Source organism: Lygodium microphyllum, unplaced genomic scaffold, assembly GCF_053477565.2.
Source record: "Lygodium microphyllum isolate KBCC unplaced genomic scaffold, Lygodium_microphyllum_v1.1.10 scaffold_31, whole genome shotgun sequence".
Classification (NCBI taxonomy): domain Eukaryota; kingdom Viridiplantae; phylum Streptophyta; class Polypodiopsida; order Schizaeales; family Lygodiaceae; genus Lygodium; species Lygodium microphyllum.
In genome coordinates this window covers 13,766,413-13,838,501 of record NW_028229514.1, presented here as the reverse complement: position 1 = coordinate 13,838,501, position 72,089 = coordinate 13,766,413, and the positions used below count along the sequence as shown (strand labels likewise).

Below are 72,089 nucleotides of genomic sequence, written 5' to 3'. Positions count from 1 at the left end.
TCTAGGTAGTTGAGAAAGATCCGATAATCCTGATACATGCACTAATCATTTTGCAAGTCCGCCCAGTCCTTGCATTCTCTCGGTAGAGTTTGTATAGCCCTTCTCTCCATCTTCCTGTACATGAACTTAATAGGCAAAGTCACCATTACATTATCGGAATGGATTGGCAAGATAGCATTGCAAACATACTATAAGAGAAGAATATTGTGAACTACCTATACGAAAGCCTCCATGCTTTTAACTTTGATGACTTCTATGATTCTATATCTTCATCTGGCTTGAAATCATGAAAGATGATGCAAAACATTTGCTCTCTATGTTTTCTCTTTATCTCGTACGTGTATTGGAAGAGTAAATCATATTCCACTCAAGTGTTATAATGGTCCTCCCAAGAGCAATCTCCTTCCGCCATCTTGTAACATGGCCCAAAAGGTCTCTTGTCTCACCCAACTCCAAAAAGGTGCATTTCCATATCCTCAAATCAAAGTTATGTCATTTAGTACTAATCCATTGAACTTACAATGTAGATAATATAGACAAACAAGAATAACCTATGTTTAGGCATATAATCAATGTTCAATTTTTCCTGCCAAAACTCTCAATGGCCTTCAATATCCTTATGTGATATACCTCATTTAGCTTTGAGGTTACTAATGTATATAGTCTCTCCTCGTTCAACGCACCCTTGGTCTTGGAGCTCCACTCTAAGTATGAGACAATTCTGTATTGACAAAAACATTGTTACTTCGAACCAATGTACTTTAAGTATATATCGATGGCAAGTACAGAGAGGTAGCAACTTATCAATACCACTTCTCTCCAAGGTTGGGGTCTACAACTCAGCAAAGGTTGAGTTTTCTTGATGAACTTTTCTTTAACACTATAGTATGCCTCGCCCCACTTGGTTCTAAACTCAAAGTTAGAGAGCTATGTTTGTTTTTATTTGATTGGCCACACCACCATATCATACTCATCTTGCACTTGGTAATTAAGAACAATGTTATTGCATTGAGAAAAAATGCATCATGGTGAAACGAATAGTTAAAGTAGCTGGAAGAACTATCTACCTTCCACATGACATGGGCAAGTCCAATCAATAGTGCCTTGTACCATATGGGAATGGGTGCTAGCTTTTTGTACATTTGCACCCATGCCTTTGTATCATTAGTTAACTTGTCAAAAATAGTTGCATGGTCAATCTATCCTAGCATCCTTGCTTTACAAACAAGGTCTAGATATGAGGTATAGACAACTCCCTTTTATGCAAGTTTATATACATTCTACATTAGGGTCTCATGCATATCTCTTCATCCATGTGACATTTAGTACACAAAGGTATTCCAAACATATGAGAAAATGGTCCAATAAATACTTGTTTGTATGAGATATAGCTAAAAAAATCTCCCTCTCTACCATGCTTGTCACTTTCACAATGTGACAATCAATGCACACATGTTGCCTCATGTTATTTGGAAAGGCTGTAGAAAAACAATCAAATATGTTAACAATAATGTAGGCAATAAATACATTGAAAAATGTTAAGGTCCTACGGTTTAGAGCTACTCACATATGCGCATCTCATTCATCCATACTCTGAGCTAATGGTTACCGTCCCAAACATAAAACATGCAATTTAACAAGAAGGCTTAATCGATGCTACTAATTTCTATCTCAAATTTCTCATTCTTCTTAGCCAATGGGGATCCCACTCATTTCTAATTGTATCATCAACCACCTTGCACTGGTGCCTTGGAGTCTCCAATGATACTATGAATATACCCATTCCTATAACATACCTATTGCTGAAAAAGGTCTCTAAGAGTTGCTTGTACCTTGATACAACTTGTCTTATCATAGGTATGGAAACCAAACAACATAATGGGATGGGTGGCAAAGAGATGGATGTCTGCATTTGTATGAAATGATGAAATAATATCCACATCAATGTAAATAAATAAAAACCATAATCAATATCGTGTCACCATCTCTTATGAGCACTCATTGTCAATGTTTCAAGTTGGTCTTCAATGCAAGCTTGCACAATACGTTTATCACAAGTGACTGTGAGATTAGTTCGATAGTTGCTAGCATCTATTATGCACTCATTTTCAGCTCTTTGTGTTCGCTTCTTCTTGCTTTGCATGCGGCCATACCCTTGTTGTGCTTTAAAGGACTTGATGCTTTGATGGTTGTCACTCTCCTCATCAGTATCACTCTCTAATACTGTGAGCTTCCTCGCCTACATCATCAAAGTGTGTTTACCTTCTCCTAATGTCACTCCATTCCCACATGCAAGTGCAATGGGGTGGTTGGCGGATGTCAATGATCGCATTTATGTTGCTCTCCCCCTCACTCTTAGAGAGTGACTTCCCCCTTGTGATTGCATGCTACTAGTGAGAATGAATTTTATTGCTCTAGGTCTGTTTAAATTCAAAGAGGCAGATAGATGTCAGACAGAGTGAAGCAGCTTGCTTCCTCTCTCACACTCTATTATTCATACCACACTCAATAGTGAAAGTACAACCTAAGGTCATAAGACCATTCACACCAAAGGCACCGACTTATTTAATGTATCTAACTACTATGGCTAGACTGGCTGTGTCCAGCTCATGTTGGTCAACAGACACAAAATGAGCTTGATATTCTAACACTCCCCCTCAAGCTCAAGACAGCATACGCACTCCAAGCAGCTGTCTAAAACCACAGAACTTATCTTTACCCAAGGACTTGGTAAAGATATCTGCTACCTGTTCATTAGTCTTCACATGCATAAGATCAACTCTTCCTGCAAGAACCATCTCTCTGATGAAATGGTAGTGTACCTCAATGTGCTTTGTCCTGGCATGATAGACTGGATTCATAGCCAGGAGTACACTACTCAGATTGTCACATAGTAACTTCACTGGAGCATCTACCTGTATGTCCAAATCAGCCATAAGCTTGAGCAGCCAAGCAATCTCACATGCTGCCAATGCAACACCCCAGTACTCTGCCTCAATACTCGATAAAGCAACCGTAGGTTGCTTCTTGCTGCTCCAGCTAATCATGCCGCTACCAAATCCAAATGCATATCCACTCGTAGATCTACAATCATATGAGCAACCTGCCCAATCAGCATCCGTGTATCCAGTCAATATCAAGGGCTTATCTCTGACATAGAACAGCCCATACTCTACAGTGGACCTAACATATCTCATAATGCGTCTAACTGCATCCAAGTGCGGCTTTCTCGGCTTCTGCATAAACTAGCTTATTAGCCCTACTGCATAGCTCAAGTCAGGCCTAGTGATGGTCAAGTAAATCAGACTGCCGACCATCTGCCTGTACATAGTCACATCTTCTACTTCAACCCCAGTGTTCATGTCTAGCTTTACATTCTGGTCCAGAGGTGTATCCAGTGGTTTGCATTCAGCCATGCTATACTTCTTAAGCATTTCCATGGCATAGTGCTTCTGCATCAGCCATAAGCCATTTTCAGCTAGTACAACTTCAATACCCAAGAAATACTTTAGATCTCCCAGATCTTTCATGTCAAATTCAAATTTCAGCATCTTCATAGCATGCTGAATTTCCATGTCATCATCTCTAGTGATTATCAGGTCATCAACATATATGACCAGCACTACCAAACCACTGTCAGTCTTCTTTGTAAACAGGCTTTGATCAGCCCTGCCAACAACAAATCCAAGACTCTGCAAGTAACTGCTGATCCTAGCATGCCAGGCTCTCGGAGCCTGCTTCAGCCCATACAGTGTCTTTTTCAGCCTGCACACATAATGCTGAAAATTAGGGTGCTCATACCCTTCCGGCTGAACCATGTATACATCCTCTGCTAAATCACCGTTGAGGAATGCATTCTTAACATCCATCTGCTGCAATTTCCAGCCTTTTGCAACAGCCAAGGCAATAACAGTTCGTACGGTTGCCATTTTTGCAATCGGGCTGAATGTTTCATCATAATCCAAGCCATACTGCTGAGCATATCCTTTAGCAACCAGCCTTGCTTTGTACCTTTCCACACTGCCATCAGACTTACATTTGATTTTATAAACCCATTTGCAGCCAACAGGCTTTTTCCCTTCAGGCAGTGGTACCAAATCCCAAGTCTGATTTTCAGCCAAGGCTTTCATCTCTTCGTCCATAGCCATGCACCAATTTTCATCCTTTGCTGCTTCAGCATAAGTACCTGGTTCTTTGATCTCCATCACTTTTGTCATGTATGCATAATGCTTTGCAGAATAACAAGAGTACGTCAACCTGTCAACAGGGTATCTGACCCTCTGCGATCGTCTAAGCTGTGGTGCACTACTCAATTCACCTCTCTCATGAGGCGGAATATACCTGTTCTACCTTGTGCCAGGCGTATAGACAGTCGAAATACCAAGTTCGCTGTCTAAAGTATCACTAGACTCATAGCTCGAAGTCATTCTGCCAGGTGTCATCATACCAGATGCATCCTCAATAACTTTCTCTTTTCCTTTGCTATCCAAGACATCATGTCTCCCCCTCACTGACATACCCGTGTCAATGGACGGTGAGCTCCTCAATCTCCCTGTCCATGGGGATACTGTCTAACTGATAGGTCCTGTCATAGCAGTGCTTTGCTACAAATCAATTGTAGAGACATGAGTGGAAGGCATATCAGATGGCACTGCAACTGGTGATACATACCAAGAACCCATCTCATCAAAGATAACATCCTTGCTTACCAAAGTCTCCCTGGTAGAGGGATCATAGCATTTGTATGCCTTCTTCTCCTGCGAATATCCAATGAAAACACACTTATGTGCTTTGGGATCCAACTTGTTCCTTTTTTCATCTGGAATATGCACATAAGTGAGACAGCCAAAGACTTTCATGTGACTTACATCTGGCTTATAGCCATACAACTTCTCAAACGGTGTCATATCATGAATGCCTGCAGTGGGAGTCCTGTTTAGAATATATGCGGCTGTCACAACAGCCTCTGCCCAATAGTAAAGCGGCATATGCTTCTCATTCAGCATGGCCCTAGCAGCTTCCATCAGAACCCTATTCTTCCTTTCAGCTACTCCGTTTTGCTGCGGAGTGTAGCTACAGGTTAGCTGCCTACGAATGCCATTTTTAGCCAAAAAATCAGCAAATTCATTGGAGACATACTCCCCACCGCTATCAGATCTCAAGCAAGAGATGTAACACTCAAATTCCTTCTCAACCTGTGCTTTAAATTGCTGAAAAACAGCAAAGACCTCATCTTTTGTTTTCAATATGTAAAGCCAAGTATATCGACTGTAGTCATCAATGAAAGATACATAGTATCTGGAACCCCCCATAGATGCATTATGAGCTGGTCCCCAAACGTCAGAGTGCACTAACTGCAGTGGTCGTGTACTCTGTCTTACATGCCTGACAAACGGCAATCGTGACTCTTACCAAACTGGCAAGCCTCGCATACATGACCAATATCTGAATATTGGAATCTAGATAACCCTGTTACCAGCTGCTTCTTCTGCATGGTCTGCAACCTCTGCAAATTGACATGCCCCACTCTCTTGTGCCAAATCTCTAAGTCCCTGATAGTGCCAGAACCCTGGGCAAACATAGCGGAGTTTAGCTCTGGCAGTGTAGCATCAAGAGTGAACATTCTTCCATTTCTATGGCCTTTCGCGATCAACTTGCATCCATTGACAAACTCTTCAATAAAGCAGCTATGCTTATTGAAGCGAACCTGCAAGTTCTGCTCTGTCATCTGGCCCACAGACAATAGGTTCTTCGTAATCGAAGGGACATGCAAAACATCATGAAGATTCTTCTTCCTGCCATCATGTACAACCAGAGGCACTTTGCCTTTATGCTCAATGCTATGCTGCGTGTCATCACCTGTGCATACATAGCCATGCTTTTCAGCCACCATATCCGTGAACCAATCACCATGAGGGGTCATGTGATTCGACGCCCCCGAGTCAATGTACCACACTACATCATCAGATGATTTTTCAGCAGCCTTATCTTTGACATATTGCATGGCAAACAGTTTATCACCAGAGCCATCTGCCTGACTGGACGTAGCATAATGTCCATGCTGCTTGCCCTTCTGATTTCCCTGCTTCTTCCAGCAATCCTTTGCAATATGCCCATACTTTCTGCAGTAGTGACAATCCTTATCTTTATTTGGATTGTCTGACTGACGCTGCTACTGCCATGAGCCTCTGCCACGAGAGTTAGATCTCCCCCTGCCTCGAAGGTTGCCACTACCTCTTGCATTTGATGACTGCTGATTGCTATTACTATAGGATGCATTCTGCTAGCCTCCTCTGCCAGATCCATAGGCTCTACCATGGCTACCACGACCATGCTGATTCGAATAAAAAACTGCATCCTTATTCTTTGAGCTGCTTGACCTTGTAGCTAAGCCAAGCTTCACCTCTTCATGAATCAATAATGCAACCAACTCATTAAAATCAGGCATCTCAGCCTGCACAGATACTGAAGTGTCAAAAGACTTGTACTCCGGCCCCAAGCCATTTAAGGTCACTGCAACCATATCCTCATCTTCTACCTGTGAGCCAACAGATGCCAGCTAATCTGCTATGGTCTTAACCTCTGTGACATAATCTTGTATGGATCTATTCTTCCTCTCCATGTTATTGAATTTCTGCTTCAGTTGTATCTTCCTTGCACTTGTTGTTGTTCCATAGTATTTGACCAATATATTCCATGCATCTGCTGGGGATTTACAGTTCATGATCTGCATCACCATAGCATCCAAGATACACAATGACAGCCAATGTAAAACTCTGCAAGCTCTTTCCGTCCAAGCTCGATGCGCTCGTCTTTGATCAGCTGTAGGATTCCTATCTGGAACTTCAGGTTCAACCTAAACACCTGTCACTAAGTCCCAGTATCCTTTGCCTATCAGAAAGTTCTCCATGCGGAACTTCCATATTGCATAATTGTTGCTATCCAGCTTTTCTCCCACAATCTGGGTTACATTATCAGTTCTATCAGCATTTGCCATGTTGTAAACCTTGCCTGACTACCTGCAAACCAAGATCTTCTTAACAATTCAACTTCAGCCTGGAACTGTTTATGACAGTTTTCTGCAATTATTGCAGTAAAAAAACCAGGGTATTTCAGCCCACTAACAGTCCAAAACAGCTCACACCAAGTGGCTTAACCTGTGAGTGAACCAGTCAATGCAAGTACTATGTATTCACTTCGGTTTGAACTCCTGCAACCTCACTGCCAGGGTACATATATGCAGTCTAAAAACTGTAAACTGTAAATAATCAGCAGCACTTTCAAGTCCAAAACTAAGTGGTAATCATGTCACACATGTCCCAAAAAACTCCCAGATAGCTGCTAGTACACTTGGTAGTCATGACATGAGCATAGAGTCACAGAACAGTGCATAACCAGCACATACAAGTGTCAACAAATTCAATTGCAGGTTACAATCAACCAAAGTTCAGCATATCAATTTCCAATCAGCCCCAAATTGTCTCCCAATCATGTCATACATTTACTTCGTAATGACAAGGTCAATACATGAGCATCTGGGTATACATAGACAACCTGTTTTCACTGACCAAAGCATAAAACCTCATGAACCATTTGTACTTGACCAAGACAATATGTCTGCATTTACTTCAACTCCAGACTTCAGTTTTCAATTATGCTCATTGAATGTTTCAAGCCTCCATAAATCCAGCATGTATATGACAGCTCTCATAGGTGATAGAGCTCTAAAAATGACCTATATTGCATCAGTAGTATCCAATGCTTGTCACTGACAGTACATGACAGTTTTCAGCAGTGAAACAGTTCTTAGATCTGAATATTTTACTGAGAAAATTCAGCTCAAGTACTTCACATCAAGTACATATGACTTCTTGACTTGTGTTGTCTGCAATGCAATCTTCCCAGCCTATTAGGGAGCTTCAAGTGCTCTTCAGGATCAAAACAGTGATGTAAATCGTTGTATTCAGCAGTGTACACTCAGTTTCAGACCTGTATACCTGCATAACAGTCCATGCCTCATCACCCAAGCTTCCATTGTCATGTCAGACCTTCAAGGTCACTCCCAGGGTCAACATACACTTCATAGAGCATGTACAAGATGCTTAATGCCTCATTTAGTAGCTATAGGACATGAATATGAACCAGATGCAACAGCGCAGACTGGTAGGAGGGGCAGCACAGCTCACGATTTTATTAACCAGGGCAATGAAGCACTCTAAGGTGCTCAATACATCCCTCTCAAGGCTACAAACAAGCCTTTGACACTGCCATTGATCATTAAACATACCACTATACACTGCATACCTTCCATTGTCCAATGGCTTCAGCCTGTTTGAAGAAGAATGACCTTTTCTCTGACTTCAGCTCCTGCAAGTCCAATGCCACACTCCCAGGCACCCAGTCTTTGCCGATTCATGGCTCTGATACCATGTTTAAATTCAAAGAGGCAAATAGATGTCAGACAGAGTGAAGCAGCTTGCTTCCTCTCTCACACTCTATTATTCATACCACACTCAATAGTGAAAGTACAACCTAAGGTCATAAGACCATTCACACCAAAGGCACCGACTTATTTAATGTATCTAACTACTATGGCTAGACTGGCTGTGTCCAGCTCATGTCGGTCAACACACACAAAATGAGCTTGATATTCTAACAAGGTCAAGGAGGCAAGTCAGAGTCCTTGGGAGACTCCTCCGATTGTCGCTTTCTTTCCTACAAACAATGATCCAAAGTATGGTAAGACAGGGAGATAAAGCAACTATAATAAAAATCAAGAGAGGGGCTGCTTACCATCAATTCCATTAGCCATTGCACAATTGCATTTTTCCTAAAGTCAATCTCAATATTACCTATGCCAGGGGTCTTCAAACCTCTCCGATGCATGCCAATGTCTAGAACTCCCACTTATTCAAGGAGCAAGCTCAGCGAGGGGAACATCTAACGAACTAAAACCTTCTCCTATGCTTTCATCACTCTCAAAAAAAGTGACATGATCTTGTCTTTTGAAATCTGATCTGGCCATGATGAAGGGGTTTATATTTACTTCTTGTAGATATATTGCTTCCTTGATTTCTTGTACTCAAATACCAATTATGATATACGCAAATACAATAGCCGGGTAGGAATGAGAGAGAGAGAGAGAGAGAGAGAGAGAGAGAGAGAGAGAGAGAGAGAGAGAGAGAGAGAGAGAGAGAGAGGAAGGTGGGGACAAATTGGGGGGAGAGGGAGAGGGGGAAGCCTAGGCTAGAAAGATGAAAGGATGAGAGAGGCAAAGAGAAAGAGAGAACCATGCTGAGATAGGGGACAGAAACCACGAACTTGAATTGCAAGGGGGGGTCCTTTTATAAACAAAGGAGAGAGAAAAGGGAAAGAGTAAGGGAGAGAAGAGATAAGGGGGACAGGCACGGGGGATTCACTAGTAGTAATAAGGAGACGTCACCTGCGTGAAAGAAATATATGAAAATACCCCTTATCTATCCCCTATTTATGGGACCTTACCTTATAAAATGTACCTTCCTTCCCTTAAATAACCCCCCTCCCTTACACTCACATGGTACCATACAGTAAACCCTAGTGGACCCCCGGGGGGGATAGGGAGGGATCCTTTTATAGGCAAAGAGTAAAGAAAATAGAAGGGAGAAAGAGAGAGTGATGAGAGAGAGGGGGTGAGAGAATGAGAGAGCATGGGATATGTGCAAAATTTTCTCTCCAAGAAGGGGTCACAGGTAGCCCCTTATCAGACAAAAATTAAAGTCGTAAGTCCTAGGCCCGATAAGGGGCTCCCAGTGACCCATTCTTAGTGAGAGTAAATTGCACATCTCTCTCTCTCTCTCTCTCTCTCTCTCTCTCTCTCTCTCTCTCTCTCTCTCTCTCTCTCTCTCTCTCTCTCTCTCTCTCTCTCTCTCTCTCTCTCTCTCTCTCTCTCTCTCTCTCTCTCTCTCTCTCTCTCTCTCTCTCTCTCTCTCTCTCTCTCTCTCTCTCTCTCTCTCTCTCTCTCTCTCTCTCTCTCTCTCTCGTCACTGTCGACAAAGAGAGCATGCAATACATGCAGTTTATTGTTGCCAAGAATGGATCGCTAACAACCCCTTATCGGGCAAAAAATAAAGGCACAAGTCCACTTGTGGCTTTATTTTTTGCCTAAGAAAGGGCGTCGCCAGCCCTTTCTTGCGAGGAGAAAAAAGTCACAAGTCCACTTGTGTCTTTATTTTTTGCCCAAAAAGGGGTCATAAGCAGCCCTCTTCGTGCAAAAAATAAACCACAAGTCCGAGAATAGAGATAATGGAGGGAAAAGAGTGTACTTTTTTTTCTTGTCGAGAAGGGATCGTCGACAACCCCTTCTCAGGTGAAAAAAAAAAACAAGGCACAGAGTCCACTTGTGGCTTTTTTTTTCACACAAGAAGGAGTTGCCTTCTTGCAACTCCCTTTCGAGTGAAGAGAAATTCCAAAAGTCCCATGCTTCTACTCTCAAAGGACATGTGAAATTTTTTTTCCGTCGAGAAGGGTTAACCAACAACTCCTTGTTTAGCGAAAAATAATTCCATGTAACCTCCTTTGTTTGGGAGAGGGGACTTATGGAATCTTTCTTCACCAAAGAAGGGACTACTAGCAACCCCGTCCTGACAAGAAAAGTTAGTAATATTTTTTTTCTCTATACACACACATGCATGCATGCTATTAATTAGTTAGTTAATATATATATTAGTAAATTTATAATATTAAAATATGATTTAGTTAATAAATAATATATTAATTAAGTAATTAATTAATAATATATTAATTTAATCAAAAACATTTAATAGATAGCTTATAAAGTTTTAGTGTTAATAATGTATTAATTTAATTAGTTAGTATTAATTGAGTAAGTATTTATTAGTATTAACTAGTATTTATTAGTATTAACTAGTATTTATTATTACTATCCAATTATTAATATTTATCTAACTATTAGTAATTATTATTTAAGTTTAATGTATAGTCATTATTTTTTAATTTTTATTTTAAATAATTTTTATTTAATCACATTATTAATTGTTAATACTATCTTATTACTAATTATTATTAGCATTTATTAGTACAAACTCATATCTATTATTACTAAATAGTTACTATTTAATTAATTTATTAATTAGTTAATAACTAAATTACTTATTATCTTAGTAACTAGATTAATTGTTACTAATAGTTAGTAAATGTTATTTGTTAGTAAATGTTAATCATTAGTAATCATGGAGGGGGTCAAATAATTTTCCCCTCGTGCCCCCTTACGAGGGGAAAATTTTTTGATGCCCCCTCCCTACCCTCGCCTCTCTCTCTCTCTCTCTCTCTCTCTCTCTCTCTCTCTCTCTCTCTCTCTCTCTCTCTCTCTCTCTCTCTCTCTCTCTCTCTCTCTCTCTCTCTCTCTCCCCCCTAGAGAGTGTCATGTTCACTATTGCTCCCATCGCCAACCCCACTGTCACCACCGCACCATCGTTGAGCTTCCATATGCCATCATGTGTCTCTCTCTCTCTCTCTCTCTCTCTCTCTCTCTCTCTCTCTCTCTCTCTCTCTCTCTCTCTCTCTCTCTCTCTCTCTCTCTCTCTCTCTCTCTCTCTCTCTCTCTCTCTCTCTCTCTCTCTCTCCCCTAGAGAGTGTCATGTTCACTATTGCTCCCACCGCCAACCCCGCTGTCACCACCACACCATCGTTGAGCTTCCATATGCCATCATCTCTCTCTCTCTCTCTCTCTCTCTCTCTCTCTCTCTCTCTCTCTCTCTCTCTCTCTCTCTCTCTCTCTCTCTCTCTCTCTCTCTCTCTCTCTCTCTCTCTCTCTCTCTCTCTCTCTCTCTCTCTCTCTCTCTCTCTCTCTCTCTCTCTCTCTCTCTCTCTCTCTCTCTCTCTCTCTCTCTCTCTCTCTCTCTCTCTCTCTCTCTCCTAGAGAGTGTCATGTTCACTATTGCTCCCACCGCCAACCCCGCTGTCACCACCACACCATCGTTGAGCTTCCCTATGCCATCATCCCTCTCTCTCTCTCTCTCTCTCTCTCTCTCTCTCTCTCTCTCTCTCTCTCTCTCTCTCTCTCTCTCTCTCTCTCTCTCTCTCTCTCTCTCTCTCTCTCTCTCTCTCTCTCTCTCTCTCTCTCTCTCTCTCTCTCTCTCTCTCTCTCTCTCTCTCTCTCTCTCTCTCTCTCTCTCTCTCTCTCTCTCTCACATGACATACACCCCCATATTAAGTCTTTCTCCCTCACCAATATCTGAGATGTGTATCCATACATGTGTAGATAGCTTTGAAAATGGGTCCAACGTCAACTCCTACGCTAAATACTAAGGTCCACATATATGTATCCTCCCTCTTTGCTAGACCTTTTATGCATTGCACAAACAATCGGTTCTTGATGTTGAAGAAGGAAGACATTTGCGATGGCATTTGCTATCATGTTCTTGCTATCACCCATGCGAATGGCCGAATACAAAGCATGTCGATCCATTGCAACAATGACTATGTGACTGGCTAGATATATGTTCTAGACACCTTGGTCTCACAAGACTATCTTGTCAAACAAGGAAATGGGCCTAGGTTGCAGCCTTCCTCCATTGTAGACCTCACTGAGAGGCCTTGCAGTGTTGAGAAAACAACAATCATTGTGGAAGCCTCACTACCCCCTTGGACATTGCAAAAAACAAGATCATTCCAATCACGCTTAATGTGGAAGAGGAGGGGACATTGCCATCCTCTTATGCGGCAAGTGTGGTTGAGTACATAATGTCTTTGGGGGACCCATACTGAGTGTTACATCGTTTGCTTCAAAATAAAAGTGTTATAGAGAGAGTGGAGGAGATCCCATTTTTGTATGATGGTAATGTGACGTACGAGCTTCCATCAATAGCTAATAATATGTGTCCAATATGGAGTGTATGGAGCAAAAGTATGATGGCCATTGCTAGACAAAGCTCACATCAACATCGATGGCATTCCCTAATATTGTTCACCAAAGCAAATGTGTCGAAGAACTAGAGTGTCCAAATAGAAATTATGCTAGCTGATCAATTTCTGGCTCACCAAACCAAGTGGAATGGACATGAATAAGACTCTTCATTTCCAAAGTCATTAAAATTATTTCATGATAGCATGGTGAAGCTCTCTTGGTTGACCAGCCCAGTTCTTATGGATGTGACAGAAATGGTTATGCTTATCAGTACCCTTCTAGCTTTGATTAGCAGCAAGCAAGTGATCATGACCGACATCATGCCAATACCTATGCTCATGGACTTGCCAATCATCATACTTATGGACAGCCTAGGATGCAAGGACATCATCGTAATCATGTTGGACAGTCATCATGCAATCTTGGGCAGCATGTTTATGGGCAACAATATGACCAAAGTTTTGGTAGTAGGCATCAGCAAATAGATGTGTTTGGACAGCAGCATGAACATTTTTGTGACATGTATTCTCATAGAGATTATGGACAACATGACCAATGCTGTGGGATCAATGATCAAAGGCAGCATGCTTATGTACGTGAGCAGCAAACATCAGTGGAAGCAAATGCATATGCTCAAGTAAACTATCTTTTTGATGTGCAACAGGACTATTATTACCATATGCAGTATGGACAGCATGAGCATTATGGTCATGAGCATGGACAGCCATCTGTTGTACATGAGCAGCAAGATGACTATGAGTAGCATATCAAAACTATTATAGAGCTGACCAATGGAGATGAGCAGGTGTGTAAATTGCTATCTAAGGCTAAATGCGTTAGACACCTTACTAGTGATACGATACGGGAACTGCATGCTGCGGGCTTATGCTATTGATGTGCTAAGCCACTATCTTGTAATCACCAAGCCACATGCAGGGCAAAGACTGCCAAAATACTCTTGGTATTTGAATATTATGATGCAAAGGATGGAGAAGATCTTGTTGAAGACCATTTTGGTAGGGGTCCACAATAAGAACCTCAGTTTAAGAAAGTAGATCATGGGCAGCATGTGGATTTGGATGATCATGACTCCATGCGGGAGACAACTCTTGCCTTAAACACTCGAACTGTCAAATTTTCCACCCGAATGCACCCTCTCGGACTCGGACTTGAACTTGGACACGGACACGCGCACCCCTATCTGAGTCAGACCCTGCCACTCGAACAATCCAAATTGACCACTCGAACGATCGAGTCTGGGACTCAGATGGACAAAAACCTGCAACTCAAACGTCCAAATTTGCAAACCACCTAAAGCAAAACACATTTTTAGGGACTATCCAAACCCCCTAAAACATATAAAAGGATGTACAGCACATTTCAACTTGTTGCCCTAAAAAGAAGCGAGCAAACCACAACAAGGCCAACTTGAGATGTCTAGAGTGTGGAGCTATGCAAAGGAGGTTGAATAGAGACCATTGGTAGAGGGTAAGGGAAGGGCCCCCATGCATGCACTACCATCAGTTATGGATACCATAACCATGTCAACACAAGCAGCCACAAAAATAGTAGTCAATGAAAGTAACATGATGGCATGGTGGGTGCAGTACCTACTAGGCAAAGTGCATGAGCTGGCACCAACAATATCAAAAGGGGGCCCCAATGGTAGAGAACCAAGAGACCAGCAGCAACCAATGCAAAATCTTGCCAAGGTCCTAAGGTGCCACGTCTTGAAGTATCAACCACTTTGGTACTTTCGACAGTGCACACGACACACAGACGAGTATGATGAGCTAGTAAAAGAGCTCCAGAGTCAGTGTGATAGAATGAATGAGGAGAGAAAATTTGTGCTTGCCAAGCTAGAAGCACAAAAGGATGCTTTTGCAGTCTTTCAACTAGAAAAGGCAAGGCAAATGACAATATTCACAAGGGAAATGACAGCATTGAAAGAGACCTTGAAGGCAAGACAAGGTGACAAGAATTTGCGAGACCTGTACGAGGAAGAAAGGGAAAGCCACATGGCATTAGAGCAACTATGTTCCTTTAACTCCAAAGAAAATAAATGCATGGAGTTAGGAACAAAGAGTTGAAATAGCAGAGGGATGAGTTGAGACAAGAGCTACATGCCACAAAGACGCAAAGAGATGAAGAGGCTATGAAGAAGATGGCGGAGCTACACACTCAACTCTAGGTAGCACTCCATGAGCATGGCACCCTAAAGGAGCAGGTGGAACACCAAGGCCAAGACAAAGAGAAGACGCATGCAATATGGAAAGAGCAAGACCATCCTCTCACGAGAGCAAAACCAAAGTCTCAAATAGATGAAAGAGAAAGCTGAATAATGGGTGGAAAGGAACGATGCTAGAATCAAGGATTTAGCAAAGTGCCTGGCACTATCAAAAAGCGAGCGCATAATGGCTAGGAAAAGCGGAAGCAATAGAGACGAGGATGCTAACACAATATCAAGCCTTCTTAAACATTGTGCTAAATGTCACTCAGGTGGAAGGAGAAGAAACAATCAATGGGCTCTAAAGGAAATTAGAACTCACAAGGAGAGCGTCGAGATATGGTCTCCATGAGAAGACACCCAGGGCTAGCCACCAACCTAAGTATGGAAGAGAAAAGGTAACATCTAATCAAGGCAGGTTTGTCTAGGCAAGAGCTTGACCTATTGGGATTTTGGAAACAAGAGTAGCAAGTATAGCGTGCTATTAAGGAGATTCTAAAGACAATTCTTGAAGAAGGGCTTGATTTTGACCAAGAGAATGATGAGAAAGAGCAACCTAATGTGCCAAGTCTACCCCCACAACCAGAGTCACAAGCAGAAGCACATCACAAAGATCCCAGTGCCCCAAAGAGAATTGTGGAAATGAGGCATAGAATGAGGGAATTAGTAGAGTTGTTGCAAAGAAAGCTTAGTACTAGTCCCTGAAGTCCCTATCCCTCAACGTGAAGAGTGCTTTCCAATCAACTGGGCATGGGAGCAATATGAAAGTCATTGCAACCCATTCAAATTCATCTTCTTCTACCCCTGATCACTTGATTGAGTACTATCACCATGGATGGTGGAGGAGGTGATGAAGCTTTCAATGCGGCTGGGCAAAAGGTGGCTAGAGGAAAGGGCAAGGCAACCAACGATGTGGCAAAGGGAACCAACCAGATACTAGGAAGATAAAGTGATGGATGAGCCTAGAACAGTTAGGGGCTATGAATCACTACTCAGTGGAGAAGGAATATATGGGATGACAGTATGGATGCATGGATGGCTTTTTGCAATACATTGCCATATGAAAGGGATAATCCGACCTACATGCCCTACCCAAGGAGTAGATTTTGATCTAGAAGTGCATGGAAGGTATGATTTCCCATGAATTTACAATGTTAATGCCATGACCCCCCTAAGGAGTGCATGACATGTACTGAAAAATATCTTCGCCCATCTATTGTGCATTTCCTCAAGGATCTTTATTCATGTCCAGATTCATCATTTATTACCACTTGTAACTATCTACATCTCCTTAGAATCCTTCTTAAGCAAAAGCCCAGTGCAAAGAAAGAGCAACTACCACCCTCTTTTTTTATATAAATGTAGATATGAGATAGTTGTGCTACGACTAGACTCATGATGACCTCTTGGGTTAGTCCACATATCTTCAACATGAGCAATCTCCGATCGTATGTCACAAGCTTATCCTACGTGACCAATTTCCCTAGTACCATTTCATAGACCACCCTCAACCTCTTCAATCCATACCGCCCAAGTGCCATGGAACTGGCACTCGACTAGGGTATTTTTAACCCTTAGAATGACATAAGGAAAAAAGAAGGCTTAAGAAGGAGCATAAGAAGACAACCCGATGGAAAAAAAGAAGACCAAGAACTATGGGAAATTTTTTAAAATCAAGAACAAGGCACACAAGAGATAAAGCACATTCTAGTCTTCTATAAAAGAGCACCAGGCTCCCTCCTATGAAAGTTGTAAGTGAAAAGACACATGTAAAGGAGCCATGAAAATAGGAAAGAATAGGAAAAGAGTGGAAAAGAGGACCAAGGCCAAATGGCTAGTCATGGAAATGGGTTGGGTGTGCCTAAAGAGAGAAGGGCATGTATAAAAGCCAAAAAGTGAATGGATAAGTTCATTCTTGGTGTATGTGCAAACCAGCTCTTTTCTTGTTCTTGTTCTTGTTCTTGCTTCCTACTTGTGCATGAGAGAGGAAGAGAGGGAGTATGAGAGAGGGAGAGTGTGAGTGTGTGAGAGTGAGGGACCGTGGAGAAGCTCTTCTTCTCCTCTTCTTATCTTCTCCTTCTTCTCTTCTCTTTTCTCGTACACACGACTGTGGAGGTTGGAGCTTGGAGTATGGAGATAGAGCTTGCTTGAGCTGGTGCCTTGAATTTTGGAGCCATCAAAGGATTCGAGGAAGAGGACTACAACAATCAAATTCAATGGTAAGCTCACTGCATCCTTGTGTGAGAGCACGCATGGCTATGTGAGAGGTAGCCATTGCCACTCGCTTGAAATGCTTGACTTGATAAGCGGTCTATAGGGTCTTGCGACGCTGGTGATAACAATGACATCTAATCCTACAGTATACCCCACTCCCACACTACATTTTCCTTGCACTCATGCACTAGAACTCCCACTCTCCACACACATCCATTCCCACACTCCACACATCCATTTCCATACACACATTGTGCCATCCTTGCATGTCATTAGAGATTTTCTACTTCACTTCCACAACTTCAGCTCATCACACATTACATTTTGAATTTGGATCTCCTATTAAGATGGTGTGTTAATCACTCCTTTTTTAGTTTCAAAAGAAATCCATTTAGAAAAGCATCCACACATACATTCTAATTGCATCTTACAATCTAGTATTTGCATTAATAAGGCCCGACTTGACAGATTGATATCTTGGTGATTGTGATACTCTATAGCATTACTTACACATGTGCACCATGATTTTAAGAAGGAAGAAAGCATGATTTTGCACATCTCACTTGTGTATTTTGAAATTAAACTAGATCAAAGTGCCTTGAGAAGTTGTATATTTTGAAATCAATTATTGGAAGAAACACCATAAGTCTTGAGAATTCAACAAGAAGCTTGTAAAAATCGAGATCAAGTAACCCAAGAAATACTCTATCACATCACATGAACTGAACCATAAATAAGCATAGAACTCCAAGACCTAGGCTAAAACTCAAGATTGATCTTGTCGTATGCTTTTCCAAAATGGCAAGGTGATTCCCACTCCCTCCAAGGAGCAAAGCCCTAACCCCAAACCAATCACTACAATATCAACATTTGAATCCATCGTAGTCATGGACCCATTCTTGAGACCACACCTCTCAAGAATTCCATTGATGAAGTGATTAACATATTCAACCTAGAAACATCATGCCCCAAGCTATGCATAGAGGCATATCAAAGGAAACCCAAGGAAAATTGTACCTAGTGCAATAGCAAAGAGAAGGATGTTGAGTCAAGAATTTGAGAAGACAAAGCTGAATGACAAGAACTTGAAGAGGCAAGATTGAGAGAGAAGAATTGACAAGCCTTGAGGTCTACAATACAAGACAATTCCACACATAAGAACTTAACCTTGTAAGAAAATTCAAGAGTTTTAATATGGCTATTGAGAGTCTGGTACTCACTTGATGTGCTTAATAGTGAAGAAGTCTAGAAGTCCTAAAATATTATGTCATCTAAGATTGTGCATCTCCATCCAACTCTCCATGTTAAGATAATAGAGCTAGTACTACAAAGGCTACAACCATGGCCAATGAACTAAATAGAGACAAACAAATTCACAAAGGTTGACCTTAGATCCATTGAGTGTGTCATCACTCATATGTATCATGATTACTCAATGCACAAGCCATCCTAGGTCTACCTAGCCTAACATCCGAAGGGTCAAAGACACAAACACTAACCCAGAAGATGAAGAATTGATACCTTCTTTGTATCTTAGGGTCGATCTACTTGCCACCAAGAAAGAGTGTCACCCTAGACTTGTCCCAACAAATACATGTATCAAACCTTATGGAGGATCACCATATTCCCTCCTAGGAAAATTCGAAATTCTCCCACAACTATAGAGACTAAAAGCATCCCCATCACTTTCTATGTGCTTCCAAATTGAGAGGATGTGGAGAAGGAAGTTCTACTTGAAAGATATTTCAAACATGCAACTTAATGCAAAGTAAAGTGGACTGCATAGCATGTCAAATATACTTGAGCTTGCCAAGCATCAAGTTTAATCACTAGTTTCTGCAAAGGTGGCCCTTTTTCTTCTTTAGGAAAAGGTAAGAAGCCTATCTCGAAATCAACTAGGAGCCCTAATGAGGATGGCCAAAGTGTTTTGAAATAAGTACTCAAGGCACAAGAGGAAAAAAGGGAACCACTAAGTGTGTATCCTCTTAGATCCAAAGCAAATAGTCGGGTTGCTAGGAACCATACAATAACTTTTGAAGCTATTAGAAAAAGGACTACATCTCAAAGGAAGAGACAACCTAGGGCATACAATCAGAAGCCTCAATGGCGAGTTGGCACAAAGCTACAATGGGTTTCCATAATGTTGTTGCATGCTCAAGTGTTTTATAAAAGGAACCATTGGATTTGGTTGCCCAAGCCACGCACAACCACCTCCACTAATGACAGCCCAAGTCCCAACAAAAATCAAAGAGTTTTAAAGAGAGAGGTCCAAATGCAAATCTAGGTCAAGGATGAAGATAAATAAGGAGACAACACTAGATATTGTGCAGTTTGATAAGTCGGTGCATGTAATAGTAAAGTTGTTGCTTTTTTATCATGAAAATACACTTGAGCCTATAGTCACTAAAGTGCAATGGGCTTCTACTATTGCCACTCCATTGCAAACATCTATAGTCCGACAAATAATTGAGTCAAATAGAGGACATCAAGAAGTCACTCCCTTCTAGTGATCTACTCAGTCAAAGGAGAAAGTCCAAGGAAGGATGTGATAGAGCCCTTCAAATTTGATCTGACTTACTTTAGGACCACTACACAACAATCTATCATTCTTGCTCAAAATTTGGACATGCCATCACAGCTACAATATTATCCGTTGATTGACAATATTCTAACTAAACAGAAACATCATACAGTTAGTCCCTTCATTGTTAAGTGTTCTGATTACTTATCTTTATGGACTAGCTACCAAACCAACCAACTTAGATGCCTTTGTTGAATTGGAGTACATCCCAAACTTCCATAAAACTAGTGGATTCCCTAATTAGTAAAACATTGACTTTTGTACATGACTAACCCTAGTTAACCTTGTACTGTGTGGACTCAATATATTTCAATGACAAAAGCCAAAGCCCCTTTGACTTTTGGAACGATGTTATATCATATTGAGGGCAAGCTACCAAATATGAGCTCTGAACTTCTATTCTAAACACGGCAGCACAAAGTAGTAAAGTTATCGTCAATTTTTTCTATCTTTTCCACTCCATCTTACTCTCAAAGTTTCACCAGTAAACATAGAATAATAGGTGATAAAGAAGAGTAGTACCAAACTCAAGACTGGTATACAATATCAATGAAGGAAAGCTTCTCTAAAGGTTTACACTGTGAAAACAACTCAACGGCTAAATCATCTTGGAGCCTCAAAACCTTGACAAAGACATCAAAGAATCATCCATAACAAGGTCCCAATTTCTTCAATCATGCCATATCTCGACGACAATATCTAATGGTCATCCACTTTTGTACGAGACATTGCAAATTTCTTCATCAATAACCCAAATCTTCATTATCAACAAGTATAGATTCTTCAAAAATAGCTTCAATAATAATGAGGCGTTGTCCTTTTAATGTCTAGGTTTAATATTCAATCTTCAACATGCCCATCTTAGTTCACTCTTTGAGCCAAAATTAGTATTTGTAGTCAACCTCTAGATCCATTTATCTTTGTAAGGCTACATCCCTAGTTGTAAGGCAACATATTTACTCACATCAAGATTTTTTTCTAAACAAGGAAAAAATGAGAATTTCCATAGAAAAAAGAGAGAAAAATGGAAAAAAACAAAAGAGAAAAAAACAAAAACAAAGAAAAGCAAAAGAACTATACAGTCATATGCATTATACCACACTTTAGGGGTCGTCAAGTTGGATGCATCTAATTAGCTTGGTCAGCTAGCTCCATGTCTAATCTCCCATCCCTTTTTCCCCACATCCCTCACATTTACTCTAGGCACATCAATGTCAAGACATACCTAAGGAGTCTCAACTCACCTTGATTAGGCCTATCTTCCTTAGTCACTATACTTTTTCCTTTACACTTTATCATCTCATTTCCTCAATACTAATCACTCAATTATCTCTCCAAAGCAAGATGGAAAATGTTCTTTACCATAAATATTGTAATTCCATCAATTGCCAAAAGAACCATATGCTTGAAGAGCTTATTGGATTGGCCCTCCATCTCACCAATGGTTTCTCTCTCACATCTTCTTGAACAACTTTCCTCGGCAACAACAATTCTTCCCATCTTCATTAGTTCATGATTCCTTACTTCAACAAGTACCTTCATCAACAAATGAACCCATGGAGTAGTCTTGCAACTATGTAATAGACCATTTAAGCACATACAATCATATATTATTTGTACCATAACCTATATATATTATTTGCACCATAACCTATCACATATTATTTGCACCATAACCTATACATGGTCTTGGGTTCTCAAGTGTGAGACAACACTTTGGGCTTCTCTAAAGTTTGATCCATCTCCTAGATAAACAATATCATATGTCATGTGCACTGTCCCCTAAGAAGCGAATGCATTTTTACTTTGTGTATACAAAAGTTCATGGAAACTCATGACCCATCACTTTTCCTTTAGTAGTTGAATATTCATCTTCTACCACCTCTAATTCATTTTTCATAACCTTCAAGCTCTCTTCAATAAGAACGATCATCATCCAACAATACTATAAGAAACAATGCCAACTTTTGAGGGTTTTGTCACCAACAACATTGTCATCTTTACCATCTATCACAATACCAACCCATCCTCACTCATACCTTCAATAGTAAGGGCATTATCTTTATTTCTATATTACTTCTCCATTAGAACTATCATTTCTTCAAAGCTACCTCATTGCTCATCCTAGTATTCTACATATACCTTTGATGTGAGTGCCATTATATTTACACTCATCTTGAAGGGGGATAATGCTAACACCATATTTGAAAGGCAAAGTCAAGAAATGTCAAAGCAAAGTCAAACCATAACTATCATGATAATTTTTAAAGAATATTATTTTTGGAGTACTTTGGTATGTTATTTTTGGGCTTTTGTATTATTTTTGTACTTCATGGACATCACATTATCATGTTTGTATTATTTTGTGAGAGCTAGGCTTACTTCCATGCACATTGTATCATCTCCCATGTTTGTATTTGTCACAACCGAAATTGTTATATACATTGCACATATGGATTTATAATATGAATAGCATATAATACGCCTAATTAGGCTAAGGTAGAAGCATGCTTCATGGAAGGACAAGCCTAGAGCTCACAAAGGGGATAGGACACCCAAAAGAGATGCAAACCCTAATTCGCAATTATGGAAACCCTAAACTACAAAGTGGGGTGCAGACCCTAAAACACAAAAGAGACACAGACCTTAAAACACAAATAGGGCACCACCCTAATTTGGTTCTTTGTAAGGGTGCATCCATGCTACGAAAGATCTATGAATATAACTATTGAATCTTTTCATTCACTTCTTCTATTCTATCAATTTGTCTCTATTATTGAGAGTGAGGAGTGAGAATGAGAGGTGAATTAAGTGAGGGACTAAGGGGAGGTGAAGTTTCATGTAATTTCTTTATTTTCTTCTTCTCTCATCAATGGCATGCTTGGTGGTGAATGCAAAGGAGCGACGGCATCAAAATGTGTTTTTTGGGTCATCGAACCATCTTAGAGCCTTCAAGATTCAAACTACAATGCAAAAGGTAACATAGGTGAGTTCACTACACCTCAAAGCTAGTCTTGTATTCTTGCTTTCTTGGCTTGGAGAGAAGAATGTATGGTTAGTTAGAGTGGAGTGTTAAGAAGACAAGGTGAAAGATTGTCACCAAAGTGAGTTAAAGCTTCTAAAAGAATAGAAGTTCATACAACTATCGTGCCTTTAGCCCAACACTATAGATCAAATGCAGCATGTATTGTACATGCATAAAATAAGTTTAGGTGGAGTTTTAAATCGATTCTTTTTTAAAAGAGATTTAATATTTTATTTTTCTCATTTTTTACCACTTAATCATGCCCCTCATACACACTAGAATATTCAAGATAATATACAAATCAAGGCTTCTTAAGAAGATTCATGAAATTTAGATAAATTTTTTACGATCATTTTCCAAATCCTTATGTTAATAATCTCTTTCTTTGATCTACTTTCATTCTTATCCTTGATTTGCTAAGGATGGAGGGCAACTAATAACTATAATATTATATCTCAAACCCAATAATTGCAAACCAAAATATTGGAGCTCAACAAGTTCAATACCAAACATTAATAGAGCTCTCACTAATTCAAGTGCTAGCACATGCTCGCAGCTCATCCACCTCTCATATACAAGCTCTAGTCCCTATTTTTTCCCCCTATCATGCCTACTTCACTCATATTCCATGAATAAAAGAAAGCAAGAATGAAAAGAAGAGATGTGAGAGAAACACTCACTAATGTCTCATCCTTTGTTGTAGTCTATTTGCCAAAGGAAATGTCTCAATGCTTGCATGTCTCAGGGTATGCAAGCTATGGAAGCCTCATCGTCTCTCCCTTTCTTAATTCACTCTTTTGGACTCCCAAAAATGAAAAGAGGAGGAAGAAGAGAAGAGGAAAGTAGACAGTAGAACTCTCTCTCTCTCTCTCTCTCTCTCTCTCTCTCTCTCTCTCTCTCTCTCTCTCTCTCTCTCTCTCTCTCTCTCTCTCTCTCTCTCTCTCTCTCTCTCTCTCTCTCTCTCTCTCTCTCTCTCTCTCTCTCTCTCTCTCTCTCTCTCTCTCTCTCTCTCTCTCTCTCTCTCTCTCTCTCTTTGTGAGTTTTAAAAATTTATACAAAGTTTATAGATTACTTGTTAGATAAATATTTCCCAACAGACTTATACAATCTTCATAGGAGTGAGCCTAGTACTCTAATCATACATTAAATAACCTCAACATGCTACTAGATTCTCAATGGCTCATACCTTGGTTTTTTCTAAGTATTCTTTCTTTTCAACTTTCACATTTTTAGTAATCAATATTGTTTTGCATTTTTTTCTTTTGGAAATATGCAATGAGGTGGATTAAAACAAAAGAAACACTACCACAAGCAACTTTATTACTTTCACTTACAAAAAAATTTCATGTGCTTTGTTGTTTTGGCAATTTCTAGCTTTGTTGTTCCTTACAACTTCCGTCTTGAACTTTGACCCCCTATTGTTATTGTATTTGACTAATAAGAGTTCATTATGGATGTCTTATAATTTGAGGGGGGAGAGAAATTAGACACAAGACTCTAGATCTTTCACTATCCAAATCTCCAAGTATAATAAACTCTCTATATCACACATCATTCTCACACTCTTTTTGATAGACCCTAAGAGCAATGAGAGTAGCAGATTTTGGAGAGAATTTGATAGATTGCAATGCTTCTAGCAATTGAAATTGCAACACTAAATCTCCTATATCACAAAGTAACTTCATCCATGCTACTAAAGTTTCCTTTTAACAACTAACCATACAAAATGGTTGTTAATAGCTTACGTGAACACCATGACTATATGACCAAATCTCACAAGTTAAGGGCTTATATATGAAGTAGTGATTTAGAGGACTATCCTACAACTCATTTCTTTCACACATTTGTCTTTATGAAGCCTTATTCCACATTTAAGTGGAGTTTGTTGACTATCATGTGGAACCCCACGTAGATCCCTACAAGGGAGCTTGCAAAGCAATCATTGGCGAGCTTCATGAGAAGATTCAACAGACTCGACAATTCCATTGGTCAAGCAACTGGCCTCAAGTAGTAGCCCAATTGATACATTAGGAAAAATTAAATTCTAGACCTGCAAGTGGTTGCTAATATTCTTACCCTAGTACTACAAAAGAATGCAGAAGGTAAATGTGATGGTGCCACAAGAAAAGTCACACTTGATTGGTCTTCTTCACCAAGTGTCCTCCCAAGGCAATGGAGGTCACAACTTGGTTCAACACAATCTCCTTAAAAATGAAGGATTAGTTGACTAGATTCACTATCAAGGGAGTTTTTTGAAATCGTATTTAACAAGCACAAAGCTACCAAGAAGGTTCAATCTCAAGGATATATTTCAAGGGGTTGAACATGGTCTATATCATGCCATGGCAACCTGTTGAGATCAATCAGGATTGCCTCAAGAAGTAATGCCTAGTATGGGTGGAGATTACAGATCTCCTGGCATACTTATGGAATCTTTTTCCTGATATGACAAGGGGCTTAGGCAACCTCTCCACACATCACCTTTTGCTAGCCCCTTCAGGAATACGTTTTGCATATTGTGGGATATAAGTGAAGTCCAACCAAAGTACATTAACATTGAAGTGCCATATGTGTGGGACCTCTAATCCAAGCTATCATGAAGTAAGTTTTCAAGCACTTGCATTGGTTGTGGACTCCAGGGGCATTACTATAAAGAATGCCCAATGGGGAAGGTAGAAGAGGCCCAAGGCAAGAATGAAGTGTAGCAAAAATCATCATAGGCAAAGGTGGCAAGAACTAGCAGGCATGCAAATGGGACTAATCACCAACCAAGGAGGAACAACAATAATGAATGGAAAACTCTCAAGAACTCAAAAAGGAAGAACAAGCAAAAAGCTATCGTGCTCAATGGCACACTTGCTAAACCCTTGCAGATTCGCAATTTTTTGAACAATGTAGCTATTCCCAAAGCTAGCAAGGAAGGCTAATTTCTTTGCCAACATTGGCACCTAGACAAAACTAGTTCTTAACTCAAATTATCTCTAACAAAGTTGATAGAATGTATGCAATTAACAATTGGCTTAAAGAACATGGTTCCCTAGAAAATGGTGGCAAAGGCTTTGAGAAAGGAGTAGAGATTAACAACCAACTTGCAAACAATGATGCAACCCATAAAACTCCTACCATGAATGACAAAGGCCTTAATAGGAAGGCCAAAATGTCACTCTTTTGGAGATGGGTCTATCAACATCAACTAGATGATGTTCTTGTCCAAGAACACAAGCTTCATCACATAACTGGCTGAGAATACTCCTACAGAGATTATGTTGGCATGAATCAATCTATATGATAATTGCTAAAAATTATTAGAAGTTATGAGCATCTATGCATATAATGACCTAAAATTGAGGAAAGAACAATGGACCATGCTCAACAATCTACATTTGAACAAGTGCATGATAGGTGGTTGTGATTTTAACATGGTCACTTGTAATGAAGATGCTTCAACTACTACCTCAAAAGTGCATGGAGAACTCATGATCTGGGAAGAAGCAACGCATCATCATAGGCTAATAGATCTTCAAGAGTACCTACAACAAAATGTACAAAGTTCACCCAAATATTGGGCAAAGCTTGATCAATAGTATACTATAGATAAAGGCATATGACTTCCCCTAGTGATCAACTCAATAGTCAATTTTAACAACATCCTCTCTAATCATATGCCTATAATATTTAAGTTTTTTTGGTTTTGCCAAATTTGATGGTCATCAAACACATCTCATTGTGAATGCAAGGCATTTATCAACCAAATTTTCCTACATGCTTGAGGGAGTTGTGGAAAACTTAGAGATGATCATTGTTAAGGATCCAACAAATCCCTCACATGATCTCATTGAATTAATTCATCAATGCATTAGATTTCAAGGGTCCTAGCTTTTCAAACATGAGACAAGGGAGCTCATATGGGTGGAATCAATATTATTTAGGATCCTATCCTCACATGCAAGTCGAAGGAAGCTAGATGCATTCAAAGGTCAAGTAACATAATGTTCACAAGATGTCAAATATGTAGCTCATCTAACAAATGTCTCCTAATAGACCACAAGTGCATATCTTCAAAATTTATCCAAAGCCTCAAAGGAAAGAAGCTTAAGGAAAGCCAATCAATTCTTACATCATAAACTAGCATGACTAGATTGTTGATCCCAAGAAAATCCAATAAGCATACAAATCTTACTTCAATAGCCTCTATGGCATTGCGAGGAGAGAAGTACGGAAATCATGGATCAAATAATGCAACGTGTAAACAATGTGATTACCCAAGATGACCAAAGATTACCTGAGATGACAGATTTGGTCTCACCAATGATTTGACTACAAAAGAGTTAATAGAGGCCCTCAATGCAAAAGTCAATGCACATTTTAGTTTGGGATAGTCAATGAATGGATATTTAGTTGTAATAACAAGTTTTGCATTTCATGGACATTGTATGGTTTAGTAGTGAAATATCAACTTCTATAGTTTATCAAAGTAAAAACAATATATCAAAATATTATTAATGATTCAATATTGTTACTAGATATTAGTGAAACAATCAAAGTTGGTTTAGGCCCAATGCTAGAAAAAACATATACTTGTCATGGGCATATTCCCTACCACTTGTCATCTCAAGAAGAACATGCACTACACTTGCAAAGCTTCATGCATGCAAACTCTCGCATTAGTGCATGCCAAATGGGTAGCTACTACTCACATACAATGAGTTCAAAAGGCAATCTCACAATTCGAATTCTCGCAAATCAACCTAGGAGCTCTTTTTGAACACTCGTTGGAATCCAAAGCAAATCTACAAATACCTATTGCCATAAAGCTTATTCACTTAAGAGTATTCAAGGTGTTGAAAAGCTCATCAAATGCTTGCAAAATGGAAATTATCAAGGTCAACAAAGCATGGCACATTAACATCATAGCAAATCAAATCAAAGATATGCTACTTAACATCTACCCCCTCAAAATCCCACATACATTCTGCTACTTACATGGAGTGACAATGGGCGCATTGCTCACAAGCAAATCATTAAGGGAAAGAGGTATCACCAACAATCAATATAACTATGGAGAGGACAAAACATCAAAACATACCTTTTGGGATCGTTGTATCACACTCATTATGGTGAGGTGTGCTAGCAACACGCAGAATTCAAGTCAATAAATGGGAAGCAATGCTATTTTGTATCCTTGGCGTTGGCAATGTAGCTTCACATTCAATCTTACTTAAGGAATTCAAGTCAATGAATGGCAAGCAATGCTATTTTGTATCCTTGGCGTTGGCAATGTAGCTTCACATCCAATCTTACTTATGCTTTAGTTAATATGAATCTTCACTCTACAATTCATATGGGATGCTAGGGTGAAAAGAACCTTGGAAGGTGGACAGATATTAGATGGGAGGCAATACTTTCAAAGGTCAAATGGTTTCTTGGTATGTCCTATTTTTTGGGTAAAATTGGACTGCTAGAAGGCGACAAAAATTTTTAATTCTATTGAATAACTTTCAACTTTTTGTGAAGCCTATTACTATTCATATTCTTATTCTTATTATAATACAAGATATTAACGTCTAAAATGATTGTTAAACAGTGAAATATATTACTAAGATTTTATGAAGAAATCAACTATTCATAGCATGTTATACTAAAGCATACATTCCTTAAAAAGATTTTTCTTCTTGGAATGAAACGCACAAACATTTACTGTGGACTAGAAAGGTTGAATGTATGTGTGAAATTACAGTTAGACAATCCAATATATAGCTTAACCGATAGGGAAAGCCCCAAGTCTATGTAGAACACATTCTACGCTTAAATAAAGCATCTTGAAGAAGTCGAATTATTATCTAATCTACAATTGTGTCACAGCAGTAAGTTGACAGGTAAGGAAGAAAACAAGACTCTCCAGTAAAAATACGCCATGGATTTACATGGCATTTCTATTGAAAGACTCTAGGATTTGGACCGAGATTATCTACACACTCCATTAGACAAGGTAGACACTACAGGGTGACTCTTACCGTACAAGGAGGAGAGATGCTTTGATGCAGACAAGTAACTCCAGCACCTGCTTCCACCTCCAGTCACATATGGTTTGATATTGCAGCCTGCCAGACTGGGTGGGTGTCTACCCAGCCATTGTATTTATGATGTGCTTGGTAGTCCCACACAAGGCTTGTTTTGTACTTTGTATTTTACCTTCGCAATCCTTTCCATGGTGTTATTAGGAGTTTTTTTTTTCCCCTTTAAAAAGACAAAACAGGACTCCAAAGTGTGAATACCAAACTTGAGATCCCAAAAATTTGACACTTTCCAACATCCTCCATGGCTCAAGTCTCCCATGGTTTTGCATCTGTGTTGTACACTGCACAGCTCATATCAGTCTACCCGATTGATCATGAAAAGTGCCAGAATATGTCATCTAATACTGCATTAACTTGGGACAATCTGTTATAATGGTAGCACTGCATGCCTACCAAGAGTCTTATCCTGCCACTAGACATCATATCTGTTTTAGAGACCGACCTGTTTTCTGAATACACCCCAAGAGACTTATCCTGCCCCTATGTTCTGTACATATTAACCCAATGCTGTAACACTATCAGAACTGGTTATTTATCTATGAAGGCAAAAGACTCATCATTTGCTTACAACAGTAAACTGCTAAAACGTGAACTGCCATGTATTTTCTATGTGCCAAGGGGATTCCTAATTAGTACATGTGTGTAATGTCTTCCAGTATTATGTTGCAGCATTGTTTCTACAGCTAACACACGCCTATCTTAACAAAGGAGTTGCAAATATAAGGATATTTGCACTCAGAATCTAACCATCACAGTTGACAACCAGGTACATTTCAACAAGTTGCCAACACCAATCAGACAAAGAAAAGGGACCCCCAGTATGGTCTCCACAGTTCTGAGCTTTGCAAGTAACAACCACGTACATTCCAAGAAGTTGCCATTGAACATGCTGTGAATGACACAAAAAAAGCGCGTACGAGAGATAGAAGCTAATTTGATTGTAGATGTATTGTATCAATTTGAACATATGTGAATACCTTAACTCAAGGGCCATAAGTGAGGCCCTTTTTCAAAATTCTTGGCAGAACAGGGATCTACTTAAGACGACCCCTTGCGGTTAATCTAAACTGATTGTTGTGATTTTTCCTCCATCCAGCCTCTCTGACTACTTGTGATAAAGGAACAAAATCCCAAACACAAAGAATCCAAACATCTGAAAACATCAAGAGCACCCAAGTGGCAAGATGAGAAAACAAGAAACACAGCAGCATACTTAATAAATAGCAAGATAAGAAAACAAACAACATTTCGGCATACTTAAATTTGGCAACAAGGTGAAGCAATTACCATTGAAAAGCAAGCACTGTAATAAGGGTATGCTGCCCTAATAAACCTCTCATATTCATTATGTCTAAAAGGTCGCACTGGGATCTGCAGTGGAAAAGACAGTCATAGGGTTTCAGATTTGGCTACAACATCCAACTACCTTTTAACAACAATTAATAACCACATGATTCAATGCATCTTATCAAGAAACATCGATCCAGTTTGCCACTTTGCAGCTAATGCTCTATTTCCTGCGTGCTTTGACGGTGTAAGGAAGGCTGCCTTTATCCACAGCCTCAATCTAGCTAAAAACTAGTTCATGGACAACCTTATGAGAAAATATCTTCCACACATAAAAGGTCCCAGACTCTGAACCCATCCGAAGAGATTAGCAGCTGAAGGAACCCCCTGCAACTCTTGGCTAAGTTACTAAGGTGCATCATAAGTAAAGAATTTTTTTCGATGTTAATTACTGGGAAGAAAGATGCTGCTAAAGGTTCTGCTTCAAATTCTGCACACTTCAAGAAAGTAATAGCCACAAGGATATTTTTGACATAGATGCATTGGCAATTCAGTATTTTAGGAGAGAGCTTCTTAAAAGGGGATATTTTGTTGAGGAAAAAGATTTTGAAGGGGAAGTTCAAGTTACCTGTTTACTTAAAGAAAGGGTCGTACATCCAAGTCGTCTGTACTCCACTTTGAATTGGAAAACTCCATAAACATCAGGAACTTGGAAAGATGTGAAATACAATCCCTTTACCAAAACATGGCCATCAATGTCAGATCATCACAGTGAGCATTAGACATGGCTGACTTCAACCAACTAACTTTAAATTTGCTTTAAATATAGCAGAATAAAGTGTTTGAAGCATATATAACCTTCTCATTATGGTCCAATGTTTTGAGAACATATGGACTCATCATGTAGAACTGCACTTGGACATCATCTGCTAGATAAGGCTTCCAGTCCTTTCCTGTCCATTCATAGATCTCTAAAGAGTACTCCTGCAAAAGATAAGCTAGCTTGTAATGCAGAACAAAAACACTTTCAACAGGTTCTCCAACCATTTGAGCAACTAAAGAAGAGAAATCTATCAGATTAGAATCACTTACAAGATGATCAGTAATACGGTACATAGACGGTTCTTGCAGCTCTCCAACTTTATGATGTTTAATGTTGATAGCCTGCCAGTTTTGTATGCAAATAGAGTTAGGTAAACAAGACAAACTGACAATATGAAGGATGGAGATAATGTAAAAAATTTAACCATCAAAGTGCAGTGCTTGTACCTTCAAATGGCCCCTCTCATGGAAGGTCCACTTGCTGAGCTCAACTGCAAATTGTTCATTGCCAGATTTTTTGTAGCTGTTCACAATTTCACATACATGTCAAACCACCTTAAACGAACAATCTCATTCAAAAACACCCTAATACAACCAGTGTTACCTGGTAGAGCTTCCAAATTTCTGGACAGAGGCCGTAAAAAACCTGGATACCATGATGGTTTAAGTTTATAATCGTATGGGAAAAGAAAGCATAAACAACAGCCTATGTCAAAGATAAATTACTTGTTGCTAAAAAGATCTAACGATCCAGAAATCAGGATGCGTGCATTATTCCGAGCCTGTAAACCACACACAGCTCCATCAATTTAGGGCCACCCCAACAAAAATCTATAACAGTGTTTGCAAGCTCAGTATGAGAGTGGTTATAACCATGTACTTGGTGTTTTTGAGCATGGTTTAGTTAGACAGAAACCAGGAAACTTACCTGTACTACAGACACTAAGCCAATGTTAGTCCCAGTTAAGGCGGGTGGATCTATCAGCTTTGCATTCGGGTTTGCAGAGTAAGCCGAGGGTGAGGCAGTTATAACCTTTATAGCCTACAAATGTAGCAACACATATAAACTTCAGAAAGTATTCAGTTTCTTGATACATGGTTTTTCCAACTCATCAAATGATCTCACCAGGCTGTTTTCAGGAGCTACTGAATGAGCAATGCCTCGGAAAAGGACAGGAGCCTATAAAACCAAAGGCTCAGAATAAGCTCAAATCGTTCCAGTTTTGAGAGCCACATTCTTTATTACTAACTCACATGTAGCTAAAGACCAACAATGCAGATTTGTTATGTGTGAATTAGCCGTAAAAATGTAAAAGTTCCACTGAATGCAGCTTTCACCGGATTCATTCGAGATTACTTATATTTTCTTTAATTTGGTAACCCACTTCATGATATCAATGCATTTTAAGGCTAAGGTAATGAAACATTTAACATCTACACAGCAAAAAAAGTAATTATCTTTTATTGAACTTTAATTCAAAAGTTTAGAAGATATCTTCCTTCAAAAGTTCTCCTATGTTGCTTTGCCACATTTTCTGCATGTACTGTGTTCATTGCTGATTCCAAGCAGCCCTTTTGGAGTTTCTTAGACAGACGGCCAGAGGCAAACTGGAGGTGAAGAAGTGGACTGACCACAATACCATGCATATCTAACCAGGTTGACAGTAGTTGGTGACCACAGGATCGTGAGGCCCAATACCAATCAGACAGGATTGTACTAAGGGATGCCCACACAGTGGTAGGGCAGTTAACAGTGTGAGCAGGCACAGCAGCAATATGGAAATGCAATGGCAGATGGCAGTCAACTATAGTTCTTGTTTTCCCATGGTCTACACAAAATATTCATTATCTTTCAATTAGTAGACATTCTGACAAATATGCTTTGACAAAATCCCATTGCATTGTCCATCAGTCAGTACACATTCTGAGTCCTGACGAGCATGACTTAACAAAAACCGTTTGCAATGCTTGAGACTGTAACAATGCCAAATCACAAACACTGTAGGAACATTTTTTATGCATTTAAAACCAAATATCTGCCATGTTCTGGTTGTGGAATACTTCTAGCATGTAACCAAGTTCTTGAAATCTAGAGTCGTACTGATTGTCAGTGTCTAGATAACAAGAGGATAACAAATAAAGTACGTACTGAACTAAACCAATCTATCTTTCACAATCATTTAACAAATAGGAAAACCTAGCTATTTCAACCTTGACTAGAAGTAAATTGTCATGAGAACATGTATTTTTGAAACCTCACTTAACATGTGGATTATTTTTAATCACATAATTAAGTAAATGTTGCACGTGTGAGGTGCAACTAGGGTTAGAGTAAATTTATGAGCCCAAGACCCGAGAAAATCACAAGATGTCAAAGGCAAAAGTTGTTATAAGTTGTGTTGCACACCTACTTGGTGGTGTCTGGTGTCAATTGTTGGCCTAGGTCATTCACTTGGCCATTAGAGAAGTGGAGTTTAATGGTACCTAACGCCGATCTAATGGTCAAAGATGGCACAAAGAGACTCAAGAGTGAAAGATGCCTAGCCAATTTAATTATTGGCCAATCAAATTATTTTTTTGGGCACCGAAATAAAGGCTGAAATTTAATATTTACAGTAATTAAAGGCTAAAAATTAATATTTAATAATGGATAATGTTGGAAAAACCTTTTGGGAAGGCTGTCACTTGGTAAACTTGCCCATGCACGCTGATAAAAGACTCGAGAAGAGGAAAAACGAGACGATTCTGGTTGTAGCGAATGTAGGAGAGCTGTGAGCAACCATAGCCAACCTATTTTCAGCCATTGCAACCAATCACAAGTGAGTTTTGAGGAGGCGATTGCAGATTTAGACCCTCCACAGCTGGGCGATTGTATCCAAGTACAAGATGACAACTAATTTGGATGTCTCAATTGTAGCGACAACATTTAATGCTATTGTGGCAAGGCAACAACTGCATTTAACTAATTTTTAGTCATTCTTCGCGACAAAACTTTGAATTTTCTCTCTACAGCTTTCTCTTTCATCTCCTAACCATTTCACAGCCTTGCTCCGAAGATCTAAGCATTTGAACCTTGGAGGCTGAGAAATTGCAAATTTCTCTATTGTAAACAACGAAAATCGGGTTTAACAACAACCTCAAGAAGCGTGCCAAAAATTGGAAGCTCCAAGATTTGGATTTTTCAAGGCTGAAGGTGAATTTCAGCTAAATCCAAGTGGAGAACTAGTCAGCCATTGAATTTGGGGCATTTCCATTATCTATGAAGTAAGTGAACGCCAATTAAGTGTCTGAATCAATGGGCAAAACAAATTAAAGACTTGCTGGTCACTTTGGATAGCAAAGGGAGTTTGGATTGCAAAGGGGATCGAGAGAATCCCATTATAAATCAACTTCTTCTTCAATAAAGCTAAAGAAATACCGAAAGGGGTGCCAATTTTGGGGCCAATCGGGTGTGCATTGTCAAAGATCAATTGGTAAATTTGTATTTCCAGATTTGCATTTATTGTTTACTGCTATAATTAAGTTGTAATCAGGGATTTACCACCCATCCACAGAAGGAAGGCTAGTTTCATAAACTTGGAACCAATACAACTGCACACATTTCACATGCTTGCCGAGGCATTGTTGGTGCAACAACAAGATAGCATGATATTCTCAACAATATGTACTTTTGAGTTATGAAACCCCTACAACAAATGGCATCCAATTCAAATTCTGTTTGGCCTTGATTTACTCATGTTGATTCTTCCACAAGACTTGGTGTGAAAAACCTCTTAGTGAGGATGGGATGGAGAAAAAGAGAATGTGTTAAGTATATTCACATGGGTAATATGTGTCTATCCAAAATGAAGAGGAGTTGAGAGAGGGAACTTCCACTGAGGTAGACAAAAAATGGGATGTTAAGGGGGCTGAAGAGGATCCTTGAAGAGGATTTTTCCAAGGGTGCTAAGATGAGGGAGGATGGTACGGCCATCAACACATTGAAAGGACGATTGTTGCTAATTTATTGCTATGTCAAGATAATGGTGAAAGCTTGTTGTTGCAGGCTGTGCAGCAATGCAACAATGCTTCATGTAGCATACACCAAGATAGTGGAGGCAACACACTATTCAAGGAGGAGAAATCAAGGTTATACTTACAGGTTCAAGAGGGTGGGTGGTTCAATTATGAACAACTTGATCATCATATCAAAAGCTATGGTCCATAGAGTCTAAGATGATGTGTAATCATATAGCAATCAAGTGGCACTAAAACAACCGGGTCCACAATATAATGTTGCTCATATCCCGACACACTTTCTGAGGTGTCCTATATATATGGTAGATATACTTCTCAAGGTGCGACTACTTCAATTTGAATGTTGATGCCTATGACATGTCTAGGGCTCAATACATAGGGTTTTAGTGAATACATTATGGATCGCTATGTAGATGTTAGTTCTAGTTTATAGGCATCCGTGTCTTAACATACGATGATTTTGTAAGGGTCACAATAACGAGCTAATACTCCTCAAGTGATGATGAGCTTTTCTTGGTCATACTCAGAAAAACCATCTTGTAGTATAAACGCAAGGAAGAACATGAGAATGACAATTCTTTGAACTAACCAACTCGATCAATTCTCACAATGAAAATTAGGGGAGCGAGAGAGAGAGAGAGAGAGAGAGAGAGTCAACACCACATGAAGAGGGAAACCAACCCCTCTCCCTTTACAAAAATTTATTGAAACAAACCACATGCATTGAGTGCTTGAACCAAATACAAAAGGGCTGATTTACTACAATTCTAAAAATTAGGATTTTTAAAACCCTAATTTTTGCAAACTCCAAGCAGCAAGTTGATTTTCTTCTTAGTGCTTGGATTAGATTAAGCTAAGTAGAAAGTGCTTCTTGAATGAGAGAGAGAGATAGCAGAGTACAGAGCATGTGGCTCAAATTTTAGCATGTGAGCTTATTCCAAATGAAGAGAGAGACCTCCAATATATAGGTGTGGAGCTTGGGTGCTCAAAAGTGAAAATTAGAGGGTACAAATGACGAGTGTTTGCTGAAATTAACAAGTGTGAAAGTGTAGGGACACTTGTCTCTTCAAAATGATACGTGTCAAAGTGCAGCGGTGCAAAAGCGTGGGACCAAGACTAAGAGAGTAGAGTGAACACGGAGGAGAGAGAGAGAGAGAGAGAGAGAGAGAGAGAGAGAGACAAACAGAGAGAAAAACATGAAGATCTGCTGTATAAAGTATGTTGAATACCAAGAAATGCAAATATGTACACGGGCACAATCCATATGTCTGCATATCTCGACCTCGACAATGTCTCCCCATTGGACACCTCGAAGTCTACTGCAATCTGCCCCATCTCTTCCCTAAAATCTGCAACTGCAAAAATGAGAGTATGTTGGTAGTGGGCTATTTATAGCCTAAAGAAAAAGCAAAAAAAAAAAGAACTATCAGGTTGGCTGCATTGAATTGTATTGAAATCTGGCCGACTAGAGTGCCACATGGCAATACGACTGCAACCTGCGTGCCTGGCTGATGACGTGGCATTGACATATCGAAACACTGCTGCACACACTGAACCATTCTTGAATGACTGCCTAGCTGGAAAACTTCATATGTACACAGCCTAACGGAGAAAAATGACACCTTCCGAAGGTAATCACAATTAAGGTGGCCAAACTGACCATGCCAAAGCTCAGACTGAGTTTGAGAGGTAAGAAGAAGAAAAGTCAAGGCAAAAAAAGACCACAACTTGTAGGCTCCATTCTCCTCCTAACCACAAGAAAGAACCTGTCTCCATCCTCGATCAAGAATCCACATCAAATTCGACCAAAAGGCTGAGGGCACAAATCTTGTGCACCGAGAGAAGATGATACCCCAAAGCTGGCACATAAAGTATCTCGAATGCATGGGCACCACCAAATCCAAATGGAATAAGATCCATGATGCCCCATCCCTGAACAGAAATAGACGAACTATCACCAATGAGAATCTAACCATGGGAAGGCCACAAATGAGTAACACCTGCTAAAGAAGGAGTCATGTGCCGAGAGGCACCACTGTCATGGGCCATCAATGCAGCATCAGAAGCCGTCATAGCGAATCCTCAACCACCTCCAAATGGAGGAAAGCAGTTGACGAGGGAGCAACCACCGCTCCAAAATCCTTTGAAAATTACTCCTCCTTCTCCTTCTCCTTCTCCTTCTTCTCCTTGTCAGGGCAATCCTTCTTCCAATGACCTGTTTTGCCACAAATGTGACAAGTAAACTCCTTGACTTTATCCTTCTTAGATTTGTCTTCCTTCTCCTTTTGGTCCTTCCCCTTATTCTAAGAGAATTAACAACCAAAGCCTCAGACGTCAAAGCATTGGTTCCTTTCAGTTGCTCCTCTTGGTCCAAAACCATAGGAACCAACTCTTCCCACCAAAGAGTCTCAAACCGCCCTAAAGCAATCAAGACGGAATAAAAACCACTGAAGTGAGGCAGTAACTCCCCATGTCTTCAAAAGTGATTACCTTCCCTATGTTTTGAACTTGCATCTAAAACTGCCTTAGCTTGTTGATATGCTCCCGCATGGATGATGACTTGTTGATACTCATGGTCCACATCTGCACTTCCAAAGAGACTCAATTCATGACGATCATCCAATTATACATATGATCCAACTCCAGCCATATCTTGCAAGCCACCGTCAAATGCTCTATATGAGGGATAACAACTATAGTACATGAGAGAAATAAAAATGAGCGAATGCGAGCATTGAATTTATCCCAATGTGCCTAAGCCTTTGCGAGCCTTTGCCAACTCCACCTTCTCGTTGGAAGAGAGTTTTGACTCGTTGCGTGAAGAAGGATGATGGATAGCCTCTGTAACAAGCTCCACCAAATCATAGGACTCCAATATAGTAAGCATCATGACCTGTTGGATGCAGTAGTTCTCACCATCAAGCTTTTGATTTGATGGAAGAGCCAATAGGATGCACCTTCCGATCCACAATCACCTAAAACTCTGTCTCAACCTCAAAACACATCTTCACCTACAATGCCTGCACAAAACACAAAAACAGCCCCCTCTAACTGTGAAAATACAGCCCGCCAGGACTATGGTTCGCTCGTCCAACTCCTTCTTCACTTGCCGAACTATGGTAAAATCTGCACTTGAAGGCCAAAAACTCAACCTTCCTCCTCTTTGTTGTGCAAAGAAATGCACTTAGCCACTTAAACAGCCCCAAAACATGCTTATTTTAGTCTTATTTTAGCCAAAACCCTAAAATGGAGAGTGGATCGGGAGAGTTAAGTGGGAGAGGAGAGGATCTAGAACCCTAATTTTCTAAAAATGGACAACCAATCCTCCACTCTTGTTCAATCTTGTTTTTGCAGATTTCAAGCATTTCAACTTGCAGCCCACACCCCATTCACAGAGGACATCTCAACCGAAGCTATCCATTGCTGTCTCCATCAGTTGGCGCCTGATTTCCAGCCCTCTTCACGCAGTTTGGAGCTGATTCCAATCAAGTGACTATTGTTCCTGTGCAGAACTACTACCATACAGCCTACCACGTCATCACAGTCCTGCTGCCTAGGTTTTTAGCCTCTCTCTCTCCTGCAAGCTGTCCTACCTGCGTTTTTAGTCTTTCTCTCACTTGCTGTCAACATTTTTAGTCTTTCTCTCTCTTGCAGGCTGTCCTACCTACGTTTTAGTCTTTCTCTCTCCTGCAAGCTGTCCTGCCTGCGTTTTTAGTCTTTCTCTCACCTGTTGCCTACGTTTTTAATCTCTCTCTCTCCTCACTACTGTCTACATCAAATCCAGCTTCTCACTATTGCGTTTACCGGTGTTCAACATCAAAAGGCTGCCTTGCTGCAATTCGAGATCCGTTTGGAGTGCGACACTCTCTTCAACTCATTACCCCTACCCTAATTCTTGAGATACAGGAGTTTGAGATTCAATATTCATTCGCTACATAGTGTGTTTGTTGTTTGAGCAGCGTATTATTCAATAGTCATATCACTTTATTTATACATTGTGTTCATTGTCTCTGAGTTACCCTAACCCTAGCTGTGTTCTTTTATTAGTCTGTGCTTTGTCATACAGTTTCTGTTTATGATTTTGTGTTGGGGTATTTTTTTACATGGTATCAGAGCCTGGTACTCTCTGAGAAACCCAAGCCTTTGATCTGAAAGCTCTACACAAGAAGCAAGAACAACAATAGGTTCAAATGACTTCGAACACAATACTAATTCAGTCTCTAGAATCAACTATTCCGAGAACCGAGCGAGAGTGGGCCAATCAACTTACTCCACAAAGTTCTGACATAGTGAAAGACACTTCAAATTACATGGAAGAAAAGCTAGGCAACCTGACCTCTGAAGAATACAAACTAATCATAGCTTATTGACGAAAGAAGATTGAGGAGCTCGATCGAAGGATTGCCCTTAAGAAAAACTTCTAAATGAAGGTATGCATGAATTTCTCTCTTCAAATGTCGCGCATAAATCTGATGATGTTGCAGGACCGTGGAGACCTCCATAAGGGACGGGCCTCCCTCTTGGAGAACAAGACCCGAAGTACGTTCCTTTCTTTCGTCCTCTTTCGTCCATTCCGATGCAAGGTACTTTAGATTCGTCTTTTGTCCCTTCTTCTTTTACCTCTTCTGCTTTGCAATATTCAGGTAGAGATCTTGTGGAAGAAAGAGTCCAACATGTTGACTATGGAAAATGTCCTCTTGAGAACCAATTCTTGTATGTTAACACACATCGTGGGGATTATAAGAAAAAGCCAGGTATCTCTTCTTCTAACCTTCCTTCTTTTCAATCTACTTCACAAAATCAGAATGAATTTGGTGTTCCTTTTTCTTCATTGCATAGTACATCATCATCTTCACACTTTCATTTCCAATCATTAAATGTTAAAAATGAACAAAATGCATATGCACCTTACACACCACATTTTCAAAACCCACCCATTCCACCACATTCTTTCTTTGCTTCTCCACTTCCATTCACACCATTTATATTTCCATTTCCATTTCAGACACCTCATGTCCCACCACACATTACACCGAGGGATTATGGAAACATAAGCACATTCTTTATGACCTCATCCTTACCTTTGCCAGGTGGTGTTCCACCTACTTCACACACACTTTCGAGATCATTGCAGCCCAGGTATTCCCCCCAGTGTCTCCCGAGTTGACTCCACAATTTGCCTCCGTGGCTTTACCTAGTGGACCTTCTAGTCATACAGCTATGTCCTAGCCTCACTTGACACATTATTACCCTCACAGCTATGTTACTTCTGCCTACCTATCTTTTCCCTCTCATTATTATTTTCAGACACATCCACCTCCACCATCTTACCCTCCACAATCTTATCCCCCACATCCATCTTACTCTACCTACCCGACATCGCATGGTTTTAGCTCATCTTCTGCCAAGCATGCATTTAATAACAAGACTCGTTTTAACGGGTCAAACTTTACTACTTGGTTGAACTTGATAAGACATGTCCTTGACTCCCAGAACCTATGGGATCTTGTGTATGGGTTGAAACCCCAACCCGATCCCACACTTATTCCATATGAGGTTGTCCGCTCATGGAAGGCTAGAAATGCCTCCGCTATTGTCGAGCTGATGCAGGGCTTAATGCTTGAGTTTCATTCTAAGCTTCAGCATTTTGACTTAGTGTCATAGCGATGGGCACACTTGATTGACTGTTATACGGCTTGGGATAGGACCTGTCATATTAATCTTCACCATGAGCTTCAGCTTTTCAAAATCACTGACCGGGATGACTTGAAAGTCGAGTTGACTAAGTATCGGCGTCTCCTCGCAGAATTCTTCACTACAAGGACTCCTAAGTCCTCTGACGATCAGGTCACATTGTTCCTAAACAAACTCCCCAAGAAATACTTCAATTTTGTGAAAGGCATAGTTTCAAAACCTACCATGTCTACATTCTATGAATTTGAGTGTCAGTTGTTGCATTACGCACGGTTGTTTCATCAGTTTCATTCAAATTCCTCTTTAGAGGGGACTCTTGTTGCTCATTTTCAGAAAGGGCAACAAGGGAAGGGCAAACAAAACCAAACCTCCACTTAAAATCAAAATCAAACTCAAAAGTAAAATCAATCCGAGAACTCACAAGCAATATCCCAATCCCTCAAACCTAGGTGGCAAAATGTACCTAAAAAGAATAGGTATTGTCAACATTGTCAAAAGGCTTGCCATTTTGACAACGAGTGTCGATCAAAGGCAAGAGACATAGCACCAAAACCTAAGTCTTAGACCCTCGCCCCTCAATCGGGCAACCCACAAAAAGGAAGGCAAGGTGATAGCAGTTGAAAGGTCAAACTCACACTGCCACCGCACAGCCATCTCAGTAGATAACGTTCTCAACTCCAAAGGGCTTGTCTGATTGGTCTGTAGAGGTCCACATCGTCTCCATAGAGACATCAAATGCAAGTCTCGTTCATATCTGTGAGTTACCTCCCAACGAGGTTACCACATAGGCCCACTCGACACGGCCAAGCACTTCAACTCTTGTTTGGATTATGGACAGTGGAGCTACACATCACATGACTCTTATAGAGAACATCTTCCGTACCTGAGCCCCTGCAGCCAAGGGCGGGTCCACATAGGAAACAACTCCTCCGTCAATATTCAGACACAAGATTACGTCAGTTTTGCCACTGACAAGGATCCGGATCTTGTTACGTTGAACAATGTATATCATATCCCTCAACTTGGGATAAACTTGTTATCTATTCAACATCTTTGCTGGTTGGGGCAAGCGGTTTTCTTTACAACGACCACAGTCGAGATACTCGACTCTCTGACTAGTTTAGTGATTGCTCGCAGTGAGGCACAACCTAATGGCCTATACCACATGACAAACTTTCTGACTGAGCTGACAGCCGAGGTTTCTAAATAGTCTTTAAAATTTTCTTCAGACATCCATTTAGAATCTAAATGAGAGTAAGTTTTAAATTTTAGAAAAAAAAATTCTAAAAATGTTTCTTCCTCATTTCTTGATCATATGAAAGACTATTTGCTCTAGTTGAAGTATCTCCTCTTGTTCATCTACTTCAAGTGGATCCTCTATTACAGGTTCCAATAGTGGAAGACCTTTATAAGGCTTCAAAAGAAGGATATAAATAGCATTATAAATTCTCCAATGCTCTAGAAGTTGTAACCTATAACAAACATCATTAATCTTTTTAGTGACTTGAAATGATCCATAATTTCTTGCTGCAAACTTAGTGACTTGGAATGAAAGCTTATTAGAGCTTCTTAGATGAGCTTTATCAAATATCTGCCACAATCAATCTCCTTGTAAAATCAAAGTGTCTTCAATGCTTATATGTTGCTTTTTTTTGTTTTTCTTGAAATCTTTGGACAGTTCATCTAACTTGAACAAAAGCTATATCCATATACGCGCAAACTCTTTGGCATGAAATATCTCCATCTTAGTTTTAAGAATAAGTAGTAAGAGTGGTTTTTCATATATAATTTCAAATGATGCTTTATCTGTAGAAGTATAAACTCTATTGTTATACGCATATTCTACCAAAGGTAAATACTTTTCCCATTGTTGATTGGCTTCGTGGCAATAGTACTTCAACATATGCAATATTATGTTGGCTCTCACTTTGACCATTTGTCTGAGAATGATAAGAAGAAGAAAAATAAGATTTGTATCTAAATTTTCAAAAAGAGCTCGCCAAAAGAGGCTAGCAATTCGTGGATCTCTATCACCTACGATGGATTGTGGTAACCCATGATACTTGAAAGAATATTATAGCAATATGTTAAGACTTAATAGTCTTTTTGACTAAAATAAACAGAGCTCGTTTGCTAAACCTGTCGATAATAGTCCAAAAGCCATCATAGCCATTTACTGATTTTAGCAAGCCAAAAATAAATCCATAGCAATGCTTTTCCAAGGTTGGCTTGAAATTAGTAATGGTTGTAAAAGCTCTGCAAGCTTTTGGAAATCAAACTTAACATTTTGACACACAAAACATTCTTTGACAATTTGTTCAATGTCTTGTCGAAGACTTGGCCAAAAGAAATACATTTCAAGTGCTTTGGTTGTGGCCAAAATACCACGATGAGCCATGTAAGAAGCCACATGGCGTTATTCCATTACTTTAGGCCTAAATCTGTAGTAACGCACAACTTAATATCTATCAAAAGAAATCCATCTTTGTTCGCATAAGAATTTACCCTTTTACCAAGTTGTAAACTCTCCCAAATGATTTTAAAATCTTCATCAAAAATATGCATATCCCTCATACTAGTGAAATTTGCATGATGAATCATGAACACTGTATAAATCTAAGATCTTCTTGACAAGATAGCAGTTACCTTGTTTTGCCTTCCGAAAATATGCAATATTTAAAAGTTAAATTAAGCTAAAAAATCGGCCCATCGAATATACTTCTCAGAAATCTTTGGTTGGTTGAGAAATTGTCTCAAACTGTCATGGGTTGTCTTGATGAGAAATTATCCGCCTAAAAGATAATATCTCTAATCTTTTAAAGCTTGAAGGATGACCATTAACTCATTTTCATAGATAGTAGCTTTTTTTAGCATTTTGCAACCTTCTGCATACATAAGCAACAAGATATTCTTCCTAGTTTAAAATTGCAAAAATGCAGTCTTTTAAAGCATCACATTTCACAAAGAATGATTTTGACAAATTAGGTATAACCAAAATAAGTGCTTTGCTGATATAGAACTTTTAAGCCTCAAAAGTTTTCTTGACTAGTTTGTTCCGTCAAAATGCCACTGCTTTCTTGGTCAAATCATACAATGGTCCAACAACCACTACAAACCATTTAATCTCCTATAATAAGAGCATAATCCCAAGAAACTTCGAACTTCATGAACATTAGTCAATTCTAGTCATTCTACAATAGCCTTGACTTTTTTGGGATCCATCTGAATCTCATCTTTGGATACAATATGGCCCACGTAGTGAATCTCTTCTAAGAAAAAATTCACTATTCTTGCCATTCACATAAAGTTTGTGTTTTTAAATTTCTTGAAACACTATTTTCAAGTGTTGCTTACACTTTTATTCATCTTTTGAATGAACCAAAATATCGTCAAAGAAAGCATCTGTAAACTTCCGATGTGCTCTAAAGATTCTTTTCATCATTCTATATAAGGTTATGGAAGCATTGGTAAGACCGAAAGATATCACAAGAAACTTATACAAACCAAAAGTTCTTATGAATGCATGTTTTATGAATATCTTGAGGAACAATCTTTATTTGATCGTAGCCACTCCTTATAAAGTGAGCGATACACAATGGCAATGCAATGTCTAGCGATAAATATGTCAAGTAGAGAGCAAAACGTAAGCAAGAGTAGCGAGTGAGAGTCAAAGATAGAGATGCACGATGTTCTTTGGTACAATTTGTTGTGTGTACCTCTTTAGGTTTTAGATAGATATATATGAAAGTACAAATGTGCTAAGGGTATGTTCATACCCGTACACATATAAAAGGCATGATAGCCCTTTATTCCCAACAACCTCCCACCTAAAGGCAATGTGCCTTAAGAGGAAAAAAGAATCAGCTAAGTCTAGGTATGTACAAAGCTGAAATACATATACCTATCCAACTTCCATTATCTGTCGACAATGAGCAAACCGCTTTGCTAGAAGACCCTTCGTGAAAAGATCTACAAGATTATCATTTGTATACACTTTAATAAGCTCAATGCTCTTGCTGCCAAGTACATCTCTACTAAAGTGATACTTCACCTATATGTGCTTCGTCTTTGCATAAAAGACGGGATTCTGTGCTAGCATGATAGCACTCTGACTATCACAATGGAGAACAGGTAACTCTGTAATGTCAAGCTCTCCCACCAGACCTGAAAGCCATAAAGTCTTCTTGCATGCCTCAGTGGCAACCACATACTCTGCCTCTGTAGTAGACAATGCAACACACTTTTGTAGCCTGGAGATCCAAGAGGCTGGTTACTGCTCCTCCTGTGAAGGTAAACACATATCCAAAAGTAGACTTTCTGCAATACGCATGACCAACACAGTCTGCATCCGTAAAGCCAATGGCAAATGCCTTTTGCTTTCCAAAGCAGATGCACAAATCCTTTGTGCCTTTGAGGTATCTCATAATACCTTTCACTACTTCCAAATGCTTTTTACCAAGGTTTGCCATGTATTTGCTAACCACTCCCACTGCAAAGGCAATGTCAAGACGTGTAGCAACCATAGTATACATAAAATTGCCAACAGTTGAAGCATATGGTATCTTGGTCATTTCAGCCTTCTCATCATCAGATATAGGACTATCCTCTGCACTGAGTTTCACATATAGAGGCAATGGAACCCAATTGTTTCCCCCCCCCCCCCCCTCCATATTGAAACGTTGCAAAACCTTGGAGATATACTCCTGCTAAGATAGATAGAGTAATCCTTTTGACCTATCTCTGAGTATTCGCATGCCAAGAATGTGATTTGCATCACCAATATCCTTCATGTCAAAGCTGCTATGAAGGCTTTGCTTCAGTGAGTCCACGGCATGAGTATCCTTGCAAACAATCAGCATATCATCAACATACAAAACCAAGATAATCCGGTTGCCATCTGTTGCCTTCTTAGTGTACAAGCAGTGATCCACTTGACTTCTATAAAAACCTTGAGACTGCATAAATGTATCAGACTTATGATACCATTCTCTTGGTGCTTGTTTTAGCCCATACAAACTCCTTTTGAGTTTATATACCATCTTCTCTTTCCCTTTTGCCACAAACCCTTCACGCTACTGCATATATATGTCTTCATGCAGATCACCATGTAAGAATGCAATCTTTACATCCATCGATATGAGCTCCGTATCTTTAGTTGCAACCACGCCCAAAATGGTTCTCAATGTAGTCATCTTGATTATAGGAGAGAATATCTTATCAAAGTCAACTCCATGTTCCTGCTTGTAGCCCTTCGCAACCAATCTTGCTTTGTACTTTGGCAAGGAACCAGAAGTGACCATCTTGTAAACCCATTTGCATGGAAGGGTTTTCTACCCTTTAGGCAACTGCACCAAGTCCCAAGTGCCATTTTTATCAAGAGATTCTATCTCTAACAACATGGCTTTATACCATTTCTTGTTGTCTTATCTGTCCATTGCTTTCTTGAAACAAGACGGTTCATCACAATCTGTCAACATGACATAATCAGCCACATTGTTTGCACTAGGAATGAATCTATCAGGTTGTCTAATAGCTCTAGACAATCTCCTAACCCAATGATCATTGTTTGCTGGCTGTTGAGCCTGCAAATTTCCATTTTCAGCTTGCTGACCTGGCATTTCAGCTTGCAAATCAGCATTAACAGCTTTATGTCCTAGCTATTCCTGCACATCCAACGGCTCATCATTATGGGCAATGGTTGGTTGATCATTTCCAGCATTGTTTTCTGCATTTGTAGGTTCATTTACAGCAAGTATTTGTTGTTGTACAGCGGACACATTTTGCTGTTCAAAAGGTATTTCTTCCCTGAATACAACTCTACAGACTTCCTCTGTTCTTTCAGGCTCTTTGTGAATGTGATCTTCCGAGAAGATAACATCATTGTTGCGTACTACTTTTCTTTTCTCGGGATCCCATAATCTATACCCCATTTCACCTTCATCACCATATCCTAGGAAAATACATCTACAGGACTTTGGCTCAAGTTTGCTACGTTCTTCCTTACATATGTACACAAATGCTTCGCAACCAAACACTTTCAAGTGTGCATACGAAGACCTGTTTGATGACAGATTAATCAAGTGTACGGCTGTCATAACAACCCCTACCCAAAAACCATGAGGAAAAGCAACATGTGACAGCATTGTACGGACCTTGTCTTAAATGGTCCGATTCATACGCTCTGCAACACCATTTTGGGACGGATTATGAGGGGCAGTGAGCTCCCTCTTTATCCTTTTGCTGTCACAAAATGCTTGAAAGGCCTTGGACACATATTCCCCACCATTGTCAGAGCGAAGACACTTAAGTGTCTTATCAGTCTGATTCTCAACCAATGCCAATAATTTTTGAAACTTGTCAAGTACTTCGGCCTTGCTATGAATAGGGTAAACCCAAGCCTTCCATGTAGCATCATCGACAAAGGTGACAAAGTATTTCTTTCCCCCTAAAGATAACCCTGGCATTTAACATACATCGGAATGTACTAACTCTAGAGAAGATTTCAACGAAAGAGACTTTTTATGAGACATATGTGCATATTTACCATAAACACAATGATCACAATGCCCAAAATCAACATAACGAAGGCAAGGCAAGTAACCCAAACGAGAAAGCACTTTCATTCCCAACCGGCCATGCCACAAAGAAACACTTGGCTGCTTGGTCACGGCAACAACATGGTTACACACACTAGATACATGGAGAGGATACATGGTATCACTTTCACAAACTATCGCAATCACACTAGCTCCCTTACAGATCTTCCATTTCTCATCACCAAAGGTGGTATGAAATCCATTGTCATCTAGCTGCCCTGTGCTAATCAAGCTCTTCTTGAGCTGAAGTATATGCGTACATGCTAAAGCGTGAAGACAAAACCATGCTAAAACTGCAATCACACTGCTAATACCTGCAATGTCACATGCATAGTTATCCCCAAGATAGGCAACACCATGTCGACCCCCTGTATAGTTAGAAAACCACTCACAATGAGGGGTGACATGAAATGAAGCACCTGAATCTAGAATCTAAGTGTGCATGTCATCATCCATATCTGGAAGTAAAGCATATGTACTAAAGTGTGAAGAGACAAAGAGTACGCCATTCCCATTGTCACTGTCATGAGTGACTACATTCACCTCTTCAATTTTAACATTGCTCTTCTTAGGCTGACTCTCTTTCTTCTCTTCCTTGCTATTATCTGTCTTCTTGCCATTTTCTTTCTCTTTCTTCCATTTGTAGCAATCACGTTTAAAGTGATCCTTCTTGCCACAATGATGGCATTCAACATCCTTACCACGTGATTTATTGTGTCCCTTGCTATCAAATTTGCCTTTCTACTGTGATCTGCCCCTAGTATGCAAAGCACTGGAAGACTTACTGGATGCATTGTTCTGTCGATTCATTTCTTCCATGAGTAAAGCACTCTCTACATCAGCATACAGAAGGATCGCATTAGAATTGCTTGTAGCAGTTCTAAATGTACCAACTCTCTAGCAGAGTGCAAAGCAAAAACATGGCCTTAAATTCTTCATTAATCATGAACTTCAAGGCAACCAGCTGGCTGAAAATGGAGTTAAACTCACTCAAGTGAGTAGACATTGTTGTATCCTCTTTCATACATAGATCCGTAAGTTTTTTCAGCTAGTAAACTTTACTTGCAGCACTCTTCTCGGCATACAATTCTTCTAGTCGGGTCCAAATAGCATAGATAGAATCTAAACCTTCAATGTTAAACAGCAAGGCATAAAAACTGATAGCTCGATGGTTGAGCGTGCAAGCTCATTTAACTCATCCCAATCTTCCTGTTCCATATCTGCGGGCTTTGTCCCTTTGGTCTTAATCGGCCTTGCTTACTTCTGCAACGGGATATTATAGCACTATTTTTGCCAGACTGCAAAGTTATGTGCTCCTTCAAGCTTCTTAATGTGCATGAGATGACTGCTGTCACTGCTGCCATTCATGATTTTCAGCCCAAATGTGACCAAAATTTCAGCAAATGCAAGCCCAAACTGTCACACAAGTGACCAAGGTACAAACGAGTACCAACCAGCAATACATGACCACGTAAAAGCAGAATTTCAGATCTGCAAATAAATTTTCAGAAGCACTATACCTTGTGCTACAGCACTACACAATTGATTATAGTTGTTCCAAGGACAAATACATCACATTACATGAGAAGTCTCAAATTTTAGCTGCAATTTCTGTTGTACATGCACCCACAAGCACAAAATTTGACACACACGGTCAAAAGCCCCAAAATTTTTGTGCTCAAAGCATCAACCATACATCTACACTGTCTTTGATATGCATAGAATAGGCCAATTTTGCCAAAATAGAGCAATTTCAGTAAAACCCCCAAATTTTATCAAGTGCTAGGTGTCCAAATTGCATGGAATTGAACCCGCATTGCACGGGGTCCAATGTGCATCAATGTCGAGAAATTGAGTAAATTTCAGCCCAATTCTTGCATGTACATGAAAAGCCCCAAATGTCGAAGGCAAAATGTCACAAATTCCTGCAATTTCTGAGACAAATATCACTGTTGTGTCTTGCTCACTTCAAATCTGGACAGATCCCCAAATTTTTTGGCACAAATCTGCCCAAAATCCTGAACTGTGCTTACACACACAAAAACGTATCAATGAGCAAAGGGCTTGCTTGCAGGAAACCTTTGAAAAATTAAAGAATTTTGCAAAAGAAAAGTGATGAATCTGCCCCATTTACAGCCGCTAGCCCGTCACCTGCTCGCGTGACCTCATCATGACCTAAAATAACAATGTTTTGACTTGCGCTTGAAGTGCGTGACCTACGCGTGATTGCGTCTAACCAAGAAATGACGTTTGAGCCTGCGTCTGCAACCTAGAACTGTCACCTGATTGAAAACGTGGCCTATTGACCTGTGCCTTAGTACACAGGTTGTCGCCTGTCTGTCCAATGAAAAAACAATGATGAGCTGACCTGCACAAACTCCGAGAAGCGCGAACACCTTATCCACAGCTCTGATTCCAATTTGAAGTGAGCGATGCACAATGGCGATGCCATATCCAAAGATGAAAATGTCAGGTAGAGAGCAAAACATGAGCAAGAGTAGCGAGTGAGAGTCAAAGATAGAGATGCACGATGTTCTTTGGTACAATTTGTTGTGTGTACCTCTTTAGATTTTAGATAGCTATAATATGAAAGTACAAATGTACTAAGGGTGTGTTCACAACCGTGCACATATAAAAGGCAGGGGTGAATAATTTGGATCCATCCAAGATATCATCAATTCTTGAAATGGAAACATATTCCGAATTGTAACTTTGTTGAGGGCCCTATAGTACACACACATACACCAAGATCCAACTTTCTTCTATACTAAGAGAGCTGAAGAGCAAAAAGGTAAGCAATTAGATCTTATTAGATCCTTCTCCAAGAGCTCATGCACTTGCTTCATAATCTCCTCTTATTGTGTTGGATTTACACAATAGGGAGGCCTATTTAGAGGCAAGCTTCCAAGAATGAGATCAATGTGATGACCTTCTAGCCTCTCTTGTGGTAACTCATCGAGTAAAGTGTCCGCAAAACAATCTTCATACTCCTCTTTAAGAATCTCATTCACTCCTCATTCATATCTAAGATGGCCTCTTCAATTCTAGACTCTGTTAAAATCTGTCTAAGATGGACTCTTTGTTAGAATCTTTGACAAAAAATCAAGTATGAGAAAATAGACTTTTTCATTGCTTTACAAATTTGCACATGAAATAAGATGGGAGTAGTGTTTCCTTCCACTCCTACATCAAAAGATACATTTTTATCCTTGAAAGGGAATCCCTACTTATTTTCATGTCAATCAGTGGGTTAGATCTATTCCTTTATGTCAAGGTATTCCTAATACAACATCACAATGACCAAGATCTCCCAGGACAAAACTCTAATGATCTATATAATCTCTTATCTCAATTTGTAGTTTCTCAAGAATGGAAGTAACTTCACACTCCATTCCTTAAAAAGAAACGCCTCACATTTCTAGTGTTCCAAACCTCTCCTTTGGTAGATGTAGAGCTTTAATAATCCAACGATAGATATAATGATATATAGCCCCTATGTCAAAATGAATGAGAACAAGTTGATTAGCGATCTTACCCCAAGGTATAAAAAGCTTCATTTTCTCTGATAGAGTTTCATCAAGTTGCCAGAGAAGCATACAGACACCATGTGGGGAGCCTTCCGATTCTTCACCAAAATTCTCCTCTCTACCTCTTGATATGGTAAGAAAGTTGGGCCCAAAGATCTTGTCACCTCAAAAAAGTTCTTGCAAACAATAAGTCCTTGATTCGATACTAATGTAAACACAATGAAAATTTTGAGAAACCAATTGCGCCCTTTGCTTGCTCAAAGATTGGCCTTCAATTGTGCTCCTTGGTAACAAATTCAGCCATAAATGCTTGTTGGTTGAATAGCCACTATAATCTTTTGAAATCGCCCCAATTTCAATAACTGAAATTCAAGTCTCCGAGCCTTCAATTTGTAAGCATGCTTCCCGAGGTGGATATCAAACCCTAATTTCTACTGTAAATTAGAATTTACTTAAAGATTAGTCAAAATCTCCCAATGGCTGATTTTGTTGGTATTTGCTGAGGAAGGATGAGAATAGGCTAGAGAATGAGAGAGAATGTTAAGGAGACAGAAATTTCAAATTTCCATCATAAGAAAATGGAAGAAATCATTTGTTCCCTATCTAAACAGCCATGAAAGTTGTCTTCCCTAATGCAACACCCCGAATATGATGTTGCTTGGCTGAAAATGACCTATCTTGCCATAGATTTGTAGAGCATCTCTGTGAATGAAAGGAAGAAGGCAGGTGTTCTATGACAAGCCAAATAAAAGATCCCTTGGGTTGGAATTTGTCATGCACCTGCAGTGTACATGTGTCATCATTGACCTTGAAATACCATAGTGGAATAATCTGATCTATGTTGTTATGAATAATTCTCACTGAAAAGATGGATCACTATTAATAGTTTATAAAAAAATCATTCCTCTATCTCAAACTGATCACATAGCAATCAGTAAACACTCCATCTAGAAAAAAAGCCATTAGAGTGAAAGCATTTCAAGCAAAGACCAGTTAAAAGTCTATACGTTTATTCATGTGCAATGAGATGTTGCCCATGATATACAGATTTATGATGATTATGTGCTACCATAAGAATCACCAACATTTTAAGTGTAGACAATTAAGCTATCAAGACATGAACACCACCTGCATATCTCACTTACTTCAACGGGCTTATCACCCAAAATAATCTTGGACTCAATAAATGAGTCAGCGGCTATCAAAGAATGCACGATTTCACTCTTTGATACTGCAAAATTCATGTGATCTATTACAATTGCTTCAGGATCCTGAAAGCAAAACCCAACCCAACAATATGTCAAGCAGGCTTCTATACATGGGACACAACTGCTCAGAGAAAAAAATGTATAATATCTGTTGTTGGGTTTGGTACTCAAATAGGACCCACAGACCTCTTCAAAGTCGACCCCACATTCATTTGCAATGTCACGTATAAAATTTGAAGTAATAACATCTGCTGCAAGAATCAGATCACGCCCAGAGTCTACAAAATCTAAAATAGTTGCACGATCCACCGATCCTCCAAAGCCTGCAAAACTTTCGATGAAATAAGCCACTCTGCGAACAGGTTTTGTCATGTATTACTGTTGATCAAAAATCAAGTATGTGATTTTAAATGCACTCAGCCTGCTTTGCAGATAAAATCATGTCATATATGCACAGCCGATACAGCTTGAAGAATCTTCAACATGCTGTGCCTAGCAGTGTGCAGGCTGCTGTTTCAGCATGTGCATGTAATGCAAATGAAGACCTGACTGTTTTCTTACAAGAGAAAAAAATGCCATCGTTCCCTCGAATAGTCCATTCCCCCAATAAAGCCCCCAGTTTTAGTGGAAATACAGATGCATGACGTGAAGTGAGGAGTGGCATAAAAGCATGTGAAAAGAATGCATTGCTGTAGTACGAAGCTTCCTTCCAAAATTTGTGTGCAATTCCAGCTTCATGCATTTAGAGAACGGCTTTTGCTTCCTTCCAATGCTTTGTATGTACAGCAGTTTCTTAAATCATGATGAGGTTTTGCTAATTCGATATCCATCACGATCCTGGTGATTTCGATCAGTGCGAGCAGAGGAAAGCTTTGATGGCAACAATAGCAGCATTCAGGCATCGCACTCACTCTCCACAGAAGGGGCAAAGACGATGAGGCCGTCATACAGAAACTCGCCATATCTCCTTAAGGCGAGCGAGGGATCGCTGGCCAACCGGAAGTCAAGCTCGTAGTCTCGATCTGCGCAGGAAAGACGGTCAAACTGCTAAGAAACAGCTCATCGGAAATCACCAATTTCTTAACGAACAAAAAATGAGGACGAAACTGAGCAGATGGAAGCCCCGAGCACGTTGCCTGAGAGAGAAGAGAAGAAGGTGGAATGCGAGGACTTGATGGAGAGATCTTCGAGGAGCACGAGGAGGCGGGGATTAACAGAGCGGTCGGGAGGGAGGCAGAACGAGGAGCCGAGCAGCAGAGAGAGGAGGACGAGGCGGAGGAGGAGGCATGCTGGCGCCATATCCAAATCCCTCCCAAGACGCTCCTCGCAGACCTGAATGAACTGCAAAAATGTATTAGTCTCTGCTGCAAAGTTCAGAGTAGACTGAGAGAAGCTTCTTTGGGCTTAATAAAATTTACTTATACCGACCATTATTACGAATTAATATTGCAGGCATGGATTGGCACGCTACAATGTGAGTGACAAGGCTTATAGCCCTTCTGAAATTAGTAGACTCATATGCTAGAATGGGAATGCTAAGGCTTACGTTTCACTCTTCTATTTATTTTCAGTTATGATTCGGATTGTTTCTTGTCCATACCTTCTTCATTAGCTATGTACATATCCTTCCCGCACAGCAAATCAAGCATAGCTACTTCGTATATGTGAGCTATTGTTCATATGACAAAACTATCTCGAAAGTTGAGGAGATAAGAGTGAGCAGTTGCCTGGATAGCGAACACTCAAAACCTGAATATAAAGCTAAATTTATTCAAAAGATACACGTTATGCAATCCCTTGGGGGACCAAATCTAAAAACTGTACCAAAGAAGCACTTCAAATGTAAGTGCCAATTGTACTAATGAGATTAGAGGGCACTTCTACTCTGTGTTCCAATATCCACTATCCAGGGTGATAGATTACTCATACTGCCATCTTGGACTCTTCCTTCTGGAGCTTCAATAGATTACTCATACCGCCACCTTGGACTCTTCCTTTTGGAGCTTCAATGACATAAATATTGCTACTTGCACACCATAAGAGATAGGCCTCTTAGAGGTCTAGGCCAATGCACCCTTATAGATTTCTTTAGAGTTGTAGCCACTCATCATATTATAAATCACACCTTAGTAAGCTTATGGACCCATCATGGGCAATCATCTTGGATAGAGCCATAAAGAGATCCAAAGTGCATCCCCACAATATGCACTAGTCCATCTCCCTACTCAAGGTACAAACAAAGGATCCAAATGACACTAGCATGCCATTGAGCTACCCAAACCTCGAAGTATTAGCCTATCTATGTTGAATAAATCCATGAGAGACATCACAAGATGGCATTGACCTTGTAATATCATTGGCATATCTAGCAATTATCTATGGCTCTCTTTTTTTTTTGTTTCTCGCTATCCCTCGCTAGATGTTTCTTCAATGGTGCTTTCTTTCTTCAACTTAGGATGTTAACAGTTCCTCGACTTTCAAACATACACATTGCACAACAAATGAAGGGTATACCAATGAGCACTCTAATGGAAATACATGTGCAACAAAGTTTTAAAAGGTTAGGCCCTGTCAATCATGTGTATCAAAATGTTTCTTGGAACACGTGTTAATACAAGTGTCTAAATAAGTATTGGCACGGCATATGTGTAAGTGCATTGCTACATAGAATATGCATACCAATGGGTAACACATGTAGAGGAAATTCAATGGGCATACTCATGCTTAAATTATTAAGTGTAGAGAACAAGATTTTTAGCAAGGATTTGGTCTTTTCAAAAGCTAGATCCCCTACTATCCATATTTGCTATCCTATTAGACACGGATTAATATTCAAACATATATTAAACCCATGAACAAATGAAAGATGTTGAATTGAAACAAATATATACAAGATGCTTGAATGTAAATAAAAGTAGGAGAAAATACAATGAGGTCTAAATGATACAATTGCAAATGAATATTGATATATTCAAATTATATAAAATTAAAGGATGCAATTAAATGTTTATAGACCATAAATCAAGGCTTGCTCTATTTATCAAAGGCTACTATATATGCCACCCAAATTACTTCACTTATATATACTTCAAACAAGGCATGACCTTCCAATTACATGACATTTTGGGGTCAATGAAAGAATACAACTCATCTCTTGAGACTATTGGTGGCCTCGAATATGGAAATTAGTCAAAGAATTTGTATGCACATGTTATATCTACAATAGAGCCTAAATTCCTCTCATCTTTCTCACCATCAACCTCATGGGTTGCTCCACCCCTTACATATTCTTAGTTATCCTTGGTTATCAGTATTAATGGACTTTATCACTTATCTACTTCCTTTAAGGGGTTTGATTCCATTCTTGTCGTGGTTGATAGATATATCACAAGGTGGTGACCCATAAGACAATTATTGGCAAAGGCATGACTCGACTTTTCCTTGAACATATCTATTGTTATTCGGATGTATGTGGTCCCATGCCCTATCAATCTTGCTGAGGTGGTGCAAAGTACTTTGTCACATTCATTGATGATTACTCACATGAGGACTTGGCTTACCTTATTAAGTAGAAATCAAATGTCTTGTCTCCCTTTCAACGTTAGCTTACTCTTGTTAAGAACCGATCTAGTGAAATGCCTAAGATCTGATAATGGGGGCGAGTATGTCTCAAAAGCTTTGAACAATTTTGTGATGAGCAGAGTCTTAAGCACCAATTGACTGCCCCTTATATCCCTCCATAGAATAGTATTGCCGAACACATGAATAAGACGATTCAGGAGAGAGTCTGCAATATGGTTAGCTAGATAGGCTTACCACTGCACTTTTGGATTGAGGCATTATTGGGATGTAGGTGAGATGGGCTATCACCTATGGAATCCACAGGCTCATAGGTTATCCGCAGCCATGATGTAGTTTTCCATGAGGAAAAGATGCATAAGCAGAGCAAATAGTTGAGGTACGCACAGTAATCAAGAGGAGCCTCCTACTCCCATAAAGCCAGCTAGACAACCTCTAGTTGTTGATGCTCTAGTGGCCTATGCCCCACCTATTGTGCAAGATTAGATTGCTTTGAGATGCTCTACTAGAGCTAGACATTAGCATGAGTGCTTTACACTCTCCATGGATTATGTTATGATGGCAAATACATGTGAGTCTCTCTCTTATAATGAGGCCATGCACAGAGATGATAGTCACTCATGGAACGGGGCTATGCACTTGGAGTTTGACTCCTTACAAATAACCATACATGGGATTTAGTTCCTTTGCCTATGATAAGAAGGCATTGCCATGCAAATAGTTATACAAGCTAAAAAGTATCCTTGGATACCCTAAGCCGACTTATAAGGCTAGATTGGTAGTTAAGGGTTTCAAGCAAGAATATGATGTTGACTTCGATGAAGTCTTTTCTCCTATGGTCAAAATGACAACCCTATGCTTGCTACTAGCATTGGTTGCTTAGTGGACCTTTATTGAATGGATGCAAAGATAACTTTTAGGGACTGGCATGGTGAGATCTATATGCAATAGCCTAAGGGCTTTGAAGAAAAAAGTAGGGAACACCTAGTATACAAGTTGAGAAATAGCCTTTATGGCCTTAAGTAGACACCTAGGGAATGGTGCCAAATGTATGCCATGATAGCCACTCGTTCTGACATAGCATTTGAAGTGGGGGTTCTGGCACACTATGTTGCTACACCTGGCAGACGACATTGGAATCCCATCAAGGGTATCATGAAGTACCTGAAGGGCACAATAACTATGTGTATATATTATGGTGGGCATGATACATGAGTCATGGGCTACATCGACTCTAATTATGCAGGATATGCAAATAATAGGAAGTCCACTTTTGGCTATGTCTTCACCTTTGATGGAGGTGTTGTTTCTTAGATATCCAAGGTGTAGAAATGCATGGCCTTCTCTACTACCAAGATCGAGTATGTTGCAGCCACTGAGGCTTGCAAGAAGGCTCTCTCATTAGGCTTTTAGGTTTTAGACCTTGGTATTACTAATGTGGTCCCTACATTGCATTTGGATTCTATGAGTGCTATCCAATTGGCAAAGAATTCGATCTTCCATGCAATGACAAAGTATATTGAGGTGTGTTACTACTTTATCAAAGAGGTCATTGAGGACAGGTCCCTTGAGCTTGTCAAGATCTCACCAACCAAAATCTTATATATCTACTCACTAAATGTCTCTTAGCAGAGCATTTTGCCTTCTATACAAAGCTAACGGGCATTGGATGAGATTACATCTTTTCTTGTCCTATTGTACTTTCTGTACATTTGAACTTTATAACTTTTTTATTGTTCTCTCCTCACTAGGGACACATTTGCCTTTAATTGAGAGGTTGTTGGAGGTAAAGGCACCTTTGCCTAGTTGTCTATATATTACTACCTTGATAATACATGTACACTTGTACGCTACAGGTGGCGAGTACCCATCACTATCACTTCATTCTTTGTTCTTTCTGTGACATTTGAATAAAGGGAAGGCCAGTCACACATTGTGACTATCAAAGTTCCCACATATTGTGTCTCTCTTTCTCTTGCTCTTGTTCCTTCCACCATAGCTCTTACTTTCGCTCATATGCTTTCACTCCGCGCTCATAGGCATTTACCAAAGAAGGATGGTTGAGGTGGTTTTGGGTCGTTTTATGCATATTTGAGCTATTTTGACAAGAGTATTCTATTTTTCTTTGTATTTATTATTGTAATTTATTTTGAGTTGAAAGAGTGGTGTTGGACTATCATCTTAAACAGAGTTTACCTAACTTATTGTCTTACACATAGTGTATTTAGCTTGAAGGGATTTCAGTTATATAGAGTTTCCAAGAGTAATACAACTTTCTAGTGAGTTTATATGTTTATTGCTTTCTATCTTCTATATGTCTTCTCTTTTCCTTGATCGCCAGTGAATTTTGGCCTACATCTTTCCAACCCTAATAACATGCTCTTGGATTGTATTTGTATTTTGGAGGAGTTATGTATATTACTCATTATTGTCTTAATAAGAAGTTACAAATACTAAGCTCTACAACCTCATTTGGTAACCAACATGAGAAACCAAATGCATTGTCTCAATGCTCATATCTTGAGCCTAAATAGGGAGATGCGATTCATGACGAATAGGATTCTGCTCTCTTGAGATTAGAACAATTCCAACATTGCAAAATAACAAGCAAAGCTTTAGAAGATTTGACTTGTCTTTTACAAGTAAAGAAAGAACTTTCCAAATAATCTCTTTGCCCAAAATATCAAACAAAAACTCCAAGAAGGGTGTACACGTGTTGGAGGCTTTCAGGAAGCATTCATGTGCCAACATGACGAATAGGGAGATGCAATTCATGACGAATAGGATTCTGCTCTCTTGAGATTAGAACAATTCCAACATTGCAAAATAACAAGCAAAGCTTTAGAAGATTTGACTTGTCTTTTACAAGTCAATAAAGAACTTTCCAAATAATCGCTTTGCCCAAAATATCAAACAAAAACTCCAAGAAGGGTGTACACGCGTTGGAGGCTTTCAAGAAGCATTCATGTGCTTCTTGCCAAACTTCTTATGCATACTACATGTCTACCTACCATATAAACAACAATCATAAGACTCAATGCACTTATAGTCTAGGGCCGAAAGATATTGCAAACTAGTAAGCACTTTCATTTCTTTCAAAGATATGTGCCCAAGGTGACGATACTAAAGAAATACATGTGAAATTGCAACCAGAGCCAAAACATGGTCAACTGACCTAGATACAAGTCAATGATAAAGGGTACTAGACTTAGCACCATGTGCAATAACAAGATTCCCACAGGTAATCTTCCATGAGGAATCACCAAAAGAGATAACATAACCTACATCATTCAAGGTGCCAATAGAGATAAGGATCTTCATGAGAGTCAATACATGAAATACATCATAAAGAGTGAGCATGCTGTCTAAATCAAAACACAGCTAGACATCACCAATAATGGTTATCTCCAAAGCCAAGTCATTACCCAAATAAATAGATGTAGTCATACTGTGATAGGAGTGAAACCACTTTCTATGAGGGTTCACACGAAAGGAAGCCCCTAAATCTAAGCAACATTGAGTATATCCTAAAATAGCATCAGTCAATTGTGAAGCATCCAAAGAAGAAGCTGCCAAGATAAGATCATCAAATATATTATACTGCACTACATTAATCTCCTCAATCTTCACACTAGACTTGCTAGGCACAATGTTGCGATTATCATTCTTGTCTTGCACTTTGTTATTTCCCTTTTCCTTGCACTTGTCTTCGTGCATTTTATGGCACTATGGTTGAATACGACCTACTTTTCCATAATAATGACAAGTAAGATTGAACTTAGAGCCACGGGGCTTATTGCGAGACTATCCACATATCCTAAATTGAGACCTCTTATCTTAGAGTCTCTACCATGGCCATTTCCATCCTACCGACCTCTCACAATCAATGCATGGGACATAGGAGAAGCATCCACATTATTTTTATTTGCCTCTTCTGTTAAGAGGGCACTCTAAACATCCTGCAATTTTAGCCCACCCTTGGTACAGAGAGCCATACGAAAAGTGTCCCATAACTCAAGTAGAGTACCAAGCAGAAATAAATGATGTAAAGTATCCTAAACTCAATCTTCTACAAATCTAAATGGTTGATAATGGAGTGAAACTCATTCACATGTGCAAATATAGAAGTCCCTTCCTTCAAGAAGGTCCAATCAACTATTTCAGCCAATATATTTGAGATGTAGGGCTTTGCTTGTCATAAAGATTCTTAATCTATGTTCAAAGCTTATATGCAGTCTGATTTCCAATTATAACATTGTAGTGAACCTACTTAGAGAGTGATAAAATGATAGTGGACTTGTGTAGCTCATCCAATTCATTCCAATACTTAGCCACAATTTTTTCGAGTTTGGCACCCCCATTTTTGAGTGGTCTAAGTTGCAATTTATGCACTAAAACCTGCCATATCTAGGTCTTCCACAATAGCTTAATTAGTCCCATCTAGTTTCTAAATATTGAAGATAGTACTATTGCGAGAACCACTGGCCATAATGAGACTAAGCAAGTACAAAGAAGGGCAAGACGGTAATACGCTACAAAACAACCCCAAAACCACTGCTAAATCAAGTGGAAGACTAGAGATACTACCAAAGTAATGAGTTGTCCAAAACTTGTAAGCAAAATATTGTCGAGTCTAGGTGATTGCCCTCAAATAGAATGCATAAAATTGAAATGACAAGCTACTGTGATAAATTGTAGCAATATGCCAACAATTAACTATGAGCAACCAAGTAGGAAGAAGCCAGGAAAAATTGGCACTGAAGACTATCCCAATTGCAATGTGTCAGAAACCATACATGCAATAGGCATAGACACCATGCACAAGGTAGGTATCAAGGGTAAATGAAGAGAATTGCCATATGCATACTTCACTGAGTAAAAGCTCAATACATAACCCAAAAGCATATGCATACCGCTAATAATACCCTAACATACATAAGTATTGGGTCCAATCTAAGATATCAAATCAGCCCATGATCGGGCAACTATATCCAATAAATATCGAGAGCATGTACATGTCACAATGAGTCTCATTATCTCACTATAATAAGCTCAAACTGTTAAACCAAATTCTCTATAGAATATCCAAGCGCCAATGTGGTTTAGTATATAAAGTTGAGTAGCTCCCGCTAAAAAAAATTTCAAATGCCAAATGAGAAAGCAATGCTCAAAACATCATGTGAATGACATCCGAGTATCTAAGATACATGAAGCGTAAGCCAAGAGTATAAAACCTAATGGATTCTTCAAGCCTGTAAATGCATAAGCCATTGAAATAAGTAAGGCATGTAACCATAGCCAATATCAATGTAATGGAGCTCACTCGACTTAAAAGTATGCTATAGTATATCAAGAAGTATACATAACAATTGAAGTACCGGTACATCCACTGAGTATCCCGTAAAGCATCAATGAGCATTAGACACAAGCTTTTCACTAATAAATACTTGTTGCCTTGTTATTATAGCATTGAAATGATACTGAAATCTAAGCTATTTCAAGCTTAAATTAGTAATTAGCCCCAAAAGCCTAACCATACCATCCGGGCATCAAAATAACATCCTCAAAGCATCAAACATGCATTATGGAATTTATCTTTGTTATCCAAACCAAAATGGTTATAGTTTGTGTGAAATAAAGAATATAAATCTGTGCAAAATCAACTCTATGAGTACGAAATTTGTAGTTCTTGTTGTGTTCTTCATTTTTAGGTATAGAATGCCTAAATCTGATATTGTATGCAAAAGTTATGGCCAAAATACAATAGTGTTGTCAAACTGCCATAACTGTCCATGACTTTTACAACATTCTTTGTGTTCACTCAAAATGGATAAAACAAATGCTCCTCATCTCAATAAGCACTCAACAAGGCTTAGCTAAGCCTTGGAAAGCTCCTTAATAAGCATGGAACAAGTTGGAAGAGGGAAAGACTCAATGCATACCTCAAGAGAAAGAAACAATGGTTGCCATGAGACCTTGAGTTGAAGCTTTGAAACTAGGCTAAAGCCAAGGATGAAGAAGCTCCTCAAATGGTTAACTATGATAGCAGTTGAAGGGAGTGAGCCCAAAGTGAAAGTATGCGAGCAGAAGCAAGAGCTATGGTGGAAGGAGCAAGAGCAAGAGCAAGAGCAATAGAGAGAGACACACAAGATTTGGGAACTCCAACAATCACAATGTGTGATCGGTCTTCCCTTTATTTCAATGTCATTGAAAGAAAAAAGATAAAGCGAGTGATGGATGCCCACCACCTGTAGTGCACAAGTGTGAGGATATTGTTAGTGTAGTAATACATGGGTGACTAGACATAGGCATATTTACCTCCAACAATCCAAACCTAAAATATAAACAAACTTAAGCATGATACTTACAAAAGTTTATCTCAAAGGAGTTCCAATCACTGCTTCCAAGATACAATGTCAATCATGTTGTAACTCACAGATGCACCACCTCCCTTTGTTGCTTTCACCTATTAAGATTTTTCTTTATATATTTTTACATCCTTTTTCACTAGTCCAAACCAAGCCACCCATGCTTTTCTAGCCCATTGTTGTAGCCATTGTGTCCCTTTGAACAAATATGGGGCATGCGTTTTTAGTTACATGACTATATATAGTAATTGAAAAACCGATAACTAGCAAATGGCTATGAAAACTCATCATGTGGAACACATATGGTATGTTCTTGTTGGATCTTGGTCTCTCTCCATTTCTCAGTGATGCTATGCATGTACATTTGCGTAATAAGTTCATGCATCATGCAATGATGACTCTCTTGCCTTCGTCCCTCGTAATCAATTGATGCGTATGGTTAGTTGTCATCTATGATGTGCTGGTAGGAGCCATGGATGACTTGAGATTTCTAAGTGTAGTGGTCTTGGTTTAAAAGGGGGAATTACTACTACCAACTAGGCTCTTGTCCCACTACACCTAGCTATAGGCTAGGCATAACATAAATATAGGTGTATGCTAGGTGTAGGCATGCACCATACCTAGCCTAGCCTATGCATGTCATAAGTTATAGGATACCTAGCATAAGCATGGCATAGCTATGGGCTAGGCATACATGACGCATGGTGAAAATGAGGATGTGATGAGATGGATTCTATCCATGGAGAGGGAAGCAAGAGCTCTATCCAAGGTAGTAGATGGTAAACATCGAAGATTGTTAACCATATTTTGAGAAGGCTATGAAAGTGCAAGTGCAAATGCATTTTTTTAGATTACTTTGGAGTGCTTCATTATATTATTTTGAGACACTTGTGTTATTGGTGTACTTCATGGAAATTAGATTATCATGGATATATTATTTGTGAGAGTTGGGCTCACTCTCATGTACATTGTGTCTATCTCCTACATTGTATTTGTCACACCCACAATTATTGCATGGTTGCACACATGTATTTGTGATTGTATTAGTGTAGGCTATGTCTAATAAGACTAAGGCACAAGTATGCTTCAAGGATTGACTAGTCTAGATTCCACAAAGTGGGTAGAGCATCCACGAGAGGGTGCAAACCCTAATTCAAAGTGATGAAAATCCTAAAATGCAAGGTGGGATGCAAACGCTAACCTTAAAATAGGGGGCCACCTTAGAGAAGTGACTTATCCCTAACCCTAAACTTGGTCTAGATAAGGGTGGGAGGTCTCAAACTTTTAGTTGCATTTATCATTTTGACACATCCATGGTACGAAAGCTTTGTTAGTGCAACCATTCAATACTTCGATTATATCATCTTGCTTCCATTGTTGAGAGAGAGAGAGAGAGAGAGAGAGAGAGAGAGAGAGAGAGAGAGAGAGAGAGAGAGAGAGAGAGAGAGAGAATGAGTGAGAGGTGTGTTAAGCAAGGGATTGAGGAAAAGTGATGCTCTACATCTTCTTCTGAAAGGAGAAGTCGAGAGCATGAGCAAGTAGAAGTAATTGAGCAGTGAGCTATGGATGGTGTGAGAGAGAGAGAGAGAGAGAGAGAGAGAGAGAGAGAGAGAGAGAGAGAGAGAGAGAGAGAGAGAGAGAGAGAGAGAGAGAACGAGTGAGAGGTGTGTTGAGCAAGGGATTGAGGAAAAGTGATGCTCTACATCTTCTTCTGAAAGGAGAAATCGAGAGCATGAGCAAGTAGAAGTAATTGAGCAGTGAGAGATGGAGAGAGGAGAGAGAGAGAGAGAGAGAGAGAGAGAGAGAGAGAGAGAGAGAGAGAGAGAGAGAGAGAGAGAGAGACTCATGATGTGGGAACTCCAATAGTCACAATGTGTAATTGACGTTCCCTTATTCAAATGCAATTGAGTAAATAAAGAATAAAGTGGTAGTGATGGGGGCTTGCCACCAACAGTGTGCACGTGTGTAGGGGTGGCTGCCACTTGCAGTGTATATGTGTGTGGGCATTGTTAGTGTACTAATATATGGGTGACACAGGGATAGGCACCTTTACCTCCAACAACCTCTTACTTAAAGGTGAATGTGCCCCTAGTAAGGACAGAACAAGAAAAAAGTGACAAACTACAACAGGATGAGAAAATATGTCATCTCATCCAATGCCCATTAGCTTCGTATGGAAGGAAAAATGCTATGTTAAGAGACTTTTAGGTGAGTAGATCTACAAGATTTTGGTTAGTTGAGATCTTGACAAGCTCAATGGACTTGTCCTCATGACCTCTCTGATAAAGTGGTAATGTACCTCAATGTACCTTGTCTTTACATGAAAGATAAAATTCTTGGCCAACTAAATAGCACTCATAGAATCCAAATACAATGTAGGGACCATATCAGTAATAGCTATTTCACTCATAATTTGAAAAAATATGCAATGTTGGATCGTGGTATGCAACCAACCAATCGATGCTACACACAAAAATAATATATGCATTGAAGAAATTGTGCCTAGCCTATCTACATGTGATCGTGCATCATGCAAAATGCAAACAAAAGTTCCTTGATTAGTTTAATCCTTAGCCTCACCTCTCAACTCTCAGCAAGAAAATATGTTATACTCCTCTCCACCCATCCAAAATCTCACAATCTCTCTGGAAATGATGGTCCTCAAGATGTTGACCAATATGAACAACCCATCTCATAATCGGCCGCGTCCTTCACGACCCTCTGACTCACCCAACCACCTTACATACTCAGCCAAAGATTCCTAACTTTGTGATAAACATCCCAAATATTATGAGTGAAAGAAATGTGCATGCTTAATGACAAGTGCTCTCTCAAGTGCGTGTGCAACTATGATTTACTGCATATAGCTGCAATAGGCCTCATCCCGTGCAAGGGCTCAATGATGGTTCAAAACGTGCTTTATCCCAACCCATGGCATGGAAGTATTTGATATGAACAGAAGATGACTCTCGAGTGCAGTGCATCAACAAGTGCAATGTGAAATGCTTGTGAACCCATAATCCCTGTGATGTGCAAGAGTCTCGGCAAGAAAATAAACCTTGTTCCACAATGTTTGGCAGTTACTACTAAACTCTAGCTTCAACCTGTCCAAAAAAAATACCAAGCGTGACTAAGGCTATCAAGTTTTTGTTGGGGGTAAAGGCACCTCCGCCTAGCCTCCCGTGTATTACTACACTGACAGTAGCCGCCACTGCACATTGTAGGTGGTGGGCACCTATCACAGTCACTTATTCTTTATTCTTTTAGTGACAATTTGAATAAAGGAAGGCCCGGCCACACATTGTGGTTGTTGGAGTTCCCACTTTGAGTTTCACTCTCTCTCTTGCTCTTGCTCTCCATCCGCCATAGCTCTCACAGCCAAGCTTCTTCCTCCTGGGTTCCACTTCCCTTTCAATTGGTATCAAAGCAAAGGCATTGGATCTTGCCCGACATTCTCTTCAGCTCGGATTTGAAGAGCTTCAACCCGAGCTTCAATGGCAGCCATGGCACCTTCATTTGTAGGTATGTTTTGATCTCCCGCCTCCTTCCCGAGCTTCTAGACCTTCATTGGCATCTTCTAGGGCTGCATTGGAGCCCCCTCGACATCGCCAAGTGCCCTCGAGCATTGTTGAAGACCCCAAGCCTCCAAGAACAACCAGCGCAAATTGTGGCACATTTTTAGGGGGTTGGACTGACCTGCTCCTGGCATTTCCCTGCTGTTCCCTGGCTCCCTGGCACTCTTGGCAACCTTCCCGATCATTGTTGGACTCCTTGGCACTAGTGCTTGGCTCCCAGTGATCGATTCGAGTGCTTGTCCCTTCAGCCCTTGCTGTATACATAGTCCCAGGACTGTCAAAACAGGGCAGCACTTAACATTTATTGTTTGATGCTTCTTGGCATTGCCCGTTTGATGCTTATTGATGCCCGGATGTTATAGGATGCTATGTCTATGCTTTGGGATTGATTTGGAGTAGATTTGGGCACCGTTTGAGCTTAATTTAATAGTAAATATGCTGTTGTAATATAGTGGGCTAAAGCTCATTTACTTGGTGTATGCATTGGTTCTTGGATACGGGGTGCTTTTACTGGAGTTTTTGAATGATCATACTGATGTATTTGGAGATTATCAAATGCTTCTTTTTGGTTCTGGAATGCTTCTGAGCTTGGATCGGGCTCTGACTTGGTCATTCTTCACTGGCATTTGGCTTCAGTTGGCATGCTTTGGACCGATCTATGCCTATTGTCACTGCTTGACATTTCGGCTTCTTGTATTTATGCTTTGGTTAGATATGGATGCCACTTGGTTTGCCCATGCTTGATAGTTACTTGGAGCTTCATCTTCAGTTGTATTTGAGCATTTTGGATCTACTGGGCATTACATTTGGTTGTCAGTTAATGCTCTTTGAATGCTTTCAGGCTTATGATTTATAGGTCTGAGATAGCTTGGGATTTATGCTCCGGATGTACCCTACTGGGATTTGGCATGTCTGATGCTATGTATTCAATGTATTAGAGCATTTCTTGCTCTCTTTGCAGTTGACTTTACTTCCAGTGGGAGCCTCTTGGCATATTTGGATGTACACATAGTTTTACTTACACTTGAGCTTGAGCTTGAGCTTGTGGGACAATTACATGCATTTGCTCTCTTGAGAGCTTTATGTCTGCAGTTAGTCTGTAATGGGCTGATTTGATATGCCTATTGGGGCAAGCACCTATCTCTGTTATAGGTTTTTCAGTTTCGTGTGCATCTTAGATGGTTATGCATTGAGCTTCTTGCTCTATCAGTTGTGCTTGTGCGCTTGGTCTCTTCTCTTACCCTAAGATCCATTAGATGCATGACTTCTAGACCTATGAGATGTCTCTTGCCTGTGACAGGTGACTGGTTTGATAGTTCTTGGTACCTTCTTGCCCCTTAACACTCACTGTTGGATGTGTCTTGCTACCTGGCAATTGCAATGACATATGTATCAGTGATTGCTTCATTTTGGGACAGTTTTACATACTGCTGTTATTTATTACGAGCTGAAATCTGTAGATTTTGAGCACTTCTATGAGGATAATGCTTACTATTTGATGTTATCTTGGTCATATTTGGTGGACAAGTGCTTCTCTTGGTGACATCCACTCTTTCAGCCAGTTTTAGTAGTGGTTTTAGTGCATTTTTTGCTAATTACATCAACCTATAATTTTGCCTTTTTTGCATTGACTTGGGATAGTATGGCTAGTCATTTGAAAGACACAGTTCTCTTTACCATTGCCAAGTTGGATGGTACTAACTATGGGTATTGGAAGTCCCAGATATGGCAGGTTTTGGTGCAAAGGTTGCAGATCAAACCCTTGCATTTCAAGGGTGTTAAACTCGAGGATATGGATGATGATGTTTGGATAGAAGTTGATGAGCTATGCAAGTCTACCATTATCTTGTCACTCTCAGAAGAGGTGCATCATAATGTTGTTGAAGATGAGGATCAGAGTGCATGAGATTTATGGGAGAAGATTTAGGAGCTCTATGCGCAATAGAGTCTTGCGTCATAGATGTATTGGCTGAAGCAATTAATGGACCTTCGCATGAAGGGGGGGAATCTATTGTCACAGGGTATTGAGTTCAAAGACAACTTGCACCTATTGTTTCTGCTTGGCACCTTGCCTGAATCATGGGATGTCTTCCCTACTGCCATATGCACGAACAAGCTTGATGGGCTGAAAATCAAAGATGTTGAGAGTGCTTTATTGACTGAGGAAATCAATAGGAGAAACAATGATGCTTCCCACTCTTCACATGCATTGATCGTTAGAGATGGCAGATATGGCAGGCATGATAATGATCATAAGGGTAGGGAGTCTCAGAAGTCCAGGTCCAAGTCACATGGTTGTAGTAAGTCCCGTGGATGGAAGTCTGATCTTACCCATCATTATTGTGGGAAAGCAAGACATATTAGGCCGCAATGCCATAAGATGCGTGATAACAAGTGCAAGAAAAATGGAAAAGAGAAAGTGCAAGAAAAGTCTTATGAGCGCAATATTGTACCTGCAAAGTCCAGTGTGAAGATAGAAGAGGTTAATGTCATGTAGGCCACTGATTCAGATGATGATTACATACTTGTAGCTTCTTCATGCGATGCCTTATAGGCTTTTGAGATACATTCTATATATGCACAGTGCTAGCTCTTGGATTCGGGTGCGCCATTTCATGTGACACCCTGTAGAGATTGATTTCATACCTATCGTACCATGTCTGGTTCTGTACGTCTTGGTGATGATAGGTATCTTGACATTGTGGGCATTGGAGATGTTAGGCTACAGTTTCCTTCTGGCAGTTCTTTTGTTTTGCATGATGTATGCCATGTACTTGCATTGACTCGCAACCTTATGTCAGTTAGACAGCTTGATGATGTAGGGTATGTTAGATATGATCAATGCCCCACCCTCATTAGGTGCTACCAATGATCCATGGTGCTCAAAGTTGTAAGGCCCCCATTATGAGGAGAAGCCAAATGTGAGCCCGGACATTGGTTGAGTCCTGACTTGTATATCAGATGAGGTCTATGTGACCGGATGGCAAAAAGGTGACTGTTGTGGGTCTAATCTTTGGGTTAGACGGATTGTATATCAGATGAGGTCTATGTGACCGGATGGCAAAAAGGTGACTGTTGTGGGTCTAATCTTTGGGTTAGACGGAGTGGTTAAGCTGGTAGCAACTCGAGGCACATTGCATTGAGTTGCGTGGTAAGGGAGTTAAAAGGGGCCCCTATTGTGGGGTCCGGGGGCAGCGCCCCCGGCCCGATGGTAAAGGGAATATTCCCTGGCCGACTAGTGGAGGCTCATATGATAGGTCGGTCAGCAGGCCGACCTAACGACCTTCGCGGGCTATAAAAGCTAAACCCCTTCGCAGCCATCACTCACTCATCTTTCACCCAGTCAGAGTTGTTGTTCCAGCTAGCCTTCAACTCTTCATCTATCTTCTGTCTAGATCGCCATCTAAGCTTCACATAGTGGAAGCGCACGGGTGGACAGAGCCATCTTTGTATCAGTTGTTTGGAGTTAAAGAATTTACTGATTCTCATCTTATCTGTTGTGTACTCTCTATCTCTTTCTCAGATTTTGTTCGCTGCACCGTGTAATATTTTACAGGGTATTTTGTGTCTTTTGGATAGAATCTAATAATTAAACATTGTAGGGTGGGCAAAGTCAAGGAAAATATCGTTAAATTGATTGAATACAACTTCCTTTTGTTTAATCTTGAAGCTAGCCTTAATATGGAAAGGCTCACCCAAAATCTCCATCACTTTGTTATTCACTCTATGTCTAATAGTTCTAACCACAGGGTGTGACCACAAGAATAGCATTGTCAAGTGTTTTTGCAAAAACTGAAAACCTCTTAGTTAGGTTTGGTTTTTGTTAGCTTAGTTGTTTGCGTGACTATTTGTGTTGTCGTTTCATAATTGGATTTCTTGTGTTTGTCTAGCTTAGGGTTTGTTTCTTTCACTTTTTTTGGTTTGCTGAGTGTGAAACTGAAAGGCAAGTGGAACCCAGGAGGAAGAATCTTGGCGGTGAGAGCTATGGCAGATGGAGAGCAAGAGCAAGAGAGAGAGTGAAACTGAAAGTGGGAACTCCAACAACCACAATGTGTGGCCGGGCCTTCCTTTATTCAAATTATCACTAAAAGAATAAAGAATAAGTGACTGTGATGGGTACCTGCTACCTGCAGTGTGTAGTGGTGGGTACTATTAGTGTAGTAATACACGGGCAACTAGGCGAAGGCACCTTTACCCCCAACAACCTCCCACTTAAAGGCAAATCTTCCCTAGTGAGAGAGAAAAAAGAAAAGATAGTACAACATATACACATGTACAACAGGATGAGGAAAAAGATGTCATCTCATCCAATGCCCATCAATCTCCTGAGGAAGGCAAAGCGCTCGGTAGTGAGGCTCTTCATGAGCAAGTATGTAGGATTCTACTCGGTCGGAATCCTGACAAGGTCAACAGACATGTCCTCAATGACCTCGCAAATGAAGTGATACTTCACCTCAATATGTTTCATCTTCGCATGGAAGACCGGATTCTTGGCGGATTCTTGGCCAACTGAATGGCACTCATAGAATCCGAATGCAGTGTAGGCATAGTATCTGTCATACCAAGGTCTGCAATCAAACGGCCTGACAAGATAGCCTCCTTGAAAAATTTTGTAGCTGCAATATAGTCGGCCTCTGTAGTAGAAAGGGTCGTACACTTCTACGCCATGGACATCCAAGAGATAGCCCCTCCACCATAAGTGAACACATAGCCAAAAGTGGACTTCCTCCTTTCTGCATGTCCTGCATAATCAGAGTTAGTGTATCACATGACTCCTGTATCCTGGCTGCCATAACAAAGACACATATCTATAGTGCCCTTGAGGTACCTCATGATACCCTTCACGGCATCCCAATGTTTCTTGCCAAGTGTAGCCATATAAAGTGCCACAACCACAACTGCAAAAGCAATATCTAGACGAGTGGCTATCATGGCATACATAAGACTGTCCATGGCTAATGCATAGGAATTTTGGCCATCTCAACCCTCTGCTCATTTGTCTGCATGACAATCAGCCTGTGAAACCTTCACATGAGAAGGTAATGGATAGCCAATAGGCTTAACATCCTACATGTAGAAGTGCTCAAGGACTTTATGAATGTACTCCCTCTGTGAGACAGATAGAGTAGTCCCTGAGATCTATTGCGTGTAATGTGCATACCAAGTATATGAGAGGCCTATCCTTGATCTTTCATATCAAAGCTCTTCTTGAGCTGAGCCTTAAGAGCATCTAGCTCCTCATGACTTGTCCCTACTAAAAGCATGTCATCCACATAGAGTACCAAAGTCAGTAAAGAACCGTCACAGGCTTTCTTCCTGTACAAGCATGGATCCATAGCACTGCGGTTGTAGCCCTATGACTACATGAATACATCAAACTTATGGTACCATTCCCTAGGTGCCTGCTTCAAGCCATATAGACTCTTCTTTAGCTTGCACACTAGGTGTTCCCTACCAGGGTCTGCAAAGCCCTTAGGCTGCTCCATGTAAAACTCATCATGCAAGTCCCCATGTAAAAATGTTATCTTGACATCCATCTGGTACAAGTCCAGGTCAAGCTGTGCAACCAAAGCCAAGACTAAGCGTAGGGCAGTCATCTTGACCACATGAGAAAATACTTCATCAAAGTCAACACCATGCTGCTGCTTAAAACCCTTGGCAACCAATCAAGCCTTGTATGCCAACTTGGGGTGTCCAAAGGTACTTTTCAGTTTGTACACCCACTTGCATGGCAATGCCTTCTTACCCTAAGGCAAGGAAACCAAATCCCAAGTCTGATTCTTATGCAATGAGTTAAGCTCAGATTGCATAGCCCTCTCCCAAGAGTGACAATCACCCCTGTGCATAGCCTCATCATAAGTGAGAGGCTCTCCTGCATCTGTAACCAGTACATAATCCATAGAGGGTGCAAAATGGTTAGGAGGCCGTCTATCTCTAGTAGAACGCCTCAACCCAGGCTCTACTACCTGACTAACATCCTGTTTAACATCGGCATGTCTAACATCTGGGCCATGAGCATCAAGTGATGTTGCATGCTATCTAGCTGGCCATGGAGCAGGCTGAACGGGAGCAGGTGGCTCCTCCTGAAAGATAGCTCTGCGTATCCCAACCACTTTCTCAAGCTGCATATGCATTTTTTCCTCATGAAAGATGACATCATGGCTACAGATCACTTTCTATGCTTGCGGATCCCATAGACGGTAACCCATCTCTCCTGCATCTCCATAGCCAATGAAAATGCATTTGACGCTTTTAGGATCCAACTTATTGCGTTTGTCCTTGGGCACATGGCAGAATGCCTCACATCCAAAGACGCACAAATGGTCATAAGAGGGAGGCTTGCCTACCCATATCTCCTCTACAACTTGAAAGTCAATGCAACTCCTAG

General features: G+C 40.0%; 1 protein-coding gene across 1 annotated transcript; it reads right to left on the bottom strand.

Moving 5' to 3' along the window:
* Window positions 1-29,606: 29,606 nt before the first annotated feature.
* LOC148009331 (dolichyl-diphosphooligosaccharide--protein glycosyltransferase 48 kDa subunit-like) lies at window positions 29,607-53,579 on the bottom strand. The gene is made up of 14 exons (XM_087673633.1): window positions 53,316-53,579; window positions 53,091-53,201; window positions 52,366-52,502; window positions 52,117-52,242; window positions 32,264-32,317; window positions 32,066-32,179; window positions 31,864-31,919; window positions 31,742-31,783; window positions 31,585-31,660; window positions 31,408-31,479; window positions 31,174-31,299; window positions 30,944-31,048; window positions 30,316-30,399; window positions 29,607-30,181 (listed from the first exon to the last, which is right to left on the bottom strand). The coding sequence occupies exons 1-14, from the start codon at window positions 53,476-53,478 to the stop codon at window positions 30,134-30,136; spliced, it is 1,314 nt and encodes a 437-aa protein (XP_087529759.1). The 5' UTR covers window positions 53,479-53,579; the 3' UTR covers window positions 29,607-30,133.
* Window positions 53,580-72,089: the final 18,510 nt, after the last annotated feature.

What these genes read in the sequence shown, in the direction of transcription:
- LOC148009331 (XM_087673633.1), bottom strand. Translation starts at nt 53,478, where the DNA reads ATGGCGCCAGCATGCCTCCTCCTCCGCCTCGTCCTCCTCTCTCTGCTG. An exon ending in TGGGTGATAAGCCCGTTGAA is followed by an intron (nt 32,318 to 52,116) that starts GTAAGTGAGATA and finishes TTGGTTTTATAG; the next exon opens with GCTCCTGTCCTTTTCCGAGG. An exon ending in GCTTAGTGTCTGTAGTACAG is followed by an intron (nt 31,920 to 32,065) that starts GTAAGTTTCCTG and finishes TGTGGTTTACAG; the next exon opens with GCTCGGAATAATGCACGCAT.